General features: G+C 34.2%; 3 protein-coding genes, 1 long non-coding RNA gene and 1 pseudogene across 4 annotated transcripts; all 5 read right to left on the bottom strand.

Annotated features, from left to right (window-relative positions):
* Positions 1-8,803: 8,803 nt before the first annotated feature.
* Positions 8,804-19,376, bottom strand: LOC134243495 (multiple epidermal growth factor-like domains protein 11; annotated as a pseudogene).
* A 7,722-nt stretch (positions 19,377-27,098) lies between these two features.
* LOC134243498 (uncharacterized) lies at positions 27,099-28,336 on the bottom strand. Its single transcript, XM_062725767.1, has 3 exons — positions 28,157-28,336; positions 27,878-28,007; positions 27,099-27,636 (listed from the first exon to the last, which is right to left on the bottom strand). The coding sequence occupies exons 1-3, from the start codon at positions 28,278-28,280 to the stop codon at positions 27,375-27,377; spliced, it is 516 nt and encodes a 171-aa protein (XP_062581751.1). The 5' UTR covers positions 28,281-28,336; the 3' UTR covers positions 27,099-27,374.
* A 2,828-nt stretch (positions 28,337-31,164) lies between these two features.
* On the bottom strand, positions 31,165-34,440 carry LOC134243496 (uncharacterized protein K02A2.6-like). The gene has a single exon (XM_062725765.1). The coding sequence runs from the start codon at positions 34,438-34,440 to the stop codon at positions 31,165-31,167; it is 3,276 nt and encodes a 1,091-aa protein (XP_062581749.1).
* Positions 34,441-40,043: 5,603 nt separating this feature from the next.
* On the bottom strand, positions 40,044-40,797 carry LOC134243499 (uncharacterized). Its single transcript, XR_009987040.1, has 3 exons — positions 40,674-40,797; positions 40,395-40,562; positions 40,044-40,136 (listed from the first exon to the last, which is right to left on the bottom strand). It is a non-coding gene; the product is annotated as an uncharacterized LOC134243499 (long non-coding RNA).
* A 1,910-nt stretch (positions 40,798-42,707) lies between these two features.
* On the bottom strand, positions 42,708-46,754 carry LOC134243497 (uncharacterized protein K02A2.6-like). Its single transcript, XM_062725766.1, has one exon. It carries the CDS (start codon positions 46,752-46,754, stop codon positions 42,708-42,710), a length of 4,047 nt encoding a protein of 1,348 aa, XP_062581750.1.
* Between the last annotated feature and the right edge of the window lie 20,605 nt (positions 46,755-67,359).

The following is a 67,359-nucleotide window of genomic DNA, read 5'->3' on the forward strand; positions in this document are numbered from 1 at the left end:
TCAAAATTTTTTCGGTCTCCCTGAAAAAAACATAGATACTGCCATTTTTTGTAATATTGAAAGATATATCAATCTCATCCCAATTCCTCCTTAGACCACTGAAAAGATTTAATGAAACTTTAAAGATTCTTTATTATATTGTGACATTGTGACTTTTTATTTTACTTTTTGATCTGAATTTATTTTTCCCCCAGAGCAAAACATGGAGTTTGTCATAAATAATCATAAAGGAGGTGTGGGGTATAATTAAAATGAGCTCAGTGCCCCAGTACCTCTAGTTTCTTTCAACCTTTGGAAATACAAACAATTTATTGGTAAGCAATTTTAAAATTTAACTTTTTTAGGTGCCTATGGATTACGTCTGGGACGTATATTTTTTAATTCAGGGTTGAATTGAATAAGAATCTCTAGGCTATTCGGAACTCGTCGGCTTATTCTAACTGGAAAAATACATATGGTAACTTGCGAAATAAATTTTTTGGAGGGAAGGCTAATTTTTTACGAAACAATACGGAATTCCACAAGTCATCGAACTACCTTGACAAAACACTTAGATTTTGAAATAATGCCTAGTATATTTATAGGGTGACGGCCCAGTATTCCGACGGTCCGATGTCCGACAGCCCAACAGTCCGAGGGTCCGATAGTCCGACAGCCCTATAGTCCGTTCCGATAGTCTGACACCCCGGGTAGTCGAGTCCGAAAATTTTGGGAGTCATAAACAATTGGCTAATTACTACTCATAAAATAGGAATAATGACCTCCTTTAGACGGGGTTTTTTTTTAAAGTCGTAACTTCATTTTCAACTTTCACAGAAAATTCCTACCTCTAAAAAAGGGTATTAAATTTTCATAACATAATTTAAAAGAAGTTTATCTTTTTAAAAAGTTTGGGTGACCCAGGCTGTAGCATTTTTTTAAACACAGAAGGAAAGGTTCGTGATCAACAAATTTTTTGCTGAATTCGTTATTGTTTAATGATCTGGAGTGTGATATCTTAATAGAATAATTTTTTTGTAAAGTGTATTTTTTTTATAAAAAAAAATTTCGCATTATTTCAATTGTTATTGTGTTTTTCCACAAATTTTAAAAAAAAAGAGTTTTTTTTTTTTTAATTTACGGCATTTTTCCAGGAAGGTGGTATACTGTAAACCAACTATTATTCGCGTCATCTTTTATTCGCGATTCGTTAGTTTAAAATCAATTCACTGCCATTAATTTCCACATTTTGGAAGCATTTTCATAAAACAAAGCAAATTAAATTGTTCCCGGCCATTAATTTTCGCGACTAAATGTAGGTCTTGAAACTGGAAATCGAATAATAGCGGGTTTTACTGGCAAGCCAATGTCTGGAACTTGAAGTTTCTCGTGTAGTTTATTTTAAATTTTAGAATTGAACAAAAATTAATGACATAACGAAATTGTTATCGCACAGTCTATCTATGGTCTTTTTTACAAAGCTAGACCGTGAAGCTAAGCCTGAGAGTGCTAGCAATTACATAATTTTTTAATCATGTGTGGATCTATTTAAAGTATAAAGCATTATCCCCCCACCCCCGCCCACCTCACACCCATAAAATAGCGCTGCTTTTCATTTCCGGAAATTGCATAGCATTTCCACATTTTTGGTTTTATTTCCGACATTTTTGGTTTTCATTTCCGACATAATTTTTTTTTCAATTCCGGAATTTACCTGTGCGGCAATCCAACGTTTTCTAAGTAAACGAAAATGGATTTTAAAATTTTAACCAAAATATCAATAAAAAAAAAAAAACGTCTACACATGTATGCATACATGTAGCACTAAGTCTAGGTAAAAGTGTTCAATGAGCATAAAACTTTTTCCCATTTTGATGTGGACTAAATTAATTTCAACACAGCCCCATACTTATGTCCAAGTCCTGATAATTTACAAAATTGGATTTAATGATTTTTTTAAATTTTTTAAATCCTTTAAATTTTTCATAATAAAGTTATCAAATCTGTTAATATAGGTACTACATAGGTATTTGAAAAATGTCGGAAATGAAAACTAAAAAATGTCGGAAATGAAAACTAACAAATGTCGGAAATGAAAAGTTGATAATTACCAAAAATTCCGGAAATGAAATGCAGCCTAAAATAGGCTTTGCTTTGTTTTCTTTATGCCCCCATAATCGAAGTTTTTATATCAATTTCATTTTTTTTTTTTTTAAGAATGAATCTTTTAAAACGCCCAAACCTTCCCCTCATAATTTACAAAAAATATAATTAAAGATTTTCTATTTTTTGCCTAAATTTTTTCCATAAACTTGTAGTTTATTAATTTTAATTTCGTTTTTAATACGAGGCACTGTAATAGGTTTTTTCTGATTAATGTGAAGGGGTACGTTGTTTACATCGATTTCTCATAGACTTTAGGCCACACACTCATTTTGCAAGCCGTTTTTTTATATAAGCGCATGGATGTTTTAAATTGCCTAAAAACGGTCACTAAAAAGAGATAAACTAGCCATTTACATCCGTGAAAGAAATTGAAACGTCTTCCTTATACCTTATTTTACAAAAAGGTGCAAAATCATGGACACTTGTCTCTATAGTAAAGGCACATGGGCACCTTGTTTACAAAATTCAACCTGCCTTTGATCTCATGAATAAAAACCTTACTCAAATCGATTCACTTTCGCGTTTCACTACACCTATGCGACATCGTGTGCAGGTGTCAATAGCTATGATGGTCAAATCATTTTAGATGGTTAATTCAAAATTCGGGTGAAATTCTTAATTAAGATATGTTAAGTTTTTTAAAAGCAATATGAGCTGAATGTTTGACATCGGAAAGTTTTATTGCAAATTTGTAATTAACTAATTTAATGACAGAAAAATAAATCATTTATAACTTCTGCTGTTAATATTTGCGATGGAAAATTTTTTATTAGCTTTAAATAAAAAAAATTTTAAATTTTTGTCGTCCTGTACAATAATAATCCTTATATAAAGCTGTATATGCGGTTGTACAAAACTATTTCTGATGAAACTTTTTAAACTTTATTCTGAACTAATTGGTCATAAGGGTTTAAATTACATACAAATTAATTATAACAGCACATTTAACCACCAAATTAAAATTCTCAAAGATACAGCTCATATTGCTTTAATTGTTATTTTATGCTATTTCAGTCGATTTTGTTTGATTTATTTCGGTATCTATTACTATATGCCTTTGTTCCTATATAATTTTTTTATATCAGTTAAAACTTTCATTAATTTCATAGTCCGTCATTTAAAACAACTAATTCATCATATCTTTATGAAATAAACTTTGCTATTTATATGTGCACAAATGCATACTTCCAGTTGAGAAACATGAAGGGAAAGAAATTGAAATACGGAGCTTTAAAAAGACCCACATATGCAAAACATCTAACATCGGTTCAAAAACTCATTTTTTTTTCAAATCATCTCCGCAGTTCTTTTTTAAAGCATAATGTTTAAAAGCTAGAAAATGCACTTGCATGGCCCTTTCACATGTCTGATCAATGTATTTAGTGAAAAAAAAGGGAAAAATGCATTTAAGTATTTTGATGTGAATTATCATGTATCTTAATACGGAGAGAGAGTCTGTTAAAATCAAAAAGTACACAGTGATTTTCAACAATTATTGAATTCATATACATGTATGAGGTCATATTGTCTGGCTAGAATAATAATGATTTAGTTCAAAGCAATATTAATGTAATCCCGACTGTACTAAATACAGTGAGGTTTCGTATTAGAGCAGGAAAATCGAATGATATTAACAACATTTGAAGAAGTAGACAGTACAAACTTTAATTCATTTTATGCTCATCAAAATTTTAATTTCAGACAGAAAAAATATACATTTTGCCGATATTGAGCAGAATTTTATTATTTTCAAATATATTTTGTTTCCCAGTGTCATGAAGCAAAAAGTTTTTTGGTTCAAAAGTCTGTAACAGAAAAATAATAATAAGAAACATAAGCATTTCAAGAAATCTTTCAAAAGAAAGGTAATAAGACCTTATACTAATAAACATAAGCAAATCAATAGGTCTTTCCACAGAAATGTGTAAAGACTTATTGTTCACAGAACAATAAAAGGTCTTTCCACCTTATTTGAATTTTGTTTATATCTGACTCTTTAAAATAAAAGTCCATGAATAAGAAACCAAAAACTGTCTTAAAGGATTTTAAAAAATGTGAAAATTATAGTTTTCAAGTTATAAGGTTTAATAGTAAGTACAAAGACGTTAAAGGGCAGTAACTCGTGTAAGTGGTCATTAAATCCTTTCACATTTATAGACCCTTAAGACATAAGTGACGGTTTGGTGTCTCTACGGTCTACGGTTTGGAAGGAGTAGTAATAACAAGGTTTTTCAAAAAAGGGCAATTACTTTTAAAAGGGCTAATTTTAGGGGACAAGAATAAAATATTTGAAATAGTTTTAAGAGTACATATTAATGATGCAAAGACATTAAGTATATGTTGAAAGACAAAAGAGATATAAGAAGAGCTTAATTTTTAATTTTTGGAATAACCTTGACCTTTGCATAAATTTTTAGGTCAACGGTCAATGAATCTTATGCACTTGGTCCCATGTCTCTACGACTCCTTGTTTTGAAAATTTTTAATTATTTGTAAAATTTTCAGTATCAGGGGCAGTAACTCGTTAAAGGGGTCACCGAATACTTTCACAATGAATAGATTGAAGAGTCTCCTAAATTAGTCGGAAGACATTGCTGAAGGTTTCAGGGGAAGAAAAATAATGGTAAACAGAACAATTTCGATAGGTCTTTCCACAGAAAGGTGGAAAGACCTTATAATAAACATAAGCATTTCAAGAGGTCTTTCCCCAGAAAAAAGGAAGAAAAATGCACAAAAAAAAATAATAATAATAAAAAAAAAATTGAAAAAAGAATTCCTCCAGCTGGGCTCGAACATACAACCCTTATTTTGTAAGTCGGACAAGCTAACCATTGAGCTTATTTTTAAACTTATTATAATAAGGTGGAAGGCAATGGTTTCGTAGTAAAGTCCCGGTCAAATTTCTTTAAAGACTGAGATATTACTTGTTTGATGTGTAATTTAAGTAGAAAAATTAATAGAATAATTATGGGACGCCTTTACAGTGAAGCAGAGTGCTTGCTGAAAAAAATAATGTGCAACATGTAGGTTTTACTATAACACTAAGCATATACATAGTTGTAAATGCGAAAACACGTGGTCAGTTGCAGATGAAACTCAAAAGCCGTAGGCCTTAGAAGAAGGTGTGAATCTCAGAGGGAAGATGAATGACCCCATATCAATTGGTGAATTTTTCTAACCTATCTAAATTGCATGAGAATTTATTTGATGTGAAAAATCGCTATTTCCAAAATTCGTTCGATTAATATTAAGGGTCATAAACCCTCTGCTCACTCATATAAAATTTACCTTTAACTTTTCTGGTTTTCCAAAGCAAATGTATCTTGACTTCCGGGGCAAAATTTGACAAAAAAGGCACTTAAACTTGATAAATTTATAAAGGAATAAAAGACATTTGTGTCTTTAAGAGTTGTCTCTCTTATCAGAGTAGCAATGTACTTTAAATGGAGAAAAAAATGAAATAAATTCTAATACAAAAGATATCAAGAATACTTAGTATCAAAATTTCGTATTTGCGCAAGAGAACCGAATGCTATTGAGAAAAAACTGAAGAAATAGTCAATACAAGTTTTAATTAATTTTGATGCCGATCAACATCTAAATTTCAGACAGAAAAATGTTTTTGCTGATATTGCCTAGACTTTTATTATACTTAAGATACTCACAGTAAAACTCTCAGGACACTTTGTTTAGGGTCTCTTCTTACGAATATCCTGATTTATATGTCGATCTGTGGTGTCGTTTGAGTTGTACAAAATTTTTCTACGTTGCTATTGATTTTTTTAAAGAGAAAGTGGGGGTATTTTATATGCATATTTTAAAGTGAGAATTGTGAATACCCCCATGACCTTCACTTTGATTGTGACCTTTGGGTTGATCGGGTCAAAAGTCAAGGTCATTTATCAAGGTCAAAGATTAAGGTCATCCAAAAAAAAAATCCCCAAGAACACAACCCTCATAAACATGAGATTAACACTTGAAGCTGAGTCTAGGTAAAGGTAATGAATATTTATTATTTTTGAGTAGGGGTCAAGGTCCACGGTTAAATTAAAATTTCAAAGTCAAAAGTCAAGGTGATGTTGACCAAAAACAATTATAAGCAATTTTAATCTTCAAGGTCAAAAGATCTCATGCAGTTGGGCCCATCTCTTTACGACTTGTAAGTAAGAAGTTTTAAGTTTTTCGTAAACATCATTAATTGTCAGGAATAACTTCTTAAATGGTTTACAAATTCTTTTGCACTGAATAGAATGGAAAGTGTACTAAATTTGTTGCACACAGTGTTGCAAGTTTTGTTCTTCTACGGTTTACGGTTTTGGAGGTGTAGCGATAACAAAGGTTTACATTGAAAGGGGCACAAACTTTTAAAGGGGTCAATCTTAGGGGACAAGCATGGGATCTCTTAAATGGTTTAGAGTACATACCAAAGATGCAAAGATGTTTATAACTTGGTAAAGAACAAAAGAGCTATGAAAAGAGCTTAATGTTTCATATTTTGAATGACATTGACCTAAATTTTAAGGTCACAGGTCAATGGATCTTTTGCAGTTGGCCCCATGTTTCTACGCCTTGTCGTTTTAGAAAGCATTTTGATATTCGTAAACATTCAGGAGCAATAATTCATTATAGGAGTTTACGAATCCTTTTGCAATGTTTGACTGAAGAGTCTATGTAATTAGTCGTAGACATTAATAAAGCTTTGGAATATCTGCAGTTTACGGTTGGACCGTCGGACTACCGGGCCGTCGGACTATCGGACCGTCGGACTACCGGACCGTCGGAATACTAGGCTTGAACCTTATTAATATATTTATAGCACTGCCAAATTGGTTTCTTATTCGGAACTGGTCAAAAAACTGTATGTTTAGTATTCAAAAGGATTTCCTTATAGTTTTTTGTTCCATATTATTACAGTTACATTTTCGTTTCATTCTTTGAACAGTGTTTTTTTTTTACCTTTTTAGATATCATGCTACATGTACTTAAAATAAAATAAGGAAATCAATAAGGTATCCAGCGGTTGTAATTTGCATAGTTGTAAATAGACCCAATAAGGAACTATATCCCCAAGAGCTTTCCCAAGGGGGATTCTCCTTTCTTAATTGTACCGAGCGATGTCATCGATCATTTAAAAAGGAAAAAAAGATTAAGTTCCTTATTCAATATTTGCAATCATCCATGAGCATATATATAAAAGATAAGCCACGAATCAATATAATTTATACATGTACATGTAAGCATAAATGCATTGATAAAGAATGAAACTTTGTGATAAATATCAACATGTTTTTTTTTGTATTCAATCAATTCCAAAATTTAACAGCTGCCCATCTCTTTGTTATCTTCGCTAGCTAATGGTTTTTCATACGATACTCACATAATAAACCTATGGCCTATGCAATGCTGTTTAAAGGGGGGCGGGGGGTGTTTACATCTTTTTGCCTTCTCATTAGCCAATGAAAATGTCATACTTTGGCGTTACTGTTGACAGAAATCGCAGTCTTCATAGATTTTACGATTTAATATGATAATGAGGTAAATCACAATTCAACGTTCACGAATTAGAACGGTTGTAAGGATAGGTGCTGTAAATTCCTGGCTGATCTACATTTATTATACCCCACGCAACAAGTTGCGTGAGGTATAATGTTTTTCAATCAGTCAGTCAGTCCGGCAGTCCTGTTTTTTTTGTCAGCGCAACTCCTCATAAACCCCTGCACAGAATTTCGTCAAACTTTGCAGATATTTAGGACACAATGTGTAGATGTGCATATTACCAGGAAATTTTTATTCCTTAATTTTTTCCGGGAATTTCTGCACTTTTTAACTTAGGTTTTTTGGCCATACCTTGAATATGAAGTCAGTCAGTCCGGCAGTCCTGTTTTTTTTGTCAGCGCAACTCCTCATAAACCGCTGCACAGAATTTCGTCATACTTTGCAGATTTTAGGACACAATATGTAGATGTACATATTACTAGGAAATTCCGATTCCTTAATTTTTTCTGGGAATTTCCACACTTTTCAACGTAGGTTTTTGGCCATACCTTGAGCATAGAGATGAACAGTTTGTCAGCGCAACTCCTCTTAAATTGCTGCACATATTTTCGTCAAACTATGCAGATAATTAGGACACAATATGTAGATGTGCATATTACCAGGAAATTTCGATTCCTTTTTTTTTTCGGGAATTTCCACTGATACACAGATCTAGCAGCCATGATGTTTGTTTACATGAGGTAAGATCGAGCTACTGTTTGAAGTTAAAGGCACATTTATTAAATCTGGATTTTTTATGAATCCCATGGACTGGAAATGAGAGGATTGCATGTATACAGATGATTCAGCTGGTTGTAAAGGGGGGTCCCCATACCAAACCAGGTTATTAAGAAATGGTTTGCGTTCCTTTTTGGAAATCAACCAATGAGAGACTAGAATATAAACAAAATTAACTTATTGAAGATTAACACACAAGATTTCGTTGGTTATTTGAGTAAATGCAAAGAAGGAAGAAATCCCAAATTACATGTTTATGTTTTTTGTATGACAATTTTTACAGTCTAGTAAATGTTGACCACTTTTGTTACAAGTAATGTGCATTTTATGCATTTTCCTGTTACCAATACATACATGTATCTTTTGAATATGTTCAGCGCTTTAATACTGAATAACACCTTTATTTTTCAAGTTTGTCTAGTTCAAGATTTACATAGTTTCCTTCTTTTTTAGATATGCGTAATCCTTGATAAGCACAAGCAGCTGTATCTTCTGGTACATGTAAATCAAAGTTTATGTAGTTTTCTGGTTTATTTAAGTCATTTAACGTTTGATAGGTATGGGATTCATCATCTGGTTGTTTCAATGTATCTGTGCTGTTTATATATATTTGTGAGTGTCTTCTCCTTTCTATCCAGGATCTGAAGATTCCTTTTCTAAAATATTTGATACAATAACATGTAGTAATTTTGAGAAGTTGAAGAAAATTTATCGACAAAATCATGAATAGATACAAAAACAAAATCACTGTGACTACATATACTAAGTCTTTTGAATAAAAACAGAAACTGATACAAAAAAATATATACTTATCCTACCGCAATAAAGAAATAGTCAATGCAATAAGTATGGTTACAGAGGCAATTGCACCGAGAACTCCGCCGACGATAGGTGGTTTTGCAGATTTACTGTTCACTTTTAGACGAAAAGAACCCTCACCTGAATAAAAAAAAAATATTAATCAAAATCAGATACATGTATATGGCCTGAAAAATACTCTATTTATGCAGCAAAATAAAGTTAAACATGTTCCTATAAAATCTTATGGAAAATGTTTTTATTTCCTTACTTTGATCACATATGTCTCCATAATATCGTTCTTTACATCCTTCTGTACAACTACCATTGAATCTATCACAAGTATCATTAGCACAGTAGGAACTGCAGGGATGAATGCAATTTTCACCATACGTATTCTGAGGGCATTCTAAAATTGTAAAATTATGTTCTTTGAAACATATTGAAACATGTCAGAGAATAATATTAGCACCTGCATGTCGAGTTAAGAAACAATCTTCATTCATTCCAAATTCATTGTTTGAAGCTTCTTAAAAAGATATTTTATGGCTTCCTAAAGTTTAAACAAATTATGAGAAACAAACAGCTTCCAATATTTGTTTTCTCTGCAGAAAATCAAAGAAAGTGCATTGAGAATATGAAGATGCTTGCGTTTTACCAAATTTCAAGTACATAAACGTCAAGAAATCCGTTTTTGGAATAAACGAACAATTCTTTACCTGAAATGCAATTTGGGGAACCTGTCCAACCACTTTTACACCGACAGGATCCATCGGTATGTTGACATTTTTCTTTACAATTCTGAGAGCAAATATTAGAGCAGTTTGCACCAAAGAAACCTGTCGCGCAAGCTATAATGAAACATTCATTGAAATTGTCAGTAGTTGTAGAGAAGAAGAAATTTACATGTAAGTATTGTAGAGTAATGTCCACATAAATTATTTGTTAAATTATACACTAAAATTCCGCATTACATTTGTGGCATAAATTCCCTAGGTAGCCACTTTGACAGCCATTTGGACACACCCCATCTACATGGTTACAAATTTCCTCATTGGTACAGTGTCCACTACAACGCTGACTACATCCTTCACCAAACCAGCCACTGGGACATACTGTTAAAACAAACAATAAGAAAAAGTTTACTTAAAGGAAACCCTCAAAATGGTTACTTATATGTTTGAAAAATCAAACTTAAATAGTATATAGACCTTTATTACAAGAACTTCCGATGTATCCTGGGTACATCCAGAGTCGCAATGCCCTGTTTCCTTGTTACATGCTTTTCCGTTTAAACAATGTCCACTGCAGTTGATAGCACAGTTTGGGCCAAAGCGTCCATAACTGCATGCTGTATTAGATACTTAGTAGTAAAAATAATACTATTACATGTATCGATGAAAACAAAAAACAAGTATATACTGACAAAACGTCAGAAATACTCAAGCTGTAGAAAGTCAATTAGGAAGGGTATAAGATGAGGGCTATTGTTCGAGTTCAATCTTCTGTTGAATAAACTACATTTAGATGAAACAAAATTCATAAATTGAATTTAATTAAAAGAAATAGTAATCGCACTACTTTTTAAGATGGCTTTACGTGACACACTTTCAGGAATATTTTATAGAGCATAGTAACGTTGCCGTTTCTTAATTTAATGAAATATTTTTTATAATGTAGACATTAAACACTTATATTTACAATTCCAATGTCTTTGTCCGAGATAAAATTACCAGTTGTAAATGTAATTTATTTCCTCATGAATGTTTTGGCGCGGTTCCAAAAAAAAAAACCCCACGTGCAGGGCGGGACAACACCTAGAGAGAAGCAGGCTTGGAGCCCGTGGATTGGCGGAATCAAAGCATGTAAATATAAGGAATAACTGTCAGATTTTTCGAATTCATGAAGATGATCAATGGATTGGCTTGTGTGATAATTTTATGCATAAACGCCTTCGGCGTTTATGCAAATTATCACACAAGCCAATCCATTGATCACTTCATGAATTCGAAAAATAGGACAGTTATTCCTTAAATAAATATACCTTAAATTACTATACATTTTTTTTTTTTTTTTTTTTTTTTTTTTTTTTTTTTTTTTTTTTTTTTTTTTTTTTTTTGTTTTTTTTGCTTAATGACGCATAGCACTTTAAATATATACATCAATCTAAATAGCTTGCTACAAGCCTGTAGAAAAATTTTTCAAAGTGGAAGAGGGGGGAGGGCTCCAGGCTCCAAAAAATCCACGTGACTACGGTTTCATCCATCGTTGCAAACCACAGCCAAAATGTACGTTACTCTCCTACTCCGGACCGTGTCTTGAGACGAGGGGGTTTATCCAGCTGAGCGACATGCATGTCCAATACATATTCCGTACGAATCCAAAAGAAGTTATTATAAAACAGATTCCGTTACCAAAGCTTAAGATAATACAATTTAACATTGATTTTGTGCTATTATTTTACTGTCATCATTTGCAGGACCGTGTAAAGCAATTTCATTTGGGGGTACAGCCATACATTTTCTGGCCATGCATTGTAGAATTTGTTAACGATAAGGTAACCTGCGTCACCTTTCAGAGTCTGCAGTGGAGTCGTCCAAGGATGCTTTGTCGGCGACTGTAAAAAGTTACCTGAGATTCCTACGCAAAGGAAAGCGCAAAATCTCTGTATAGAAACAGTTGCGGTGTACCACTGAAAACTGTCGCTGGTGCTCAGAGTCGCTCTAAAAATAGAATTACCAAGCGGTAGCCTTGCAATTCGGCACTCGTATAATTAGACCCAAAGAAAGTTGTAATCGGCTTATATAGACGCAATTGGTGTTTAAAATGAAGTAAAATCGAAGTAATTAAGTTCCGAGACTGTTAAATAATTCTGGTTTTTTGAATATGTTCAGCAAAATCTTGAAAAATAAGTGTTTAGACAATCGACGCTATTCCATCGCGATCGGCATGTGGGCTTTCATGTGGTTCTTCATCTCTAAATTTTTTTTTAAATTATGTTAGAAGAAGGGCAATATATGACTAACTTGATTAGATATTTATTTATTGGCTGAAAAAAAACTATTTTTGAAAAGAAAGCAACAGCAGAAGCGTACTATAAACTGTTTAACTTTTAAACATCGAGATCGGCATCCAACTTAATCAGCTGTTTGCACTCGAGAGGACAATCAAAACCGATCTATTGTAAGTAAGACAGTATTTTAACAAGTCAAAATTAAAATAATTATCGTTTGTTTTGCCGATAAATGTAATGCAAGACACAAGTAAGGTTAAATTATGGTCTCGCCACTTGCAACCAGTATACTTCAAATAAAGTTGTCATGCGAATTTCCTCTATTTATTGTGGTTTTAATGTGTTTATAGTGCTGAAAAGTTTTTCTTTTTTTTTTCTTGTAAACAAAGACAAATGTGAATTTTCTCTATGAATGTTTAGGTGTTAACATTCTCTGTCTTAAATTAAAAATTGAGCAGTTTTCAATCAATTTTCATCATACATGTAGTTTTTTGGTTAGAGGAGGTCTGTTCACATTGTTTCATTATATATTCAATGATGATCCATGATAGGTGACATTCAGTAAGATGCGTCGATTTAACCAAATGGACGTAATTATGATAAAATAGCTATATCATTTATAGTGATGTAGCATCGTTTATTGAAATTGTGTGTGGGGGGAGGGGGGCTAATTTCAATGAACATTTTTAACACAGGTAAAAGTTATGTCTGGAAAATAGTGGGGGAGCAAGCCCTCCATCCCCCTGTTGCTACGTGCCTGATTTACTCAAAAAGAATATAACTTTGTGAAATTTTCCAATTGGTAAACTCATATATTTTAAAAATTTTGCTCAGATGTAATGAATAAAGTAAGCTTTTTTTGATACAATAATTTGAATGTTTGTCATAAACATAAAACACAAATTTTATTTGTCTTGCCTTCTTTTAAGATTAAAATAAATAAAGAAAATATAAGAATCTATGTCCTCGGATACTATTACCGTGGAATTAAAATCAGTGGAGCACCGCTTTGATTTGAAGCGACTAAAATCCCCGGGCATGCACAGAAGCCAGTGATTTGAGTCGCTTTTTTCTCTATAATTTCTATTTAGAGCGACACTGAGCAGTAGCGACAGAATTCACGGTTACAGCGGCTGCGAAGCTTCACTCATTGTTCATTCGCCGTAGAATAGAATCCGATATTTAACACTTAATATCTTTAATATACAGACGTATTCAAGATAAGCTTCATTTTTGTTTCTAGAAATCTTTTTGTCTACAAATATAATATATTTTTGTGTTTTTAGACTGAGTAAATCGATGACCTAGCATCGTTTTAGATAACTCAAGCCCCTCTAGGGCTTGAGTAATCAATAATTCTAGACTAAATAATTTTAAATCACATTCATTACACATTGTCAGAGTCCATCCTGGAGCACAACCTTTTTCACAGATTCCAGTCACGTGGTTACAAGTTTGATCATCCAAACAATGTCCTGAACATCGAAGACTGCAATTCTTACCATATGATCCACTATCACACGCTATTAATGCATATATAAATATAGATTTCAGGATTTGAACGGACATAAAAAATGTGGTAAACTACTTGTGAAATGTGGTAAACTACTTGTGAAAGTGACCTTACGTGTTTGACAGAACTGTCCCGTCCATCCAGGCATACATCCCATACATGTTCCATTTATTATATCACATTTACTTTCTTCACAATGTTTAGAGCAATGCTTGCTGCACAATTTACCAAATGTTCCCATTTTACAGCCTAAAGATATCATTAATGCATGCAGTACAGTTTGTAACTCTAAATATAAAGAGAAAAAAACGGAAACTTGATGTTTTCAAATATTAAAAAAATGAAGCAAAAATTAAAGTAAGATAAATACAGATGCATTGAAACACAAGTTGTATAGAACAAGGTGTCCGTAGAATTGCGTTATCTTCTGAGAGTTCTCGGCTTTGATTTATTTTGATAAGTGAGTGTGTTACGATATATTTACAGCTTGTTTGTTGATTAATGTCCCTCTCAAAAGTCTGCAACTCATGTGGAGACGCCACCATTTGTCGGTGGCGAGATTTTGGTTTACGTGTATACTCGGCATTTACGGCCTTTGAGCAGTGACGGATATTTTTTTCCGGTAGCACTTTTAATTACTGCGAATCGGTGAGCTCAGTTCATTTAGTTTATAAACGAGGGGGTATCAAAAAGTTCGTGGACTAGCGCCATAAAAATAAAACCGCTTTTGGTACATCAAAAAAATTTTGAAATATCTAATTAGCATCATCTTTTCAATCTATAGAATAAACCACAAATCATAAATTTTATTTTTTAATGAATTAGTAATGTTTTTGTAAGCAATGGTATGTCCAGGCGGCGCAACCTCGAAAACGACATTTTTTTCGATCTAAGTTTAACTGAGAAAAACTATTTTATTATATATGATTGACATCCAAAATTCCTGTTTATTAAGTTATGTGTTGGGACACTATTGTTACATAAAATGTGGAATTTTTACCTCATTCTGGAAGTTCAATGAAATTTTATCGTAAATTTTACATGGAGTATCCAAACAATTATTGCTTTAAAACAAGTTGCTGTCCTTTAAAAAAAGGAGTACAATACGTGGACCATATGGACGTGTTTTTAACCGAAATTCAATTAAAGAAAATTTCTAAGTTTATCAGTTATTCATTTAGGTTTGTTCACATTTTCTTCAATGAGCTGCCTACTAATGACTGATTTTAGTCTCAAAGCAAAATTGTTCAATTTTATCTCCGAATAGGCTTTAGTTTTGTCAGTTTAAAAAATCGGGCTATTTTGATACATGTAACCCATAATAACTGGGATTTGACACCTACATGTATTCTGAATTTATGCGGAAGAAATCTATCATGAGAAAAATAGATCTGATGGTGCACGTGTAGCACAGTTATGTATTACCACAGTTCGCGTACCTATCAATTTTGCCGAAATTTTCGGTAAATAAAAAAGATATTTGCCGAACATTTCGGTATAATTGATAGGTACGCGAACTCCTGTGGTATTATGGATTTTTTTTTGCCCCCCCCCCCCATCAAACACCATTGCTACAGACCTCTATCACACAGTACACTTTGCTGAAATATCATTAAATTATTGTGCGAGTCTTGATGTACAAAAGAAATGCCGCTGAAAACTTGTTCTGTCTTTTAAAAGCAAGAACTAGTCGTTGAATGATGATTTCTAAATTCAAGTTGTTAAGTTACATGTATCTATACTGCAAGTTTTTCCTACCTTTTAAAATGCTTATGCTATTGAATCAATGTTTAATTTGTACCTAAAATATATGTATAAGAAAAAAATTTGGATTCGCCAATGAATGTATAAATACGATATACGGATTAAAAAGCGCAATTTGCCAATGAAAGGCATGTTCGAATTCGAATCGGGCGAATTGTTCTACATGTACGGGCAAGTTGACTAAGGGGCGAATATCATTCTAGCGCATGCGTAGCCTGTCGTTTGCACATGGCATCCGGTTTAACCTCGCTTATATCTTTAATGCGTGGACCTCAGGGTCCACGCAATGATGTCAAAAACGGGTAAGGTTGTCCTTTTCAAACATTCTATAAAGTTTTGCCCCTGAAAAAAATGGTATAGACCTAGGAAATGTTTAAATTGGCTACAAAGAAATAATATGGTTCCAGAGTACTTGTTTTTTAATGCAATGGTAGATTCAGAGACAAAAGGAATGTACAGATAAGGTCGATTTGTAGTCAAGGTGTAAAAAATCAAGTCAAAAAATGACGTTGATCATGTGTTGTATATATTGAACCCCTAAAAGCAAAATATGCTGGCAAAATCAAACGAGAATCTCTCCAACTGTATGAATCCATTTGCAATATTATATGCATTGAAAGCCGCGCTGTTCATGACATTTTAAAATCATATAAACAAGACTGATTAAATCCTAACCCCGCTCCAGGGAATCTCATCAAAATAAGTGTATGAGGTATAAGAAGCAGACGTTGAAAAAAAAATGACGTTGTCGGACTTCATGAAACAACCGGGTGATGATATAATGTCGTTTTTATTTTATAATAATTTGGGAAATAATGAACGTATCAAGCTAAAATTTTCAACATTTCTTTAATTTTTGTTGTTTTATGTTCTTCATAAATTTTATAAGCTCAGACAACATAGTACTAATTTTATAGCCCCAGTCCACGAACTTTTTGATAACCCCTCATAGTAGAATATTTTCCTGCTATTTTGTTTCAGTCCTACATTTATATATTATATTTCATTAAACTTTATTGAAATGTATCAAATCTAGGTATGACTGTAAATAAATACTTCTTATTTATTTAAAAACTAAATGTGGGTGTATAGTCTGAGCATCTTAATAAAGGTTACATCAAAGAACTCATTCTTGATGTAACGGTTATTTTAAATAAATTCAGGTGGAGAATATTTTTCAGGAATAAAACTTAAAAAAAATAATAAAACAGTCAAAAGGAAAACCAACAACCTACTCGATAGTCTATTCCCAACGGAAGCAGAACCGCACCTTATATATGACATCTCTTAAGGATAACTCAGTATTAAACTGATAATATAATACGGATATCAGAGAAAAAAAAATATGTCTTAAATCTCAAAATGAAAATTTCCTTTCTTTTATTCAAGTTTTGCTCTGTATTTCTTTGCTTTTTTAAGGTCATACGATACGTTCCCCAAATATCTGTTTTGTATATCTTCATAATATATGAAAAATATACAAAATTTTCATTACTTTCTGATTTTTAAACCGGTTTCTAATTGATTTTAATAATTTGAAACACTAAAAATGTGATTTAAACAAACTAAGTTTTAGTCCCTAAAGGATTATATAAGAAATGCCACCCTGTGGTATCTCGCACAAATGCTTGGCAAGGTACCTCAATTTTTTGTGAGTAAACATATTAAAAGTTTTAATTCTTCAATGACAAAATCTTGGAAAGAATTATATATTATTTAGGAACGTCTCGCCTGTCCTTAACAATCTTTTTTTTTAAAATGCATTCAGTTAAAAGGTGCTTAGATACAGATTTGAAGTTATTAAGTTCTCAAATTATCAGTACAATATCATGTTCTATGCTCTACTTATTTTTCCTGGAAGCTATTGAAACCTCTAATTTCAGGATGCGTTTGATTGATAAATCATTGCACCTTTTAAAAGAAAACTCTATCCCTAATACATGTACTTTAGAAAAGAATAAACTTTATTGTGCACAAGAAATATGTCCAAACCATAGTCCAGAAAGTTCAGAGTCAAAATGTGAGAAAGTAAAACCAATTCACTAGTATTGTCAGTGCTCAGTGATGTGTTCTGAGTTTAACACATTGAACATAGCTGGTGATCTGAAACGTAAACATTAACAGTAACAGAGCTCGTGCACTGTTTTCAAAAAAGTCAACGTTTCACAAATGTATTTAATGTGTTAAACTCTGGACACTTCACTTCACCTAGCACGGAGTGGCAATACTATTACCTGTTTGTCGGTGTTGTCTTCTCACGTTTCTAGTTTTTTTCTGTATAATGTAGTGTAATTTTCCTCATTTATACATTTACACAACAAAGTTTCAATTTTTCTAAAGTATTAAGGATAGAGTTTACTTTGTGAAAGTGTTTGATTGATTGATTGTATATTGTATATTGTTTCACGTCCCTCTCGCGAATTTTTCACTCATATGGAGACGCTACCACTACCGCGGTGGAGAGCTGCAAATTTTGTCCTATACACTGATCTTTGGACCATTTAGCAGAGAGGGATCGTTTTCGTGCCAGCACTTACTGCGACATGGGACCTCACTGTATACGGTTTTGTGAAAGTGTAAAGATGTTAAAACCGTGTCCGGACATCCGTTGTTTCTATTATTTCCCGATAAAATCAATTTCCATATTATAATGCCCAAATGCTTATAGAAACATATGGCATGATATTAAATAGAAAGTTTGAGAAAATATTAACTTCAAATCTGTGTTTGAACACCTTTAAAGCAAGAAACCAACCTTCCACTACCACTTCACATAATTCCGTTATAATCAACTTCTCATATCCTTCAGGGTAAACAGTCCCATCCAATCGTTCGTTGTAAAATATAACATAAGAGCCATGTCCTTCACAGGTTGTTGTGAAGTCAAGGGAAGGTAACTGCAGTCCGTCTTTATAACACATATGACCATCTTCTTTGTTGGCAGTAGTAGAAAGATAAAGAGAAAATCCTGCAAAACGCCCTCTTTGTCTGTTTTCTACAATGAAAGAAGCTAATCTTTTGATTAAATTCATCAAGAGGGCAGGGGGTGACCATTTTTAGAATATATCGGTCTCTCTCATAGGAAGATTTACATATGCAGACACAAAAATGATCAAATTTAAAAACTTAAATATATGACATTTTTCTTTACCAAATGATAGTTGACAGCTTAAAATATCATAGTTATCTAAAAAATAAAAGTTATATCTGATGATTAATTTATAGACCCCTCTCACGACTCTTAATATAAATTACTCTCTTTAAACTAGAGCAGCTGTGATTTCTGCAGAGAATCTTCATGCCTTGAGCAACCTGAAATGTCCGTAGGCACTATACAATTAAAGTACTATACATTTGAATGAATCAGCGAGTTCCAATTCCCCAAGAGCAAGTATATTCCCCGAAGCGATTTGCATGAAGGACAAAGGATCTTAATACAATGTTCCTCTAAAATAAAAAATGAATGAAACTTACCATATTGTTTCTCGAAGGTCTTAAACAGAATCCTAACGCTGTTCACACTGTACACGTCTCCCAGATCCACATACCACCACACTGTTTTATATGTTGATGAAGGACCGATGTATGCAGTCTTCATACAAGTACTGTTGTCTCTGTCCACTGCATTAATTGCCCAGCAGGCCGATACAGGTTTACACACTGCCGAAGAACTTTGTTCCGATCTCTTACCAAACGACAAGTCATCTTCAATGTAAAATATTAATAGTAGATCTATCATATATTTTCATAATCAGATATACATGTATCATACAAAACAATGTATCAATAGAGAAGATTTGGAAGTACGTATATATTTTCTCTATCATTATATGCTCACTGATTGGCTCAAACTTGATCACATAATTATTGAATAAGAAATATAATAACAGAATATAGATTTGTTCTACTATTTGACATGTTTCTCGACATGATGTTTCTATGAAAATAGATCTTTCTTATATTTTTATGTTCCCAAATAAGTGATAAAGTATAAAAACAAAGATTCCAAGGAATCTTTGAATCGCCTTTTTTCATTATGACATTATAAAAGTTATCAATAAAACAGCCATTAAATTTATAATAACCTTAGCCTGCATTTAATATTCAGCGGATAGTAAGACTGCTAGAATTAGAAAATTAATATGCTTTCCCCACCCTCAAATTAAGTATGGATATTGTAATTCAAATTGATAGAAATAACGATTTATAACTATTTATGTGTGTAAACCAACAATATTTCCCAAAAGATAGTTAACTCTTGTCACTCGTCTGACATCCATTTTGATAATATTAACATTCCAGTTTGTGTGGAAACTGTTAATCAAAAATTCCATTGTAAGTTGTCATAAGTTTAAGTTTTTATTTGTGCGATTCGTCAAAAGCATATCTCTAACAATTCAAAACACAGTCATATTAAGTCCAATTAATTAATCATTTAAAGTAGGTAAAGTATTCAGTGTTATGTAATGCTGGTATTTTTCATGACAGAATAAACGCATTCTACAGAGAATATACTAATCATTTTCACTAAAAGATTTTCTACTATCCTTACATGTACATAGTTAGATTGTTGGGGTATTTCGGAGCTCATGACCCCCAGAACTAGAGTTGGGACTGCGATAGGGAAATCGAAATATACAAGAAAAATATTCCAAAATTCTTCTTAAAATACACACGGCTGAAAAAAAGTGAACGTCATGTTAACGCATCATGGAGAAGTGTAAATCTTAATCGTTCAAATCAAGCCCCCGAGGAAGGGGTAGGGCACAATAGGGTAGATTTTGCATTAAATGATAGGAAAAAGACATTTACGAAATTTCTGAAGAGCATCCGGGACATAAAAGTCATAAAACCATACTTCGGTGGTGTAAATTCTAAATTGTTCAAATCAGTGTATCCGAGTGGGTGTACAAAAGGGAAGCTAAGGTTTTTAATTAAAACACAGAATATTTATATATCTTCTTCTTAGGTACCACTTGTTCCGAAAAGCTGAAAATGATGTGGATGCATTCCAGGGTAGATTCTAAATTGTTCACATCATGGCCCTAGGGGTAGAATTCGGTCACAATAGGGAATGCACGTTTTAATTTGCTCTGTAACATACAGGAACAATATTTATAAATCTCCTTTAGAACCACTGGGCCTGTAAAGCTTTAAGTTACATGAAGACATACTCGGGTACACTGCTGATTTTTAATTGTTCAAATCAATGCCCCCATGGACATGATGGGACCTCTATAGGAAATCCAAGTTTCATTCTGCATCATGCATGTAAAGGGATTTTAAAAAATATCCCTCTTTAGAACCTTAATATCAGACAAAAAGTTAAGCTTCTTTTGGGTAGTCTTGGACCGCATTTGGAAATCTGGTGAAGAGAAGAACCATTGAAAGTTACTTTGGTGAGATCTTTTTTATAGAATGAGTGCAATTTATAAATTACTATTTAGTATGCCATTTAAAACCTAAAAATTTCTTTTTATCAAGCTTTGATTAACAATATATTAATGACTAACAGTGCATGCACATGCCTTACATTTTATTTTTTAAAGTCTTTCGCTTGGCGCAGTAATTAGAGCGTCTTCTGTCGTCACGAATTAAGGAGTTAATTGATTCTTCCGTTGCAGGTTTGAATCCCATGGGACTTGGAAACCGGTTCATCGGATAATCGAGACCGTATAAACCGAGGTCCTGTGTAGCAGTAGGTACTGGCACAAAAAAGACTCCTCACTGCTCAATGACCGTAAATAAGTGTCGAGTGTAGGATAATCACCGGCAAGTGGTGCGGCCTCCATATGAGAGAAAAATTCTAGAGAGGGACGTTAAACAATATACAATCAATCAACTGATATTAATGTACCCATCCATATATCTATAATTAAATACTGCGTCATTGAAAAGAACTTGTATACGCCTTAAATTCCAGAAGTTTTAACTGGACCGCTTTCGAATTTAAGGTACCCGCAAGTACATGTAGGTGGAAACATACAATTGCTTGAAGTGGTAAATTAACATTTGGCACATAATTTTCCATTTTCAGATTCTTCACTTAAGTAGAAATGGAGAAGATTGATTGATTGATTGATTGTACATTGTTTAACGTCCCTCTCGAGAATTTTTCACTCATATGCAGACGTCACCGTATGCCGATGAAGGGCTTCAAAATGGAGAAGAGAGAGAGATTGTGTATTTTCATGATGCACAAATAATAAACAGTCTAGTGTTTACGGATGGGTTGTCCCTGTAGATGCATGCAGACCATAACACACCCATTACATGTTTGCTTACTAATCGTGCACCTGACTTGCACTGACAATACCAGAATTTTGTTCAAAATACACCTAATGGAAAATAACATAGTAAAAGAAGTACCAAGTGTCGCTCGGCATTATTTTATACTTTCATACCAATCCCAGGTTTAAAAAAAAATGTTTAATAACTCTGATACAAAAAGTTCAGAAACTTTGGAAAATTGTTTTTCTCAAAGCACTGGAGGAACAAAATTTCTCAGCTTACGTGCACTGATGCTTTAAGTAAACGTTATCTTTCTTAATTATTTGAAAATACTTTGAAATAGAAAGAGATATGAACAATAATAAAGATAAAGAATAATTGATTTTCGTAATATGGCAAACTATAACATCCCTTCAAAATTCACATGTAAAAAAAGTTCTTAAATTAAAGCATTTTTTTTTCTTGCATTACCGTCATTAAATTTAATTTAAAACTAAATTGAGCATATAGTTATGTACTAATCGAACGTTCAATGACATTATATAGATAATTCTACATACCATATCCATACGATTTCCAATAAAACCTCGAGAAGAAAATTATCAGCATAAGTTTCATGGTGACGCAAAAATACCTGGGCCACACAAGAAGGAAGTTGATATTACTTTCAAAATAAATATGCTGAAGGCCATCTTGAAACAAAACAATTATTTGTTTTCTTACGACCAGTTGGTAAAAAAATTACCCGGTTCATTTTTTTTTTGTCGGCTAGGAAACCTTTTTTTTCCATTTTATCCCTTAGTCTTATCATTCCGTCAACAAATATGTTTTAATATATTTTTAAATTACTTACCGACCCATTGTTTTTGTTCTGCATAGATGGAAGACGACAAACATTTTTTTGAAGGTGGCGTTTCCTTTTCAAAACGGCTGATGTGTTTTTTAGTAATCACAATTCAATAAGAAAGGCTAACTTTAAATGCCCTGTAAATTTCTTAAATACCAATACTGTTCAGTTTCTGTGACAATGTCATATTTACATGAATCACTAGGTCAGTTGGTGAAAATGTATCTATTGAACTTGATGTAATTTTTTCCCTAGACAGTGCATTAAGGCTTCTTAAAATTGTTCATTTCTTAATATTCTTTCAGTTTAATGTTAAAGTATATTTTTCTATATTTCACAAAATCTGATGCAAAATATGCTATTACATAAGACAAAAGCTTTTTTTACAAACCATAGAACATATTTTTTCGAGCGAAGGCTGTGTTAATATTTAAATTCTTTGATGAAGTAGTCAAATAAGCCTATTTTCTTAAATATTTAATAAAATTGGTTTTCCCGAATTCTGTTTTCCTATGCTTAAATTATCCAAAAACAAATTATACACTATGAGAGCAGTGAGTCTCTTCTTTATTTTGATATTATTAAAATAATCAGAGCGTGATTGTCAACTAATTGGAAAAATGAGAGGGCCTTGTTATGCATTAAGGGATCCTATCTCTTTGCTTAGAGAATACCAAAGGACAAGATAAAGCTTCATCATTATTGTGTTTTATGTGTGTTTGCGTAAAAATCAAACCTTTTTGAAGTCAGTATTATTTTGTATAAATGAAGCTCGTTTTTCACAAAAAAAAAAAAATGCTGAAATAGTGCCGACTTGTCGTTAAACAATCATAGTCAATTAATCTTCATTACTTAAATATTGTAAATTATTACTGAAGGAAAATGCTAACATGTTTGTAACCTTTAATCTGTATTGACATTCTTTATTCTTACGCTCGTAAAAAAGGCTTATTATAAGACATATTTTATAGACAAACTTTTTAATATTTAAAATATTTCCTGTAGATCTTTGCTTTGCTCCATTTATTTCCTTCTAATTATAAATTTAGTGAAGTTTTTCTTATAACATTGACAAAACTTAATACACTTATCCAGTAAAAATCAATAACTGTATATAGTTGTCCAATGACCGAAAGTGGGAAATATTTTAAAAGACTAGATTTATTTTAAGATCTACATGTATTTCCCTAGGGTTTCAATAAGGTGGACATCAAGGATAAGGTACACAATCTGTGTCACTCAGAGTATTTTCAATATAGCATTGCATACTTCAATATGCATTACACTGTAATATTATTATAATTATCAGGTAGTATGTTTTCAATGTAACAATAATATTTTTAATACAGAAAACCATCACATACATGTTTATACATGCATAGAATGTTTGAGTTTTTGTTTGGTTAAACATTCTTTATTCAAAACATTGCACTTATTATGCCCCCGTAAACGAAATTTCGGGGGGGGGGGGGGTAATTTTTATCGTGTCCGTCCATCTGTCTAGCTGTATGTCTCTCTGTCTGTTCGTCCGCAAAAACTTTAACCTTGCCCAAAATTTATGGCGTTATGACTTTCATATTTAACATGTGCATTTCGTGTTAAAAGACCTTTCTTTTGTCACCATCAAATTTAACCTTTTGACCTTGACCTTGGAATTTGACCCACTTTTACACAAGAATTCAAAACATTTACTTTGACCATATCTTTGAAACGTTAGATACCAGGACTTTCATACTTAATGTATATATCTTTTGTGCCAAGACCTTTCATTGAAAACCAACAACTTTGATCTTGACCTTGGAGATCTCCATACTTATGAAAAAATTTAACATTGGCCATGACTTTTGAACCGTATGGAGCTAGGGCTTTCATGCACTACACTGTAAAAAAATAACTAGTTAAAGTCACGAAGAAAACTAGTAAATTTACTGTCCATACAATCACTACCTTAAAAGTAGTTTTACCAGATATTGGTATATTTACTAGATAAGATTAGTAAATTTAGAATTGATATAAGTAACTTTCACTAGGTATCTAAGTATCTATACGACCCCCGCTCCACAACTCACTATCTTAAACAGTAAAATGAAAGTTTACTAATCACGACTGACGCTTTACGAGGCACACTAGTTAAATTCACTAGGTTTTTCTTTCAGTGTACATATGTTATCCTTGTGAGAAGACCTTTTATTGGATACCACGAATTTTGACCTTGAACTTGGAGTTTGAAGTTTTAAATGGTAGATACAAGGAATTTCAAATATCATTTCTTTCTGCCAAGACCTTTCATTTGAAAACAACAATTTTGACCTTGACCTTGGAGATTTCCGTGCTTACAAAACAACTTGATCCTTTGCCTTAGTTTTTAAACAATAAGGGCTAGGGCTTTCATATTTCACAAATGTAATTATTGTGAGAAGACCTTTCATTGAATATCAACAACTTTGACCCTTTCACCTTGACCTTGAAGTTCGACCTACTTTTTAGAAACTATAACCTTTGCCATAACTTTTGAACGGTAAGGGTCAGCACTAAAAAATACTTCACATATTTAATCTTTGAGAATAGGCCTTTCTTTAGACCCTTTGACCTTAACCCCGGAGTTTGTTCAACCTTTAAAAACGTTTACCTTGGTCATAACCTTTGAACAAGTGTTGCTAGTTTTTTATATTTTACATTTGTATTTCTTGTGAAAAGGTACATGTACCGACATATTTGATCTGCATTTAAAATAAAGCTTAACCTTCGCTATGTTGCTATACGGGGGGCATCAGTGTTTTACAAACACGTCCTGTTTTTTATGTTGTACGTTTGGTTTAATTCGAAAATTCTTACATTTAGAAACCTGTCAATAGCATTCTGTTGAGAATTAATAATGCAGCTCCAGAGCAGAATCTTAATCTTGTTGACTTTTTGACAACAGAATATAATGACTGACTGCAGAAAAATATCTACAAGAAATTGATTTATCAACCTAATACATCTTAAATAGCAAATTGTACTTGATCGTTAAATCTTTATTATGTTCAGCAACTCAGCTTAACAACGAACAAGCTACATGTAATTCAAAAATTTGTCGTTTCCCGCTTTCGATGTCTTTTTGGGAGATGTCATTTTTATGAGAGATTGAGTCAAATTTTAACGCTCTATCACATGTCATTTAGAAATTATCACCGAAGTTGGATTATTTTTAAAATAAGGTCAATCGTTAAGGTCAGAATTCATAGCATGCCCGAAAATATCTTGTCAAAGGTATACATTTGTCGAATATGAAAGTCCTATCTCTTCTTAATCAAAAGTTATAAGGAAAATTAACAATTTACAAAAGTAGGTCAAACTGCAAGGTCAAGGTCACATGATAAAAAAAACATAGTGTATTTAGAAAGGTCTTGTCACAGGAATACACAGGTTGAATACAAAAGCACTACATGTATCTCTTCTCATTCAGAATTTATGACCAAGGTTAAAGTTTATGAAAAAGCAAGTAAAACGTCAAGGTCACGAGATCAAAAATCATAGTGTTGTTAAAAAGGTATTATACATTCTAATATGACAACCCTATTTCTTCTCATTCAAACGTCATGTCCATCTCAAAGTAATGTTTAATTTTTTTTTAGAAGGTCAAACTTGAAGGTCTATGATGCCTTTGCTGCGTCAAAAATCTTAGTGTATTCAGAAAGGTCTTGTCACAGTTAATGTACATGTGTTTTTGTTCAAAAGATATGACCAAGGTTTTTGAAACGTAGGTCAAACTTCAAGGTCAAGGTAACGAGGTCACAAATCATAGTGTATCAAGTCTTCTCACAGGTAGTACATATCTCTAATATTAAAGCCCTCTCTGTTATCAATCAAAAGGTATGGCAAATATTAAAGTTTTTGCATAAGTATGGAAATCTCCAAGGTCAAAGTGAAAAGGTCAAGGTTGTTGGTATCCAATAAATGGTCTTGCCATAGAGAATACATATGTGAAATATGAAAGTCCTAGAATATACCGTGCAAAAGTTATGACCAAAGTTAAAATTTAGATTATTTTGTGTAAAAGTGAGTCACCCAAAGAAAGACCGTGTCAAAAGAAATTCAAAAGTGAAATATGAAAGTCATAACTCCACTAAATCAAAAGTTATGGGCAAGGTTAAAATTTTTGTGACGGACGGACAGAAAATTAGATTTACTTTCGCGAAGGCAGGGGGACAATAAGAACGCTAAATGATATGCTTCATTGTACACCTTATGTACACCATTGGCACATTACAATAAAGAGCTTGTTCCTGTCATCAATCATACAAGCAGAGAATAGAAAGTTATTTAATGTTTTTGGACAATTTTTGGACAACTTTCCTGTTAACATTGAATATAATATTTTATCTAGGTAAAATGCATTTTGTCACAAAATAAAGCAGATAAAAAATAAAACAATGTTATTATATGTTTTATTTGTTTTAATGATCTTGTAAAAAAGAATCCAACTCAAGAGCTAAGGACAGCGATGTTGTGGTAGTATGACAGAATAGATGCTAAATGAAAAATACATTAGCTGCTAACTTATAAAAGTTTAAATAGACCCAACAATTGAAAGCACTATCAGAATCAACAAGGAGCTTTATAAAAAAAAAAACTCAATTATAATACATACATACATGTACATACATGCAAAGCATTGAAAAACACGATTGAGATATAACAAGTATCTAATTCATGTGTTTAATAACCTCAATTTTCGAATGTTTATTTTCCTTTTTTCTAAAAGTATAAATGAAATCCAATGATGCTGAAGCGTGATAAAAATGTTTTTAATTTGTTTCTAGTTTCATAATAACATAACTTTCATTATCCTTGGGGACACGTAACTCTTGGTAAGTGTGTGAATCATTTTTAGGTGATTCAATAGAAACATAGTTCCCTTCGTCATTGGAGGAATGCAGTGCTTGGTAGTTATGCGAATCATCCTTCGATGTTTGTAATGTTTCGATCGTTGTCTGTAACGTTTCTGTGGTGGAAACATACGTCTGGGAGTGTCTTCTCCTGCTTATGCAGTTTCGAAAAATTCCTCTTCTGCGACAAAAATTTTAGAAATATAATTAAAACCATTTAATGGTCTGAAAGATAATAAATAGATATACTGAATATTCGACAAGTGCTCTTAAAAATCGTTACGGTTTAACATTTTGTAAGAGAAAAGATGTCGATATTGTTGATAAATGCAAAATCCTAGCTCATTCCTTAATGCATTTAAATGAAAAATTGACATCAATATGATTCATAAAATCTTAAGAATACAAAAAAAGTATAATACCGTATTAATAAAACTGTAACTGTTAAAAGGATGAGAAAAGAGGCACATGCTCCAAAAATCCCGCCAAAAACAAGTGGTTTTGAAGGCATACTTTTATAACGGAGGGTCAGCGTAAAAAGAGTACCTTTTCCTTGACAAAAAATTATCTTGTGGTCAGATTTTTAATAAACTCAGTTGTGAATAATAATTTTATAAAAACTCAGATTTGAACATGTTCTTATGCTTTTAAATCTCATGGTTTTCAGCATTTAAATGAAATGATTCCGGTAATTGACTCACTTTTGTTACACATTTTACCAATATATGGCTTTTTACATCCTTCTGAACAACTTCCATTAAATCTATCACAGTTGCCTTTAGCACAATTTGAACTACAGGGATGAACACAATTTTCCCCATGCATTTTTTGAGGACATTCTGAAATGGTTACAGTTATTATTAAAAACAAACATAAATCTACACAACCTGATAATGCTTAATTATAAAAAAATGATCAACAATGCAATTTGTATTCATTTTTTTAAATATGATATTCCCATAAAATTTTGAATCCTCTTTTTGACCCCACCCACCTCTCTTGGTATCATTATTTAACTAAATCTAACTTAAATCTACACTTCACTATAGAGATTTCTTTTTTTCCTCAGCGGCTTTAAAAAAATATAGAAATATGATATAACTAGCTGCAATAATGTAGCCCTGTCCGATTTTTTTAATTTGGTGTTTTCTGGAGAGGGCTATGTACAATTTCATAGCATCTCCGTAATGCTGCAAATATTTTTTTAAATAGGGGCTACTGCAGACAAAATAAATTTTTACATTCAACTTGCTTCTAATAAGCATAAGGAGTTGCAATGTAGCTCTCTCTCTCTCCCCCCCCCCCAAAAAAAAAGAAAAAAAAGGGGGAGGGGGCTACATTATTGCAGCTAGATATAACTTCCTATACTTTTGATTCCCCCTTGAAGCGACCAACCTGCAGAACTGTAGCTCTTCGATAAAATATATTGACAGACCGTATACAAACCAATTCCGTCAGACCAGCGAGCTACAGATCTGCATCTATATAGCGATCGAGAATTTCCTTTTCCAAAGTCTGCCTCCATGAAAAAATACAATGTAGTTTGTAACTGCATGACCACGTGATTTGTTTTTTCATTGAAAGTTGGGGATATTATTTTCGGTGTGTCAGTCGGTCTGTATTTCTCTTTGTAACACTTCTGCTTCGCTGGATATCTCCAGAAGCCTTAGAGCTTTTGCATTCATTTACAAGTTCACATAACAACACCTTATGAACTAAGGAATACCTAATATATTGATTTTGACTTCAAAAGGTCAAAGGTTAAGATAATAAATTTAGAAAATATATTATGTGTATAAATGTAATTTCCTACTGATATCTCAAACAGCTTTTGAGTTTTTACAATGACGTTTCATACCATAACTCTTTGTGGCTCCGCTCAGCCTTCTTAAAAGTGTCCCCCTCCCCTCAATTACTTAATTACTCAACTGATTGAATGCTCTCCTTTTCTTCTTTAAGCAGGGGAAACAGAATCTCTTAATAAGCTTGGTTAAAAGAAGCCAACAAAACAAGAAATCCTTGTAGATGGAAATGTGTTAATATGAACATATAAATCTAGCTACCTTTACTACACATCTCTCCCATCCATCCTGAGGCGCATCCATCAACACATCTGTCCAACTCGTGATGACACAAACCGTTTTTACAATGTCCAACACATTTGTACATACCAACCAAAAGGGCACGCTGTGTGTTTAAAAGTTTTTAAAATATAACAATTCGATTGAAATAGAAAAAAAAATCTGTCTTATTTTTCAGAGACGAAAAAAAGAACATGCATGTGATAATTTTACTTTTTCAAACTAACATAAAATTAGAACAAAAACTAGAGGTACCATGAGCAGTGAGCTCACCCCGCCTCCTATATTAATATAATGGCAGTGTCAATGTTTTGCTATGGGAAACCCAAAATACCGTATAAGTAGAATTTTTAGCGAGGATTTAATTTTGGCATTATTAGCGAGGGCGCCGAGACCGCTAAAATTGAATATCGCTAAAAATTAATTATGTTTCATTTGTAAAAGCTTCTTTAATGTGCATTTTAAAATCGCTAAAATAACATCTCGCTAAAAATAAATTATCAGTTTTTAAGGACAAATCGCGAAATTTGCGTCTCGCTAAAATTTCCACTTATACGGTATATGTCGAATAGGAGGTGCATAATGGCAAGGTGAAATAAGGATTCTGTGAAAGTCTCATATAATTTCATTCATTGGTATGAGAGAAGTTGCTGAAAAGAGATGGGTACCCCAAAGCGTAACAGACGGACGGGCGGACGGACATCCCGATTATTATATACCCTCCTCCTATCCAAGCGAAGGGGGTATAATCAAGCTAGTCTGTTCGAAAAGGTCACAAAAACATTTTGTACTTAGTTTGCTCTCTCGAAAAAAAAAAGTCACATTAACTGCGACTTAAACGGTAACGGATTTTCTCTTACACATAATGATCACACATGTCTCCCGTCCATCCTGGCCTACATTCCAGACAACTACCGTTAACTCTGTTGCATCTTTGATCTTGACAGTTGAGAGGGCATGGTATGTCACAATTAACTCCATAAACTTCCTTTTTGTCACAACCTGATAGTACGATTCTCAGTTAACCTTGGACTACTTTCACGACGTAATTAAGGTCATTGGTTAAGAAATTAATAATATCAGCAAATTTGTTGACGATGGGAGGACTTAAGCCCCACGTCTCTTCCGTGCGAAATCTTGTGATTGGATAATTGACACATTCGTTGATACATGTATTTGCCGGAATGTATATTTCAACAGTGAATGAAAGGCTGTGTAAATTTCAAACGCTAATTATGTAACGTCGATTATTTCCTATTTAGCTTGTAACACGAGCTTTGATTGGTTACAAAATTGGGTGTAAATATCCGTGTACCCAACTTGAGCCGTGTAATGTTTATCACTCCATTCATAGGTTCGTTCACACACACAACATTAAGTTACTGACTATGATTTATTCAGTCTACAAACATCATGGCTACTGGCCAAAACAATAACGGAAAGCATGCGTTAGATCTAAATGATGAACCAATATAATACAGACTCCGGATTTCCGGTATATAATGGACATAACACTTTTCCCCTCTTAACAGAAATCTGAGATTGCAAAATTATCAATCATTCAAAAATAATCAATTACAGTCTTTCAAACTCTAAAACAAATCAGATACATGTACAATATATCATATTTAACACTGTTCAATCAGTCTCTGCGGCCTTCGATGTTCTCGTCGTGGATATCGCGGTTGAGTGTGATTGGTATCCTCAGCAACAACGGATGGTGTGGAATCGTGGATTATTTCTGATTCAATAGGCTTTGACACCGAATCCTGAGAAGTCGGAACACAAGTTGACTTGACGGTAGACGGTTTCTCTGGCGGTTCCACTCGACTCTCAAATGGTACACTAACAGGCACAATACTGGAAAACGAATTCTGTTTCACTGGTTCGGAGTTGTTTAACGCGCACTGAACATCCAATTCACGAATCTGGTCGATATGTCGTTTCCACTGCATACCTCTGACATTTACACGGTATGTGACAGGTCCAAGTTTACGTGTAATTATCCCGTCGATCCACGATACTTTTCCACCACGGTAATCACGTATCATTACTCTTTCACCAGTCTGAAATATTCTAGTCTTCTTAGCAACAGCTGGCGCAGATTTTCTCTGAATTCGATCTGTGAGCTGTGGTTTCACAACATCTATTCTTGTTCGTAATTTTCGGTTAAGAAATAACTCCCCTGGTGTTTTATTTGTCGTCGTATGGGGTGTTGTACGATATGATAACAAAAATGCTGCAAGTTTCTGATTTAGCGTTCCGGTCTCGCTTGCCATATTCTTCATTGATTGTTTGAATGTACGCACCGCCCTCTCTGCCTCTCCATTCGATGCAGGATGGTACGGCGCAGATCTGATGTGCCGCACTCCATTCTCCCTCAGAAAAGTTTCAAATTCCTCGGACACAAACTGCGGTCCATTGTCTGACACAATCTCTACTGGTAGTCCATATGAGGAGAATAGATATCGCAATGCATTAATAGTACTCTCAGAAGTAGTAGAATTCATCATCACTACATCCATCCATTTGGAATATGCATCCACGATTATCAAAAACATACGCTGCATAAACGGTCCTGCAAAGTCGATATGCACTCGTTTCCAGGGTGCGCTCGGCCATATCCATGGATTCGCTGGAGCTTTAGGTAAGTTTGGTAACTGCATCCTACACGGTCCACACTGTGAGACTTTGGTCTCAATGTCTGGGTCCAATCCAGGCCACCATACATGAAGTCTGGCTAATGATTTCATCCGGACCATTCCTGGATGAGCCACATGTAACTCCTCAAGTACATCTTGTCGATACTTTTCAGGGATGACAACTCTGATCCCTCTCAGCAAACATCCATCTTCAATGGTTAACTCACTGCGTACTCTAAAGTATGGTAATAAGTTTATGTCAGGTTGTGAACTTGGCCAACCATTTCTTGTAAACTCAATGACACGAGACAAGACAACATCATTCTTTGTTGCAGCGGCAACTTTATCTGCAGTCACAGGTAAGTTTTTGATCTGTATCTTGTGTATTAGTTCTGTCTCTTTGTCAAGTTGTGTCCTTGAATCATCCATCAGATTCATCGGAAATCGTGATAGAGTATCCGAATTTTGGTGTTTTCCAGTTGCTCTGTATTTAATGTCAAACTGGTAAGAAGCTAGTTGCAATGCCCAACGCTGTAGTCGAGAAGCGGTCAAGACAGGAATGCCTTTCTTTGGTCCAAATATGGTAGTTAATGGTTTATGGTCGGTGATAAGGGTGAACTTCCGTCCATACAAATAGGAATGCAATTTGGTCACTCCAAAGATTATCGCAAGGGCTTCCTTTTCGATTTGCGAATAATTCTTCTCAGCAGCAGTTAAGGTTCGAGAAGCATACGCAATGGGTTTTTCATTTGCAAGGTCGGTATGGGAGATCACGGCACCGAGTCCATATCCAGAAGCGTCAACAGCTAACTCCAGTGGTTTGTGAGGGTTATAATGAGCCATAACTTGAGAAGAAACTAGCAGATCCTTGATCTTTGCACAAGCTTCAGAACATTCTTGGGTCCAGTTCCAGGTAACATCTTGAGCTAACAGATGTGTGAGTGGTCCACTTAGTGTTGACATGTTTGGTACAAATTTCCGATAGTAGTTCACTATTCCTAACCATGTCTGAAGTTCCTTCTTGGACTTTGGATCCTCCATGTTCCTGATTGCCTCGAGTTTCTTTGGTGAAGGCTTAATCCCCTCCTTGCTCACAATAAAAGCAAAGTACTCAACTTGGTCTTGCATGAACTGACACTTTGACTTTTGACTTTTCACACCATAATTGTCTAATCGTTGAAGTGTAGTTTCCAGAATCTGTTTGTGTTCACTGTCGTTAACACCGGTAACAAGTATATCATCAAGTATGTATCCAACCTTGTCCAGACCTTGAAGAATGGTATCCATGGTACGCTGAAAAATAGCTGGGGCTGACGCAATACCAAAAGGTAAGCGAGTATACCGATACAATCCTTGATGAGTATTAATAGTCACATACTTTCTGGACTCCTTATCCAATACTACTAGGTTATAAGCTTGAGACAGATCTAGCTTAGAAAACTTTTCTCCACCATTGAGTTTGGTAAATAATTCTTCGCTTGTTGGGAAAGGGTACTCTGGGATAGCCAGGTAAGGATTCAGGGTAACTTTAAAGCCACCACAAATGCGTACTGACCCATCAGCCTTCATTGCGGGTACTATTGGAGCAGCCCAGTCCGAACACTCTACTTTCTCCAAGATACCAGTCCCCTCAAGTCTATCTAATTCCTTGGAAATTTTATCGCGCAATGCAAATGGTACTGGTCGCGGCTTGAAGAATTTTGGTTCCACGTCGTCCTTGACCTTTAAGGAAGCTGTAACTCCTTTAATGCATCCGAGTTTGTTGTCGAACACAGAATACTTTTTCAAGTCACCAGCCATAAAATGGATTGAATGCCAGTCAAGTTTTATAAATTCCATCCAATTCCTACCAAACAATGCTGGTCCATTTCCTTTCACAACAACAACAGGTAAAGTTTTCATCTGTGTTTGATATTTCACTTTCACTTCACCCAACACTCCTAACATTTCACCTGAATATGTCTTCAGAATAGCCTCACTAGGACACAATGTCACTTTGTTCTGTAAGTGAGTGTGGTACAACTGTTCTGATATCACTGAAATAGAGGCACCAGTGTCCAAGTCCATTTCAATAGGTACATCTTCCAGTGTTACCGAAATCTTCATTGCTTTGACTCCTCTGTTTTCCCCTGACAGTGAGAAAATAGGCCAATGTTCATTTTCATTGTCGTCATCTGAACAGTCCTGGTTTTCCGTCACAAAATTTAACTTGGACTTCTTCTTTTGTTTCTTATGCTGCACTGATTTCTTTTTCGAGCACATTTTATGTATATATATATGTCCCGTTTCCTGACATGTGTGACATTTACTGTTCTTGTAAAAGCACTTATCGGGTGTGTGATTAGTCTTCCCGCACCTGTAGCAAGGTTAACTCTTTACGACACTGACTTTGTGTACGGTTTCATGTCCGTGAGCATCCTTAGCATCAGCCTTTAGTTTGCGGGCTTCGTTCTCAGCGAGTTCCATAGAAATTGTTATGTCCACGGCTCTCTTTAACTCTAATTTGTCCTCAGCTAATAATTTCCGCTGGGTTGCCACTGATGAAAGACCACACACTAAACGATCACGTAAAGCTTGATTCAAAAACTCACCAAAATCACAATGTTCACTAAGCTTTCTAAGTTCAGCAATATACTGACTAACAGTTTCCTGTTTTCCCTGATTTCTCTGGTAAAATCGAAATCGCTCCGCAATCGCTAGTGGTTTTGGTTTCAAGTGTTGCGCTATCAAAGTTTTCAATTCTGCATAGGTTTTATCAGATGGCTTTTCCGGGGACGTTAAATTACGAATAAGTCCGTACATCTTCTGACCACATACTGTCAATAATATGGACTTCTTTTTGTCATTATCGTAGTTAAAAAATGTTCTAACCTTTCAATGTATTCGTCCCAGTTCATGTCGAACTCGTAATTCTCTATTTTTCCGTAGACAGCCATAGTACCTGTATTTGCGGTTGTGGTGTTGTATATCTCGTCGCCAATTGTAATGTTTATCACTCCATTCATAGGTTCGTTCACACACACAACATTAAGTTACTGACTATGATTTATTCAGTCTACAAACATCATGGCTACTGGCCAAAACAATAACGGAAAGCATGCGTTAGATCTAAATGATGAACCAATATAATACAGACTCCGGATTTCCGGTATAATGGACATAACAAGCCGGGTGTAAATAAAACGTGACGTCACAATGCATACCTTCTCTATGATAACAACCAAATAACATGACATCACGATACATAGTATTTCGATACATATGTTAAGCATAACTTACACATCACGATACATAGTTATCTATAATCGATAGATCAGATTGAGTCACACTCTGATGTTTACAAAGCATTTTAAGAATTTATAGGTACAAAGGAAATAAATTCGTTATCCAGGTCCAGTCAAGGGTGTACCTGTAGGGATTTACCCCGGGTTGCAATTCATACACCCTTCGTCCTCATGCAGGGTGTATGGAATAAAACCCGTAATGAGAATTGTTCAAAAAAAATATTCCGTGTAATGAAATGCTTAATTGTTCATTTAAACAACATACACACCTTATTAAAACAACGTGACAAATTGAGATGAAGAGACTTCTACCAGTTATTTTTTTAAATAAATGCACATGAAGAGCCGTGCACATGACAAAGAACAGTTGCAACCTTTTTTTATCTCATACGTGTTGGGGGTACCGCCCATTAGATAAACCTGTGCTTTATCCACGGGTAGATGCTTTATCAAAGGCACTTCCGGTTTTGACATGATCTCTTGCTTCAATATTTTATTTTATTGAAACTTTTATTTGAGAAAATTATTGCCCTAATAAAATGAATGATAAAGAGCGATAATATTGTTAACAGCAATAAAAAGATTCGTATATGTCAAAGAAGTGTCTTTTTTTTTATCAAGGAACCTATATTGGCTACTTGAAGACAGATGTTACCCCCCACCCCCCACCCCCCCCCCCCTTAAATCGTTTTCGGAGAAAGTAAAGCCTAGCAGTTAAGTTGTTGTTATATAAAGATTCCTTCAACATCTTCAATAATGCTTTCTTATATTATACTACATATGCCTACCAAATAATATAGGTGTAACTTACCATGGATCAACAATGAATCTACAAGTAGGCCCCTAGCCTTGCCTAACACATTTTGCAATGCCATCGTCCAAAGAGTTCATTTTCACATTCCCACGGTCCTTCCAACTTTTATTCAGAAATTCGTGTGATGTAAAGCTCCAGCAATTGTCATATAATGCTTTCAAAGACGCAGATAGCAAAAATTTAAAATTTTGAACACGATCTACTTTTTTTCGAGGCATGTCAACACCAACAATGCTACGTCAGCAAGTTATACGTCATCAATTTGAATTAGCAATCATTTATCTAGTTTCGCAGGGGAAGTCTCAAAGTTTTGTTAAAACGAAAGTCGAAGTCGTGTGAGTTAAATAGAACAATTGTAATTGTGTGATTTAATATTGGCTTTATCCAACTCGTTGAAATGGTGTATATTCGCTCGGCAAGCCTCGCGAATATATACACCATTTCAACTCGTTGGATAAAGCCAATATCAAATCACACAATATAGATATCTTCTATTTATTGCCTTTAAGTAGATCAATTGCGGCCTAGATTCAAACTCTCAACCTCCAGTGACGGAACTAGTGCTCTAGCGACTTAGCTACTGTGAACAGCTTGAGTGAATTGAAGAAAGTCGTAAACTGAAGTTTACTGGGTTTTTATTTTAATCTAAGATATCAATTAGATTATATTGATGTGTTTTTGATACGAATATGGATTTAAAAACTCTTACAAAAACCAAATAATATTAAAATAACACACAACTTGAAAGCAAGCTTTTTAATAATGTATTATTCTTTTGTTTACGTTAAGTTGATAAGGTGACGCTTAAAAAGTAATATAAAGACAGTCAAATAATTCCTTCGATAAAATATTTAATCGGCTTTTAGTATAAATAAAGTTTGAAATGTACACAACAATTAATTAATTAAAAAAATGATATTGAAGGTCAGTGTACCTTACCATATGCATTCATAAATCCGGATATCAATGAAAGTACATTGATAATAATGTTTGCAGAGGAATCCATACTTCCTACAGTCCTTGCTTCAAAGGAAATAAGGAAATCAACGAAATAATTATTCATTTATTTCAAATTCAAAAAAAATTATGTAAATAAGTCAATTGCGTAATGTTTATAATGACATGCAGTTACAGGGAATTATTTCAAGTCCTTGCATAGGCTATCAGGATCAAATTTTCTACCTCTTAAAGGTACTAGTAATTACAAAATCGAAAGAGCACTTTCAATATTAGAACACATTATTGAATGCAGATACTCTAGTAGGCAGTGATGCCGTAATAAATATATATACACGTAATACAGAAATTCAAAAGTATGGCTGGTTAGAGATGAACTACAAAACGAAATAAAACTGCACAGTGGTAGAAGGTGTATCGTAATGTAACAACGGTGGAGAACCAGGCCTAAGAAATTTTATTATGCGGCCGAATCGAAAGATCCGAGGCGTATACTGTTTTTGTCCTGTCTGTCTGTCTGTTTTTCTGCAAACTTTAACCTTCGCCATTACTTTTGAACCATGAATGAAAGAAACTTCATATTTGGTATGCCAATTTCATTAATTAAGCTCTTTCAAATCACACCAAGGTCAATGACCTTGTAACCTTGACTGTGACCTCTATGCTAAAATAGTATTTTTTGCAAACTTTAACCTTAAAGTTTTGAATCATAAAAGATAGAGAACTCATATTTGGTATGCATACATCACTAATTTAGCTCTTTTAAATGACACCATGGCGAATGACTTTGTGACCTTGACTGTGACCTACATGTATACGCTAATTATATCTTTTTTGTCGGTAAACTTTAAACTCCGCCATAACTTTTGAACGAAGAAAAAGAAAGAGAATTAAAATTTGGCATGCATACTCCACTAATTAAGCCCTTTCCCATGACACCAAGGTCAATGACCTTGACTGTGTCCTTTATGCTAAAAATAGCTTTTTTGAACCTTCAACATAACTTTTGAACCATGAAAGATAGAGACTTCAGATTTGATATGCATTCTTCACTAATCAAGGTCTCTCAGATGACACCAAGATCAATGACTTTGTTACGTTGTTCGTGACCTAAAGGGTGTTAAGAATGTTCAATCCCAATTTTTCTTTCATTTTCGAAAAGAAATACAAAGAGAAGATATTTAAAGTTTGTGATATTTAATGTTCACAGAATCCATTCTTGTTATTGATAAGGTTTGAACTGAGTTTGGTTGAAAGGAAAAGGGGAGGGCAGGTATTAAAACAGATGATGTCTGTGCAGAAAAATCAGGGATGAAGCATATTTGTAAAATATCTGAGGCACATATGTCAGTATATCCTTTCAAATACTTATGTCAGCATATCCTTTCAAATACTTATGCAAAACTCCTCTAGTTGGAATAGAATATATGAATATGACAAACTATTCTTTGGAAAAATTACTATAATCTTTCTTTTACCTAACCTCATCAGTTGTGAATAACAAGAGTAAATAATCCAACATTTTGACGCGAAATGACCAGCATTTTTATCATTTTAGTGTTTTAAAGATGGTTATGTATATTTTCATATTGAAAAAAATCCTGTAATTTCCTGTGAAAATTAATTGCTGTGAATCGAAAGCACAATCTTGTGATTATGCCAGACTGGAAATTTAGTTTTTCTTATCTTTTCAGTAAACAATACTTCAAAATTTTCAAAAATTATTTTTAAACTTTCTTAACACACTTATATGCTAAAAATATGCGGGTTTTTAACTTTGTTGCCGCCGGGCGCATAGTGTTTCACAAACACATCTTGTTAAAATACAGTTTCGTGAATACAGTTTTGTGAAACTATATCCTCTTTGATTGAAATGGTAGTGAATGATTATTGATTGAAAATTAGTTTCATTTTTAAATATGTACATCTTTTACCTAATCTGAAATACAAAAAAAAAATATTGCGGACATATTTATGAACTTGTGTCCATTAAAATCGATTTCTGTAGCTACGACTTCACAATTTTTTCGAAATCAATCATCCTTTGAATATTTGCTCTACGAGATAAGATAAGGTGTATTATGACCTTATTTGTTAAAATACTAAATTAATACCTCATTCTGTAAACAAATTAAAACAAAATTCCTGTTCAGAGTGAGTTACGATATAAGTGGAATTTTTTGCAAGATTCAAGTTTAAGGATTTCTCCTTAGCTAGTAATTATAAAGTAGTATAACCTATCTAATTTCTAATTAGAGTACATGTATATAAACGCATGTGTATTTTCAAGCGAGAACCTGAAAGGTTTGTTTTTCATCTAGTACTACAATGTACGTGAATGCCTAAGAGGAATAGAGCATGCTTTAAAGCAGTATAAAATAGATGAATATAGATCACAAAATGTACAATAAAGTTTTGAAACACGTTAATGTTGATTTCGTTGTATATCTAATAAATAAACATTATGTATAGTTAGGAAAAAAAGATAGATATTTGTAATCATCATTATTTCACAGGTTTAACGTAACATTTTCATAACTTATATTATCATTTAATTCCTGATAGCTTCTCTTTATAGACGGTGTTATTCCTCCTTCGTATTGAGCGTGTGCTGGACATTGGTCATCGGTTAAATCAGCAGTAGTAGAGGTTTGATTTGAGGATTTCCTTAAAAACAAAAGTAAATAAATTAGATTTTCTTTCCGTATTTACTTGTAAAATTTGTTAATGTAAATAAAAAATGCTATTATCGCTCTTGTTGTAAACTAAATAATTGAATATGAAATTTTATAAATAAATCATTTTTACATATTACCTGAAGCGTTTCCAGACAGCTATTAAAACACAACACAAATTCCGTATCACTGACAGAGTGAGAGTCAAGATCCACGGAAGAATAGAACCTATATACATGTAACAAAATATTAATCTTTTTAATGATAATGAATCAATTAGGGATATAGAATCTATTTTGATAAAATCTACTGTAGTTACAAAAAAAGAGCCCAACTATTCTGACATTCTCCTTAAGCCTCATTTTTAACTAATCAAAGGTAAGGTAAGAAGAGGGTAAATATGAAATCGTATTTAAATTTCTCTTTTGAATTTGTTTCGAAATAAATATTTATTTTTACCTTGTTATACAGATATGTATACATTACCTTTCGGTAATGTGCTGTTTCCTGTCACTTTTAAGCAGTTTGTTCCTGTGAAGGGTTCTTGGCATCCTCTTGGACAAGATCCATTGTATCTTTCACAAGTGTCATTAAAACCACAGTGTAAACTACATTCTTCCTTGCAGTTTAGTCCGTAATACCCAGGTTGGCATTCTGAAGTATCAGACCAAAATTGAGGGTAATGCTTTGGTAAGTGATAAAAAAAAAATACTATAGATTAAACCATGATTCATATTAAAAAAAACGTCAATATATTTTACAGACCTCGATTACAATTTATGCCCGTCCATCCAAAGGAACAAATACAAGAGCCATCAGTGTGTTGACATGTGTCGATGCATTTAGGAGAACATTTCTGAGAACACTCTGTACCATAATATCCTTTTTCGCACACTACATAATAATGAAGTAAATAGCGCAGTATAAATCGATGAAAAAAGGGTAACGATATTTAACAATAATCGATCTCATAAAAACCTCAGCTAAAACAAATCTTTGAGCAGGGCATCTCAAAAGGCTAGAAAAGAGCACATATCAGATCAGAACTGAAAGTTTACCGGAGGGGAGGGGCTTGAATTTTAACCCCCAGGGGGTCATGATTTGAACAAACTAGAATCTACAATACCTGAGGATGATTCTCTATGAATATCACTAAGCATGGCTTTGAAGTACTCGAAAAGAAGATTTTAAAAGGTTTCCCTATATGTTCCTATTTAAAACTTTTATCGGCCATTTGGCCCAACCCTACCCCCGGGGGTCATGATTTGAACAAAGTTGAATCTACACTACCTGAGGATGATTCCACATGAGTTTCATCTTTCCTGGCCCATTGGTTCTTGAGAAGAAGATGTTTCCTATATATTCCTATGTAAAACTTTGATCGGCCATTTTGGCCCCAACCTACCCCCAGGGGTCTTGATTTGAACAAATTTGAATTTACACTACCTGAAGATGATTACACATGATTTTCATTTTTCCTGGCCAAGTGGTTCTTGGGGAGAAGATTTTTCCTATATATTCCTATGTAAAACTTTGATCGGCCATTTTGGCCCCAACCTACCCCCAGGGGTCTTGATTTGAACAAATTTGAATTTACACTGCCTGAAGATGATTACACATGATTTTCATCTTTCCTGGCCCAGTGGTTCTTGAGGAGAAGATTTTTAAAGATTTTTCCTACATATTCCTATGTTAAACTTTGATCGCCAATTTTGGCCCCACCCTACCCCCAGGGGTCATGCTTTGAATAAACTTGAATTTACCCTACCTGAAGATGATTCCACATGAGTTTCATCTTTCATGGCTCAATGGTTATTAAGAAGAAGATTTTTCTATATATTCCTATGTAAAACTTTGATCGGTCATTTTGGCCCCACCCTACCCCCGGGGGTCATGATTTGAATAAACTTGTATCTACACTACCTGAGGATGATTCCATATGAGTTTCATCTTTCCTGGCCAAGTGGTTCTTAATAATAATAATATAATAATAACAATAATAATTTATTTAAAGAGGGTAACCCGATTAGTGCAATGCACTAGTCTTCCTCGGGGCCCTCTATACATGGATAGTACAATTATGTATACAATAGTAGAATAATCAGAAAAATTACAAGTATATTACATACGTGAATTACATTTGGGAAAGAAAGGAATATATATACAATGTATTATCAAAACATAGAAACAAGTTACTCATTAGGAAAAAATATGTTGCGTCCATTGATGATAAATTTTTCTACATTTTTACGAAAAGATTGTACAGTTGGGGAAAAACGTACATGTAGAGGTAATTTGTTCCACAAATGAAAGCCTGAATATGGAAAAGAATTTTTAAACATATTTGTTCGATACTTTGGTAGACTAAGGTCATAATTGGATTCAGAACGTAAAATATAATTATTGGAGGAAATAAATTCGAACGAGTCTCTCAGATAATCAGGTGTCATATCTGTTGGATAGTGATGCAGAGCACATGTAACACACAAGATGGCTGAATCCGAACTACTTTATTGAATTATTGCGCAATGTAATTAAGCATCAAATTATAAGCAAAAACCAATTACGTAAGATATTACAAATCCGGAAAAAGATATAACATATCCTCCCTCCTTAATGTCAATGTCTGTAATATCTGCAAATGTCCTGATCAACTTAATCAAATGTAAATCAAAATCAATTAACAATCAAACTTACAATTGACTTACAACATAATTAAAGAATTCAAATTCATGCAATTACAATTATTCACATGGTGAGGATTATTATGCCTCAAAACACAATTAACACAAATAAAGATCACTCGGCAATCAATCGCTTTGTTGGTTTTCGGTCGCGCACAGGGTAACGTCGTTCACAAGATGGTGGTGTCTGTGTAACAATCTGTTTTGGTACGACATGAGGTTTGCCTCCAGTTGAACGATCTGCGCAAGGTATGTTACGATTGGTACTTTGTGTTGCACGACTTGGAATTGTCGGTGTCCCAGGTGAAATGGTATCATTTGTAGGTGGTGCAGCATATATCTCATTCGGAACTACTGACTTAGAATCTAAAGTGTCCGTAACTGTTCTTTCTCTCATGTTTTCTGATGTTCTCCTCATTTGGTCTATGTGCCTACGCCACACTCCTCCTTCCTCGGTTTTGACCTGGTAAGTCAACGGTCCTAGACTGGCTATAACAGTGGCATGAATCCATGGTGTTTGTCCCCTGTAATCTCGTACCATGACGGGTTGTCCAATGGTAAATATGCGCACGCTGGATCCTGTATGTCTTGATAATTTCATGTTGTCCTGCTTCAGATTTACTCTGTCACTGATGTCAGGTTTCAAGAGATCCAGACGTGTCCTTAAGTTTCGTCCGATGAGTAATTTGGCAGGTGTCTCCCCTGTAGTAGCGTGGGGGGTAATGCGATATGTCATTAGGAATGAGTTGATTTCCTTGTTTGTGATTTTATTATGCTTCTTCATGGCAGTTTTGAAACTCCTAACAAAGCGTTCCGCAAGCCCATTCGTACGCGGGTGGTAAGGTGAAGATGTCACATGCTTCACTCCGTTTTGTCGTAGGAAACCCTTGAATTCATCTGCAATGAATTGTGGTCCGTTGTCAGAAACTAATGTCTTAGGTAGTCCAAGACGTGAGAAGATATCTCGTAAAACGTTGACTGTTGCTGTAGATGTTGTTGAAGACATAGGCACAACTTCCGGCCACTTTGAATGAGAGTCAACAACAATGAAGTACATGCGTCCTTTAAAAGGTCCGGCAAAGTCGACATGAATTCTCTCCCATGGTGAATTTGTCCATTCCCAAGGGTGTACAGGAGCAGTCTCGGGGTTTGGTAAGTAATGTTGACAATCTGAACAGCTCTGACACATAGCCTCAATATCAATATCGATGTTTGGCCACCAAACATGAGATCTAGCGAGACTCTTTGTCCTCACAATCCCTGTGTGACTTCTATGAAGTTCAGACAAAACTTCTCTTTGTAGTGTTTTAGGAATGATTACTCTGTTTCCCCAAAGTAGACAATTTTGGTGCACTGTGAGTTCCATATGTCTATTTCTGTAAAGTTTGAATTCGTTTCCCGAGGGAAAGTCCCGTGTACCTTGTAACACAATGTCAAGCACCTGAGATAAAATAGGATCACGTTGAGTCTCTTTTCTCACATGGTCACATGATACAGGTAAGCTTTCAAACTGTGATGAGTAGTAGATTGTGTCGATATCCTCATCTGTGGTATCGGTTATCGATGAAGTCAGCGGAAGTCTGGAAAGTCCGTCAGCGTTTCCATGGTTAGCTGTCTTCCGGTACTCTATGCTGTAATTATGGCTAGATAGGAATATAGCATATCGCTGGAGTCTAGCAGTAGTCATAGCAGGTAGCGATTTTTCTGGGTGAAAAATACTAACGAGCGGCTTATGGTCTGTAATCAGTGTAAACCGGCGCCCATAGAGGTAGGTATGGAATTTTTGTACTCCCCAGTATATACCTAATGCCTCCTTATCTATCTGGGAATATCCCTTCTCTGCCTTTGTCAACGAGCGAGAAGCAAATGCGATGGGACGTTCAGCTCCATCCTCAAAGACATGTGAAAGTACGGCACCAATTCCGTATGGCGATGCATCCGTAGCTAAACGAACAGGTAATGAAGGGTTGTAATGGCACAAAACTTGTTCTGATGTGATAAGTTCTTTCACTTTCACAAATGACTCTTCACATTTGGATGTCCATGTCCACTTCCTGTTGTTCTGTAATAACTCATTTAGCGGTCCAACCACTGTAGCAAGGTTTGGCAGAAACCTATGGTAGTAATTCAACAGGCCCAAGAATGAGCGCAGTTGAGACACATTTTCAGGTTTTGGTGCATTCTTGACAGCATTTATTTTGTCACTGGATTTATGTAAACCATCTTTGTCTATTACATGTCCACAGTAACTTATTTTGTCCTTAAAGAATTCACACTTCTCCAGATTTGCTCTTAGACCGTGTTGTTCAAGTCTCTCGAGCACAAGACTGAGATTCTGTAAGTGTTCTTCATCTGTCGAGCCTGTAATAATCATGTCGTCCAAAATGCATTTAGTTTTTGGAATGTTTGCAAGGACTTGGTCCATGGCTCTTTGCCAGATGGCAGGAGCGGAAGCGATTCCGAAGGGAAGTCGGTTAAAGCGGAAAAGTCCCTTATGTGTGTTAATGGTAAGCAAGTTCTTTGATGCGTCATCCACTTCCATCTGTAAGTACGCCTGCGTTAAGTCAATCTTGCTAAATTTCTGTCCTCCGCTAAGGGACGCAAAAATATCTGCTATCTTTGGTAATGGATATTGTTCGATTTTCAAGGCAGGATTAACTGTCACTTTGTAATCACCGCAAATTCTGACTTTGCCGTTTGCCTTTGGTAGGGGTACTATTGGGGTTGCCCAATCACTAAACTCGATAGGTGAGATGACGCCTTCCTGCTGTAATCTGTTGAGTTCCTCTTCCACCCGAGGTCTGAGGGAATATGCCACTTCTCTGGCCTTGTAAAATTTTGGTCTCACACCATCCTGCATTGTAAGTTTTCCTTTGATGTCCGACAGTTTTCCGATTCCTGGTTCAAACACTTTCTTATGTTTCTCGAGAATTTCCCGAACAGTCATTTTCCCGGAAATGTTCCGTTTGTCACTCGATAATCTAATTGATTTGATTTCCTTCCAATCAAGTCGTAGAAATTTCATCCAGTTTCGTCCCATGAGTGTCGGTCCTTCCTGCTTCACAACAAGTAAGTCCAAAGTTTCACTCTGTCCATTCAAATCGACCTTGACCTGCACTTTACCAACTGGACGGATCTGCTCCCCACTGTAAGTCTTTAAACGAGTATCTGTATCCTCTAGGGTGTATGACTTGAGGAATTTGTCCAACGTAGTCTTAGAGATGATCGACACAGCAGACCCTGTGTCAACTTCCATAGGAATGTCAGATCCTGCAATTTTAGGAGTCACAATGATTGGGTCTATCGAGACTTTGTTTACATCTCTGTAGTAGCTTGAGAAATGCAGCAGATAACCACCATTATCTTCATAGTTGTCGATTCCATACTCATCTGTATCAACGTAATTTAATTTTCCCCCGTTTTCACGCTTCTTCTTCAGACACACTCTCTCCAAATGTCCAACTTTTGAACAATACCTACATTTTGTGTTTGTGTGTTTACAGTCATTTGCTCTGTGTTCCCCTCCGCATCTGTAACATTTTCCCTGTACTGGTTTGGGTAGTGGTCTTGGTTTCATTTTACCATAGTTCGTTTTCTTTGTTTTATTCACAGAAAGTTTATTTACACTTTCACGTTTTCCCTGTAATTCTAGTGCGTCGCGACTAGCCGTTTCCATGGCGACAGCTGTCTGAATAGCTTTTTCTAAATCCAACTGCGATTCGGCAAGCAGTCGTTTCTGGATGTGTTCCTGCTTTAAACCACATACAAATCTGTCTCTCAAAGTCTTACTCAACGAATCCCCGAAATTACAGTGTATCGCTAAACGACGTAATTCTGCCATGTAAACTGTCACGCTCTCCCCTGCAGCCTGATCTCGTTTATGAAAACGAAAACGTTCAGCAATTTCTGAGGGTTTTGGGCTTAAATGTGCTGTAAGTTTCTGAATGAGTTCGGCAAATGTCATTGTAGAGGGCTTTGTGGGTGCACATAAATTTTTCAACAATGTGTAGTATTTGGGCCCGATGATAGAAAGAAGTGAGGGTACCTTCAGATCCTCGTTCACATCGTTTGCAATAAAATACTGGCCCAGACGTTCTGTATACGACTCCCACGTTTCCAACGATTCGTCGTAAGGTCCCACCTTTCCGATGATCAATGCCATGGCTTATTGATGCTTCCGTTTTTAATCCTCGTCGCCAATTTGTTGGATAGTGATGCAGAGCACATGTAACACACAAGATGGCTGAATCCGAACTACTTTATTGAATTATTGCGCAATGTAATTAAGCATCAAATTATAAGCAAAAACCAATTACGTAAGATATTACAAATCCGGAAAAAAAGATATAACAATATCATGAAGTGTTTTATAAAGCAGTATGTATTTATGAAAATCTATTAATTCATATATAGTCAGCCAACCAAGTTTCACAAATAATGGTTGTGATGGAGCATCTGGTGCCACATCTAATATAATTCTTGCTGCTCTTTTTTGTAATTTAAAAACTCTTTCTATGCCAGCACCTGGAGCATTGCCCCATACAGTTAAGCAATAATTTAAAGATTGCAGAATGTATGCTGTTGTGAGATGTGTATTGTTTCATTATGTATATAATTATGACATTAAGTTTCTTGAACGTTCCAGAGTGGTTAACATGTTCGGTCATTTTATCTAGAACATTCTTAAATTTTGTGTATGTCCAGATTGTTCCAGTAATATCATGTTTTAACAATTTCTAGAATATTCTAGATTTATATTACTGTATAAATACCCTGTCAATTCGATGCATAGAGATACTTTGTCGTATAAGCACCATTGAGATACAACTGGGATATATTTTCACTGGGACATTGTGTGCAGCAACGGACACTCTGATGTATGTATTTTTAGATTCTTGCTAAGTTTGTACTTTATGTTTTATATACTTATTATATATTACTGTAAATAAATTATTGTTAAGTTTAAATTATGTTATTGATCTTTGCTGGCATTTAGGGATATTCTGACCCATAACAGAATTGGGGGCTCGTCCGGGATAAAGAATTTCTTGCACTTTTGCAGTTTATTGAACCGTTAAATTTAATTATAAGCCAGCAGAAATCAACATGGTGTTTTCGGTCACAGACTTTCTTAGTTCACCAAGTGTTCAGGTTTTTGATACGTTAAAAAAGGATGACTTGATCGCATTAGGTTTGCATTTTGGGTTAGATGTTAAATCCTCTCAGAGAAAGCAAGACATTAGAATTAAGGTTGCAAAAAAACTAGTAGAAGAAAACGTCTTTGAAAAATACGATCTTCCAGAATATACAGTTAAATCAGAGTTAGAATCTTATAAAATGTCAGAATTTCAGTATCAAGTAGAGTTAGAGAAAGTGCGATTTGAACGAGAAAAATTAGATAGAGAAGAGCCAGAAAGAGAAAGGGAAGAACGAGAGCGTGAACGGAAATTTGAATTAGACAAATTAGCAGCAGAAAGAGAAGAGCGAGAAAAAGAGCGTGAAATGAACTTTGAGTTAGAGAAATTAAAATTACAGCACAAACCACAACCGTCATTTGTCAAGAATGAATTCGACGCAGCAAAAAATATTAGGTTAGTTCCAAAATTTCAGGAAAAATCTGTAGACATTATTTTCCCCAATTCGAAAAAGTCGCAGAGAATCTTAAATGGCCACGAAATGTTTGGTCAACGATGTTACAAAGTGTACTGGTTGGCAAAGCAGCTGAGGTATACTCTGCACTAGGGGTAGCTGAGAGTTTAGACTATGAGAAGGTCAAAGCAGCAATATTAAAAGCATACGAATTGGTACCCGAAGCATATAGACAAAAGTTTAGAAAGTATAGGAAGTTTGATAATCAAACATTTGTTGAATTTTCACAAGAGAAAGAAGATTTATTCGATCACTGGTTTAGATCTAAGAAACTTGATAAAAATTTTGCTAATTTGCGCCAAGTCATCCTGGTAGAAGAGTTTAAGGAATGTGTTCCTTAAGATTTGAAAACACATTTAGAAGATAAGAATGTGAAAACTCTTGAAGATGCAGCAGTCATATCTGATACTTATGCTCTGTCTCATAAAAAGAATTTTGTATCAAGAGCTCAGACTAGCAGTAGTTCTACCAATTCAGACACATATAAAAAGAGTGGTTCAGGGTCTCAGTCTTTCACAAGTTCCCAGTTTCCATCCCAAGGTGGTTTTAAGTCCGGTCCAGGACGTGTTGAAGGATCGTCTGGAATAGGGTCGCTTCCTACTTGTAGTTATTGTAAGAAAAAGGGTCATCTGATCAGTGAATGCTTTAAACTTAAGAGAAAAAATGATTTTGATAAAACTCAACCACATGCTTGTGCGGCAGTTAGAGGTGATAGAGAAGCCTTAGTTTCGATTTGTTCTGACACTCCTGATGTCCAGGGTTCACAGTCCAGTTCTATTGATTCTATGGAGGATTATAAGCCCTTTATGTCTCAGGGATTTGTTTCACTCGGTGACTCTAGCGAAATAAAACCTGTCCAGATTTTGAGAGATACTGGTGCTGCACAGACGTTATTGTTAGAGGGCGTGCTTCCTTTGTCTGAGCAGACTTCTACTGGTGGGTCAGTTTTATTACAGGGTGTGGAGCTAGGCGTCATTGATGTTCCCCTGCATAGAATTAGTTTGAAGTCAGATTTAGTTACTGGACTTGTTATCGTAGGTGTTCGACCTACTCTTCCCGTTCCAGGCATTTCTTTGTTGTTAGGCAACGATTTAGCCGGTGGGAAGGTTGTACCTGATCCTATAGTTTGTGAGAAAATCACTTCCAATGTCATGTGCGATGATGAAGATGATGACATTTATCCAGCCTGTGCTGTTACTAGAGCGATGGCCAGAAGACGAGAAATGGAGGCAGACCATACTCAAGCCTTTGACGAGACGAATTCCTCTGTTGATATTGATTTGAATGACACTTTCTTATCTGACCTTAATGGCATTCAAACAAACATGGAACCACACTATATCAAGAAGCAAGAGAAGAAAGAACTGTTACCAAAATTTGGTGGTGAGGAAGATGAGTCAAATCTACCAGAAAGCCAAGACAAGGACATCATAAGCCGAGAGCAGTTACTTTCAGCACAACATAAAGACCTAGATATCATCCAACTAAGAAAGAGGGCATTACCACCAGAAGAGGCCACTAAAATTGGAGAATGCTTCTATATGAAAGATGGCATCCTTATGCGAAAATGGCGACCACCTGACGCTTCCTCAGATGAAGTGTGGCGTGTTGTTTACCAGATAGTGGTCCCAGCGGCTTATCGTCGAGATGTCATGAGTTTAGCTCAAGATACACCTATGGCAGGTCACTTAGGTGTCAATAAGACATATAATAGAATTTTGAGTCATTTTTATTGGCCTAAGCTAAGAAAGGATGTTTCGAAGTTTTGCAAGTCATGCCATGTCTGTCAGATGGTAGGTAAACCAAATCAGAAGATACCATCTGCTCCTCTCCAACCAATTCCAGCTTTTGGAGAACCGTTTAGTCGAGTGTTGGTGGATTGTGTAGGACCTTTGCCTAGGACCAGATCTGGAAACCAGTATTTACTTACCATTATGTGTACATCTACTCGATTTCCTGAAGCCATACCTCTTAGGAATATAAAGGCAAAGAGCATAGTTAAGGCCCTAACCAAGTTTTTCAGTTTTGTAGGAGCACCCAAGGCAATTCAGTCGGATCAAGGCTCAAATTTTATGTCGGGGTTGTTCCATGCAGCAAGTCATGCATGAGTTGGGTATAAGGCAATATAGATCAACTGCTTATCATCCTGAGTCCCAGGGAGCGCTAGAACGTTTTCATCAAACCTTAAAAACAATGTTGAAGACCTATTGTTACCAGTATGAAAAAGAATGGGACGAAGGGGTTCATCTTGTGCTATTTGCTGCACGAGAAGCAGTCCAGGAGTCTCTTGGGTTCAGTCCTTTTGAATTGGTGTTCGGTCATACAGTTAGAGGTCCTTTGAAATTGTTGAAGGAAAAGTGGCTGACTGAGACTAGTGATCTTAATCTTTTAGATTATGTGTCTGACAAAGATGCCAGAAATAGGGTGTTTAAGCCAGGTGATAAGGTTCTTGTATTTTTACCTATTCCTGGTCATCCTTTACAGGCCAGATTTTATGGCCCTTATGAAATTGAAAGCAAGATCAGTGATGTAAACTATGTAGTTAAGACACCAGGTCGACGTAAAGAGAAACGGGTTTGTCACATTAACATGTTAAAAGAGTATTTTGAAAGGTGTGACCGAAATTCTGTAAAACCAGTTTCCACTTTAGCCAATGCTAAGACTGTTCAAAATTGTATTGAAAGTGATACGAGTGTAGAAATGAATGAGAAAGATTGTAATCAGAGTGTCCGCTTGAAAAACTCAGAAGTTTTGGCTGATTTGGATGAAAAACTTGGGCATTTGAACACTCACCAAAAAGAAGAAGTTCAAAACTTGATGAATGAGTATCATCAAATCTTTTCAGATGTTCCAAGGAAAACTAATGCAGCTTGTCATGATGTTATAGTTGGCGACGCTCTGCCTATCAAACAACATCCGTACCGTCTCAATCCAATAAAATTGCAGTACCTAAGAAGGGAAGTGCAGTACATGTTGGACAATGACATTGTTGAATCTAGTAAAAGTGATTGGAGCTCACCGTGTATTCTTGTACCAAAACAGGACGGTTCGTACCGATCATGTACAGACTTTAGAAAGGTGAATTCTGTTACCAAAACTGATTCATATCCAATACCTAGAATCGATGACTGTATTGACAACATTGGAAATGCGAAATTTGTCAGTAAATTTGACCTGTTGAAAGGCTACTGGCAAGTACCGTTAACAGAAAGAGCAAAAGAAATATCTGCTTTTGCTACACCAGATGGACTTGACCAGTATAAAGTAATGCCTTTTGGCATGAAAAACGCACCGGCTACATTCCAAAGGATGATTCACTCCCTTCTCCATGATCTTGAGGGATGCGAGGCCTACATTGATGATGTCGTCATATACAGCAACACATGGGACGAACATCTCCGAATCATGCGTGCTTTATTTGACATTTTAGCTAAAGCAAATTTAACTGTGAACCTGGAAAAGAGTGAATTTTGTCATGCTTATGTAGAGTATTTAGGTCATAAAGTAGGTCAAGGTTATGTTACACCCATAATGGCTATAGTGGAAGCTATTGCAAAGTTCCCGATTCCTACAAACAAGAAATAATTAATGAGGTTTTTGGGCATGGCTGGGTTTTACAGAAAATTTTGTTCAAATTTTTCCTCAGTAGTTAGTCCACTTACAAATCTTTTACAAAAGAGGGTTAACTTTGAATGGACAAAGGACTGTGAAAAATCCTTTCATAAAATCAAATCTATCCTGATGAGCAACCCAGTTCTGTCAACTCCAGATTTTTCTAAGCAATTTAAGCTTACTGTTGACGCTAGTGATGTTGGAATCGGGGCAGCTTTGTTTCAAGAACATAGTGATAATGTAGATAGAGTTGTTTCTTATTTTTCAAAGAAACTTACAAAATGTCAACGAAATTATTCTACTATTGAAAAAGGATGCCTTGCTTTGTTGTTAGCTTTACAGCATTTTGATGTTTATTTGAATGTTACTTTGCATCCAATTCTTGTGTATACTGATCACAACCCCCTGACATTTTTGCATAAATTGTCAAACAAGAATCAAAGACTGACTAGATGGAGTTTGTTGTTACAAGAATACAACATAACAATTAAGCATATCAAAAGTAAAGATAATGTTATTGCAGACGCCTTGTCAAGAGTATCGTAAACACACTAGATTTTGTATAAATGTACATAACTTTTATTTTAATAATATAAGTTTTCATTGACATTCAAACTTTTTAAGGGGGGAGGTGTTGTCAGATGTGTATTGTTTCATTATGTATATAATTAGTAACATTAAGTTTCTTGAACGTTCCAGAGTGGTCAACATGTTCGGTCATTTTATCTAGAACATTCTTAAATTTTGTGTATGTCCAGATTGTTCCAGTAATATCATGTTTTAACAATTTCTAGAATATTCTAGATTTATATTACTGTATAAATACCCTGTCAATTCGATGCATAGAGATACTTTGTCGTATAAGCACCATTGAGATACAACTGGGATATGTTTTCACTGGGACATTGTGTGCAGCAACGGACACTCTGATGTATGTATTTTTAGATTCTTGCTAAGTTTGTACTTTATGTTTTATATACTTATTATATATTACTGTAAATAAATTATTGTTAAGTTTAAATTGTGTTATTGATCTTTGCTGGCATTTAGGGATATTCTGACCCATAACAATGCATTATAAAAAAGTTTCCGCGTGTGTTATGAGAGATTTTTTTTAATTTTACGTAATGTAAATAGTTTATACGTCAAGGACTTGCAAACAGAATCAATATGACTAATATAGCGCAATGAATGGTCAATATGTACTCCAAGGAGTTTTTCTAATTCAACATTTTTGAGAACTTTATCTGATACACACAAATCTAATTTTGAAGATGTTAACTTAGATTTTCTATGCTGAGTTCCCATAAGCATACATTTCGTCTTCTCAATATTCAACACCATTTGATTTCTAGAACACCAGTCTTCAATCTCACACAAATCAACATTTAGGGCATTTTCAATAGAATGCACATTATTATGATATGTATGTAAAGTTGCATCATCAGCAAACAAATCAATATCTGTATTATTTACATGTAGAGGAAGATCATTTATGTACAGTGAAAATAAAAGTGGCCCTAAAATAGAACCTTGTGGCACACATGCTGTGACGGGCATGAACTTTGATCGGCCATTGTGGCCCCACCCTACCCCCGGGGTCATGATTTTAACAAACTTGAATGTACACTACCCGAGGATGATTCCACATGAGTTTCATCTTTCCTGGCCAAGTGGTTTTTGAGTAGAAGATTTTTAAAGATTTTTTCTATATATGTCTATGTAAAACTTTGATCGGCCATTTTGGCCCCACCCTACCCCCAGGAGTCATGATTTGAACAAACTTGAATTTACACTACCTGAGGATAATTCCACATGAGTTTCATCTTTCCTGGCCCAGTGGTTCTTGAGAAGATTTTTAAAGATTTTTCCTATAGATTCCTATGTGAAACTTTGATCGATCATTTTTGCCCCACCCCACCCCCAGGGGTCATGATTTGAACAAACTTGAATCTACAGTACCTGAGGATGATTCCACATGAGTTTCATCTTTCCTGGCCCAGTGGTTCTTGAGAAGAAGATTTTAAAAGATTTTTCCTATATATTCCTATGTAAAACTTTGATCGGCCATTTTGGCCCCACCCTACCCCCAGGGGTCATGATTTGAACAAACTTGAATCTACAGTACCTGAGGATGATTCCACATGAGTTTCATCTTTCCTGGCCCAGTGGTTCTTGAGAAGAAGATATTAAAAGATTTTTCCTATATATTTCTATGTAAAACTTTGATCGGCCATTGTGGCCCCACCCTACCTCCGGGGGTCATGATTTGAACAAACTTAAATTAACACTACCGGAAGATGATTCCTCATGAGTTTCATCTTTCCTGGCCAAGTGGTTCCTGAGGAGAAGATTTTTAAAGATTCTTCCTATATATTCCTATGTAAAACTTTGATCGGCCATTTTGGCCCCACTCTACCCCCGGGGGTCATGATTTGAACAAAGTTGAATCTACACTACCTGAGGATGATTCCATATGAGTTTTATCTTTCCTGGCCCAGTGGTTTCTGAGAAGAAGATTTTTTTTAAAATGCCATTAATTTTTCTCTAATTCCCAATTATCTCGCCTTGAATAATGGCGTGGCCCTTCATTTGAACAAACTTGAATTCCCTTTACCCAAGGATGCTTTATGGAAAGTTGGGTTGAAATTGGCCCGGTGGTTCTTGAGAAGAAGTCGAAAATGTGAAAAGTTTACAACGACGACAACGACAGACAACGGACAAATTTTGATCAGAAAAGCTCGCTTGAGCCTTTGGCTCAGGTGAGCTAAACAGGCGTTATGTAATTAATTAATACAGGTACACTTCTTTTCGGAATGCATAACAATTTCGTATATATGCATGTATGTTATTGTATCATTGTCAAACAATTGTCACATATGTCTCCTATGTACCCGTCAAAACAACTTCTGCACAGACTCCGTTTATGTTGTCACTCTAGTACTGTTTGAATAGCCTTCCATTCATACATGTACATGTACGTCCGTTCCCGAAATACACGGAGGGACACCTGATCCCAAGAAATTATTCGCGGTAAATAAAGCTGCCCAGGGTGATAATTTGAATACGCTTTCAGAAATGTTTAATAAAACTGATTAGGACGTTTTATAACGTTATTCTTGGTATTACGACATTTTACTGTGTCAAAATGAACATCGTGTGTAATAACGAGACTCCTTGGTTTGTTTTTTTAAATATAATAAGAAAAATTACCACTGATACAGAATGAGCCAGTATATCCTGCTGCACAACCGTTAGAACAATGTCCAGTTTGTTTGTCACAGGGGTCGTTATTTTTACAGTGTCTGCTGCAGTTGAATTTACAGTCCACACCATAATATCCTTCTGCACAGTCTTTAAAAAAACAAGATGTAAAACAATACATGGCATAATCATGTGACCAGTGCGTACATATGGAACCCTAAAAAATCATGAAATGGAATCAGGTGCCTAGGGGAATAAGCATACCCTGTTGATCCCGAGTCCTATGTATTGGTCAGGAAGACGGAAATTTCTGACGTCAGATTTAGTGCAAAGAAATATGAAAACAATAATTAATAAACAATTTTCAAGCTCAAAGTTCTTTTAAACAAAATAAATCTGAAGCAGAACGAATACTGGATAGTAAAATTTTCAAATATCAAGCTCACTAGGATATATTTTGTCAGCATATTGATTGAATAACAATTGGTAATTGAAAATACGTTGTCGATCTATTCAAAAGACGAGACGAAAACAAGGGGTTTTTTTCTCGTGTAGACTCTTATTAAATTGTGGTTCATATAAATAGAAGTAGATCTGATTATTACATTAGACGTCTTCCCGAATGAAAACCATACCCATTGATGAAACATATGGAGATAACGAACAGTATCAAGGATCAAAAGTCCATTAAACAATACAAAATATGAGCAGAGCAAACACGGACCTCCAAAACATCGGAGGTGGGATCAAATGCCATGGAGGATAAAGCATACCCTGTCGACCACACCACTTCAAACTTAAGAAATAAAATCATCAATACCGAAAAAAACATACGTTCGAAATAGAATCATCAATATTGTAAAAAACATACGTTCATTACAATATATTCCTTGCCATCCTTCAGCACATTCGTTGTCACATTGACCAGTCTCGTGGTTGCAAAATGCCTTATTTTTGCAATGTCCAAAACAACTTGCTTTACATTCAAGACCATGCAATCCTCCACGGCACTCTGTGAAATCCAAATTTATAAACAAATCAACGATTGAACATTCACAACAAACATGAAATCTTAAATAAGATGGGTTTTTTTGCTTAAAACTAAATAAATGAAAATAAGTAATTTAACTTTAATGTACAATAGAGCCCCAGAAATCCGAATGTCTTGTGTTGCGAGAGAAATCTTCAGAATTATACTCCTTGTAAGATCGTATTCAAAGAAATCTTCGTCATAAAGAATGGGCGAAGGGGCGCGGAGCCCATATTTTGTGACGAAGATTTCTTTAAATATGATGTTACTGACTTAAGAAATGGTCCGACCCAAAAATCTTTTTTTTTACATTTTAGGACACGAAATCTTTTTCTTGTTGTTCTCCATATCCCGGCAACATGTATATTCAATTTTTCTATAAAGGACCTTTCGATTCAAAAGTTTTGTCTTGCGTCAATAGAGAGCAAGCAATCATTATTTTAAAAATGGCCTAATTAAAGCATAACTGAAATTGAAATTTTATAATTGGTAAATTTAGATGTAAATTCTTAATATTCCTGAAAAATGACGTTATACAGATAAGCTTGCGCATTACTGGCTTTCGGATTACTGAGAAACTATTGCTATCAATATCGTGTACTGTTTTGACAAAATGTCCCTGTCCATCCCGGTAAACATCCCAGACAGGTTCCGTTGACTATGTCACACCTCTGATCCTGACAGTTCTTTGGACATGCTCTGTCACAATTTTCTCCATACACACCGGCTTCGCTACAACCTTATTAATGTTAAATTAAAGTTTTTAGACTTTAGGTGATGCAGGTAATTTGCATTTATTTCATTTTGAATTAAAATTTATTAAAAGTAGATCCTTAAGATATTTAATAAGTGAGATAATTTTTTCATCCCCGATTATATTTTTTTCTTTCTAAAAAAAAATGGTAAATAAAATTAGCTATTTACCATTCACTATAACTTCGCATAATTCAATGACTGTATTTTGTTGGTATTTGTCTGGATAATTGGTTTCTTTGCGTCGTTGATTGTAAAATGTAACGTATTGTCCGTGTCCGACACACGTTGTCGTAAAATTTAATGAAGGCAATTTTTCTCTATCCTCATAACACAAGAATTCACTCTTTTGGAGACTTGAATTCGACAAATAAAGAGAAAAACCCGCAAAACGGCCTCTTTGTCGCATTTCTGTGTAAAAAAAAAAAAAAAAAAAAAGAAAGCAAAAATCATTTAATTTACGATTTATAATCTTTTTTTTCATTTCGAAATAAATATTATTATCCTTCAAATTATACAGTTAATCTCATTTGTTTAGAGCATGTCACGTGAGATGAGACAATTCGTGATGTCTCCCTCACGTGCAGGGTGACATCTGTTGTCACCCTTCAGATGACAATAAAGAGTGCAAGCGAACATGCTGGATTTCCAGTTTGTTGTCGCCCTTTGAATGAAAATACAGTGGTTAAAGCGAGATAACTCTAATTTATAATTATAAATAAATAAAATTCCTAAATATTAGGGATCGGTAAGCAAAAATTCTAACGATGACCTCAAAGTTGTCTGTTGGTGGAGGTAAAACATATTTTTAAAGTATGAAATGAGAGCAGAGTAGGAGAACACAAGAGGTTTGATTACTATTTTCTACTCTATCTTAGTGATAATTTAGATTCTTCAGGATAAAAAAAACTATTATGGACTGTTTAGAAGGGAGACATCACCAATTATCAGGTCTGAGTACGGTTGTACTCAAACCTGATAATTCGTGTTGTCTACCTTTCAAAACAGTCCATAATTGTATATTATAGACTTGTGCTCCTCACATATTCTTTGCACGGATGCATGTTCAAAAAATTCCGCCATTTTGCGAACTATATTAGGGCTATGCACTGTGCATGTTATGAAAAAGAGTTACTATATTGTTCTCTTTTTCTCAAAAGGTGGAAAACCCTTGTCTTAACAGTGATTCAATTATTCTGATTATAATCCAATATCCATATTTATGAAACTCCATCATCAATAGAGTATGTGATAACATGAAAACTCTCACCGTAACCATCATAGTTCTTGAACAACATACTGATGCTGTATACGCTGTAAATCTTTCCAAGATCAACGCTCCACCAATAACTTCTCTTGGTAGAATTAAGCCCAATATCTTCGCTTTTTGAACATGTTGACATGTCTCGATCAACTGCGTTTGATGCTACATAAGATTTTTCACATGCATAATATCCACATTCGAATCTTGAGTTCTGACTGGCAACTTTAGCCCTTGATAAGTCCATTTAAAATAAAATCAAAAGTTTATTTTTTTATCCTGATTGTATTCATGTGTTATTCTCAAATTAAAACAAACATGATTGTGCTTGTGATTCAGAATATCAAATAAACATCAAAAGATCTGTATGCTCAAAACGGGGAAAACTATGTAGTTTTGTACGATCAAGTAATTATTTTGCAGAAGATTCAGTAAAAAAAGGCACGCAGTTTTAATGGTGGAGGCTTTTAAAGCAAAATTTTAGTTGTTAGAGAATGATCATATGAAGTTTCATCCCCCTTTCTTATGACCATGAAGAAATTCGATCGATCCGCCATTCAGTTAGCCGAAGGTAACTGAAAGTCTGGAAAGTAACTGAATTACAAAGCTTTGCCATTGTGTCATTATTTATTTAACTTTCCAGTCACTACATTGTTTAGTTTCACATTTTGTGTTTTTGCATAATAGTCAGATCGTCCCTTGTATTGTCAATGTAGCCTCTATTATGAAATTCGTTTGTTGATAGGAAAGTTTACCCCAGGATTTTGTTTTTTAGTTCAGACGTTTTTCTTCCTTCTTTTTATGTTTATTTTTTGCCTGTTAAGGAATTTTTAGTTATGATGTCTAGTCATTTTTCTCCGCCAGAATATGAAAAAAGGTACAAGTAAATGTAAGTATACTTGTCTTATGAAACAAAATAATAAAGGTCCTCTTCCCTCGTTTTCGTGGATTGATTGAGTATAAATGAAATACATGGGGACAAAGAACAGCATTCAAGCCGAAAAGACCATCAAACAATACAAAATAGGAGAAGAGCAAACATGGACCACCAAAACATCTGAGGTATATTGTAGGATCAGATGCCATCAGCGATGTACATCCCAGTGGACTTTGTCAATAATGACATAAAAAAGGTTTCTTTTTTAGACACTTAGCTAAATATTGTATGTGCACTGCCTTTTCAATGTATATGATAAAATGGCTCGGGGCAAGTTCTAAGAGATCCAAACCAAACCCTGATTTCCGTTGGGGTCCGCTTTCTGTTGGGTTGTGCCTGGCTGGTACTGTTGTTTAGTTGTTTTTTTTTTCAATACAATCTAAAGTGTGTTCATATCTATAAGGCTAATATAAAAAAAAGACTGAACTTAAAAGAGGTCAATTTTTTATTTCCGATATTGTTCGATCAGTAACTAAATTGTGACAAGCTTACGAGAATAAAAGAAATGAATGGGATTTGTACATCACAAACGGTCTACAATTCTAAAGACACAAAGGAATACATACAAAGTTAGTACACTGTACATCATAACAGCCGAAATTCATACAAAAATATTTTCCAATCATTACGTCTCACAAAGGTCGATAGGAAAAAAAAGGTCAATGCTTTTAATTTATTAAAATAGCTAGGCATAATATACATTTGATTAAAATAAAGAATTCATTCATAAAGCAGAGTACTTGTATTTCAAATACAAAATAATGTGATATACCTACCATACTCATATGTTCCTAAAAATCCAGAAGACATTATCAATATTTTGAGTATGATTTTTGTGAACAAATTCATTTTATTTTTACAGTACTTGTCTTAAAGAAAAATGACAAGTAAGACAAAACTATGCAATATTATATTGTGTTTAACGTTAACAATATATGAATTATGTATTGTACAATATTCAAAACCTTTTTAAAATTTGTATTCCTTGTCGACTTATTTCTTTTTTTTTCTTGTAAATGTTTTTCAAATAATTTTCTTGGTATCAGTACGTGTAAAAAGAGCCATCAAATTATAAAATTTATTTTCATTTTTTCTCGGAAAGGGGCATGTTTTTTATAAGTTCTTACTCAAATTATACACATGTATTAATTCAGAAAAAGACTTAATACATGTGTTAACACAAAGTTAAAATATATGTCAACATCAAGACTACATGTAAACCATAAATCATTTCAATTGAACCCTCAAAGTACCTCATGCCTCGTCGCATCTTGCAGGACCTTCCCGTAACCAGTTTTTGTACAACACCGACATTCATTTTAGGTTCGAGTGATTTTATAATCTAACCTGGGGTATTTTACGAAACTGTATCTTTAATAGTTATATATATATATATATATATATATATATATATATATATATATATATATATATATATATATATATATATATATATACAGACCCTGAGACGTGCTACTACCCCAAAAAAGCGTGTGGCTTTCGTGCGCTTTCCGTTTCGTGCAAACCGTGTAGCGTTTCGTGTACACCGTGCAGCGTTTCGTGCAAACCGTGTAGCGTTTCGTGTAAACCGTGCAGCGTTTCGTGTAAGCCCCAAAGCGTTTCGTGCAAACCGTGTAGCGAGCGTGCGAAAAGCGTGTGAGAAACGTGCGACTTTCGTGTAAGAACCGTGTGAGAAACGTGCGACTTTCGTGCAAGAATCGTGTAAGATTCATTCGGAAGTCATTTCATTTTAAATATGGCTATCGATGGGTCAGGATGAAAAATTCTATTAGTATTTTATAATTGAATTTGTTATGCTTGTGATATTATAGGAGTAAAAACAAAAAAAAATGGAACAACAAAATTAAATTAAACGGTAATGTATGATTTATATTTGTTTGATTTCCTTTCCTTCTATAGAAAATGTGTTCAAATAAATCAGCTATGTACAACAATTTTAAGGGCATTGTATTCAATATATTGCATGTATCAACGCGATCGTGGCTTCTTAAACATTTTTTCTCAAAGAAAGAAAGAAATACCGGTAATATTCTTTTTTTTTTAATTTAAATCAAAAATATATCAGGACTCCGCTCTTGTCTTTAAATTTGAAACGATGTGTCATTCAATATCTTTTAATACATAAAACGTGTTGCTCATTATTGTCAAAAAAATGGATTTTATAATTTTAATTCACGTGCACTGACGACCATATCTTTATAAACGAGGTGGGGGGTGTTAAATTAAATTACTAGACAGTTCAGTCTTTCATTTTTTGTTGTAGCTTTCAATCTAATGTTAGTTTAATTAAATGCTTTATTTTCTATTCTTGTTTAAATTCGTTGTTAAATGTATGCACAGATACACCCCTTATAAATGTATTGGAATCTTCTTTCCGCCTTTCAACTGTGATCAAGGTAATTTACAACAGCGATCACGGGCTCCGAGGGCATTGCAAATGAAAACCCGTTTTGCTATATGTACATGTTGAGTTCACGGCTTAATGACACCTGGAAATTACGACTGGATTTTTTTTTTTTAATAAAATGGTTCTATAAGTATTTGATGGGTACAATTTATAAATCAGCGGATTTCATCTTTTATTTGTAAAATCCGAATTTCTAGCCGTTACAGTAATATAAACATAACTGATATGGTAGTCTTTATATGAATATCATGTAAGAAAAGCTTAGGAGTAAATAATGAATAATTGTATATTATTTGTTTAATAAATCACGTACTTTTTATTTCATCTAAGATATTTCAGTTTTCTTGTAATATACCTGAATGCCGGTATAAAGATCGATCTATATTGTATGTACAATGTATGGTCAAATGCCGCCACTATTAATAAATGTACACATACAAACATACTTTTAGTCCTGTTTTGAAATGAAGGATTTTACAGTATGATGGGTATACTGATTTAATTTGATAAGCTTCTTTTAAAAAAAAGAGAGAGATAATAGAATAGATTAATAGATCACATTAACCCCCCCCCTTTACGTCCTTTACCGGTTTCCCTCCTATTGATAATGCTTGCGTAAAAAAAAATCTTTAAAAATGTTTTAATAATCGTTAGTAGAGTATATAGGCAAATTTAATTTATAATTTAAAATCAAAATAAAAAAAAGATAATACGCCTACGGAAATCAAACACATGCAATATTATCAATATTATTAAAAATCAATGAGTTTATATTCCTGCGGTGAGAAATCGAATTTGTGTTCAATTTATTAAATCAATTTATCAAATTATACTCGTAAAAATATTACATTGAAAAAAATGACTAATACCTGTATATAAAAATTGTATTTTATTAAACAGTCATTTACGATATCGGCATTTCGTTTTTAAACAGTTGGATAAATAAATAAATAAATTCGAACTGACAATTATTTATCAATTAATTACAACTGTCAGAGTATTGAATATTTCTATCGGTTTTTATAATACAAGTGTACTAAATTTAATTTAAACAGCTGCTTAATGTGGTTTTTGAGCGATTTTCATTGAATTAATGATAAAGCGGTAAAAATGCCCGAGATATTCCGAGTAGAAAAATCCAAACCGAGGCCAAACCGTGCGAGAATCGTGCACAAAGCGTGTGAGAAACGTGTACAAAGCGTTTCGTGCAGCCTTTCGTGTAAACCGTGCAGCCTTTCGTGCAAAGCGTTTCGTGTAAACCGTGTAGCGTTTCGTGCAAACCGTGTAGCGTTTCGTGTAAACCGTGCAGCGTTTCGTGTAAACCGCGTAACGTTCGTGTACCGTTCGTGCAGCGAGCGTGTAGGGTAGTAGCACGTCTCAGGGTCTGTATATATATATATATATATATATATCCAAAATTTAAATAATGTCTCAGTAATCGGATAACAATATTTAAAAAAAAGGTAAAAAAGAAAACACAAAAATCCTCAGTTAAGCTTTAGCGCTTTCATTTTTCAATCTTCAGAAGCTTACAATAGTATCATAGTAACAGTGATTATGACGTCATGTTAAGCGGAACGTTAAATGTCTATTATGACGTCATAGATGCAATATGACAAAAGTACGGGGAAATCACAAGTAATTTATAAAACACTATTAAGTTTTGGTTGAAAAATACTAATAAAATGTTTTTCTTTTTCCCGTCTCTGGATATCAGTGGCACAACTGAGTTTATAGAAAGGGAAAATTTTGAATTGTTTTTTACCACACGCTTCCAGGTGCGAACTTAATTGAATTTGTCTGTATTCGGGTGTACTAATGTGTTGCTTATGTACACGTACACGGGCACGGAGAGTGTTGCCGGTTTCACCAATATAATATTCCTTGCATCCAGGACATGTGATGACATAAATGACATTTTTTGTATCGCACGACATGTTTTCTTTAACTCTAAATTCACGTCCAATTCAAAATTTTCCCTTTCTATAAACTCAGTTGTGCCACTGATATCCAGAGACGGGAAAAAGAAAAACATTTTATTAGTATTTTTCAACCAAAACTTAATAGTGTTTTATAAATTACTTGTGATTTCCCCGTACTTTTGTCATATTGTATCTATGACGTCATAATAGACATTTAACGTTCCGCTTAACATGACGTCATAATCACTGTTACTATGATACTATTGTAAGCTTCTGAAGATTGAAAAATGAAAGCGATAAAGCTTAACTGAGGATTTTTGTGTTTTCTTTTTTACCTTATATATATATATATATATATATATATATATATATATATATATATATATATATATATATATATATATATATATATATATATATATATATATATATATATATATATATATATATATATATATATATATATATATATAAATCAAAATAAAATAGAAGATAAACAAACAAGTTTACGTTTAATTTTTTACACTAAGCGCTTTCGCCGTTAAGGCTCTTCAGAGTGTAACAATGATATTATCATTGTTACACTCTGAAGAGCCTTAACGGCGAAAGCGCTTAGTGTAAAAAATTAAACGTAAACTTGTTTGTTTATCTTGGAGTTGATTTTGATTTATAACTTAACCTATACCATGGACTTCTACAACATTTTCCCTATATATATATATTTACATTTGCAAATGTTTTCCTTTATATAACACTACTGAAGGCAAGCGTTTTTATAACTGTGTAAATACAGGTATGGGGTCAAGAGGTCATAGATGTGCGTTTGGATAAACGTTCGACGTAATTTCTCTGTGACGTCATAAAGGGTCGACGCGCGTTTAGTGGATTACATACATGCCGTTGGGTTTGAAAAATTAACGCATTTCACACGTTAAAAGTAACAATCAGGCAAATATAAAGTATGAATGAGTCACAAATGTAAATATAAGTAATAAGGTATCATTTTTTGAGTTTTATTGAGATGTAAAACGGGTTGGCACATGATCAAATCTTCCATAAAGCCCTTCGGGCTTTATGGGATTTGATCACGTGACCAACCCGTTTTACATCTCAATAAAACTCAAAAAATGATACCTTATTTCTTAAATAAAACTCCTGATGATACAATTGAAACCGGTAGAGTTTTAATCGGCGTTCTGTTATTTTTTAATATTTAAATACTTGTGTGGATTTTTTTATCAAACTTCTGGATTATATATATATATATATATATATATATATATATATATATATATATATATATATATATATATATATATATATATATATATATACGTTGATAAGTTAAATTCTTGGTACAGTAAAAAATACTTAAATAAATAAAAACAGAATGCTGCAGTCCAAATTAAATAAAATCTTTACTGTTAGCGCTTTCAGCCATGTTGGCTCTTCAGACAGTTATAAAAAATTCAAAACGTTGTCAATAACGTTGCTAATGACGTCGTGAAAATTTAAGTCATTATGACGTCACAATGTAGTTCGTGGTAGCGGCTGCATGAACTTTTTCAACGCAGTTAAAGAATGTATAATTAAAGCATAGAAATAAAATAAATTTTGTGAATTATACATAATCTCATTTGCAATTCAGTTTTGGTTTAAAAAGTCTTATAAAATAGTCCTCTTTGGTAACACGGGCGATTTCATCCGATGTCCACATTTTGTAGAACGGGAAAATCTTAAATTTCCCTTTACCACATTCGGCGAAATGTTCTGAACAAGGGGTGCATCTGACAGTTTCGTCCCGTATATGTTGCTTGTGTACCCTCACTCGTGCGTTAAGCTGATTTGTCTGCCCTATATAATATTCGCCACAGATTGGGCATATTGCACAATAAATCAAATTTGAAGATTTACAATTCATGCTAGTATTAGGTTTTAAAACTTTCCCGTTTTTAAGTGTAATTTGTTCGCCTTCCTGAATGAAATCACACGTTCCACATCGGGGGTCACTACACTTTCTGACGACACTCTGGTTGCTAGAGGAAAATTTTGCTTTGGTTAATATCCTCTTCAGGTTTGGTGCTTGTCTCCTGCTGTTAATAATTTATGATTTGTCCAGAAGATTTTTCATGTTTTCAGATTGTTCTAATATTGGAAAAAATCGCTTTGCTGAATTGAGAATATTGTGGTTACGGGGGTTGTAAGTTATCACAAATGGAATATTCTTTACGTCGTTTTCCTCTGGATGGCGAATATTTCGTAATTGGGTTAAAGGTATGTCTTTTGCCCGGTTGATTCCGTCCTCAATAAGGTTCATTGGGTAATTTTGTCGCGTCAGGTGTTGTTTTAGTTCTTGAAGTCTTTTCAAGCGTAGAGAAGAATCGGTCACGATTGTACAAATACGTCTCGCCATATTGTATGGAATGTTCCTTTTTGTATGTGACGGATGGCAAGAGCGAAAGTCCAAATATTGATGGGTATCTGTTTCTTTACAGAATAGGTCTGTAGAAATATCCTCTCCGTTTTTTATTAAAAGTATATCAAGGAAAGGAAGCGAGTTACGATTCATGTCACTTGTGAAATTAATTGAATCGTGTAACTCATTAATGACCGAATGGAATTTTGTAAGATCCTCTTCACTCTTTGTCCAAAAGATGAAGCAATCATCCAAGTACCTTTTCCAGTTCTCTTTAATGTACTGCGTAAATTCTAGATCAAATGTTTCCGGCAAAATGTTGTAAAGTTTTTCTTCTAAAAATCCCATTACTAAACAGGCATATGTAGGGGCGACTTTTTAAACCAAAACTGAATTGCAAATGAGATTATGTATAATTCACAAAATTTATTTTATTTCTATGCTTTAATTATACATTCTTTAACTGCGTTGAAAAAGTTCATGCAGCCGCTACCACGAACTACATTGTGACGTCATAATGACTTAAATTTTCACGACGTCATTAGCAACGTTATTGACAACGTTTTGAATTTTTATAACTGTCTGAAGAGCCAACATGGCTGAAAGCGCTAACAGTAAAGATTTTATTTAATTTGGACTGCAGCATTCTGTTTTTATTTATTTAAGTATATATATATATATATATATATATATATATATATATATATATATATATATATATATATATATATATATATATATCCAATGAAAAAAAGTCAGAAATCACAAATCTCGAAAATCATTTTTACTGTTAGCGCTTTCTGCCTAATGGCTCTTCAGACAGTTAAAAGTTAAATATAAAATTGCTTAGTAACGTTCATAAGCACGACGTCAAGTATTGTCCATTGTGACGTCATAATAACGTTGAAAGGTAGCATTATAATTCGCACTGTTACAATCACTTAAATAAACCAAAAAACAAGTAGAAAATAACTTTAGTTAAAACTGAAGTAATTGTTTTCTGTTAAGTTTTGGGTTAAATAGTTTAATGAAGTAGTCTTCCTTTGATACTCTAGATATTTCACAGTCATTGTGCATTTTATAAAATGGAAATAATTTAAATTTCCCTTTCCCACAGGTAGCAAAGTGCTCACTGCACGGCGTATTCCTTACGCTAGGGTCCCATATATACATGTATATATATATCCAAATTTGAAAATTTCACAGTGTCCGGTTTTTATATAAGTAAAATTAAAATAAAAAAGGCAACACAGATTAAAACGTTAGCACTTTCATTACATCTACAGACTTTTTACAAAAAATTTTAATAATTTTTTTGTAAAACGTCTGAAGATGTTATGAAAGCGCTAACGTTTTAATCTGTGTTGCCTATTTATTTTAATTTTATATATATATATATATATATATATATATATATATATATATATATATATATATATATATATATATATATATATATATATATGTCCGTGTATTGCAAACAAGAATTGAAACATAATTATAGGATTAAATAATATCATCCAGTCGAGAGAATGTTAACCGAAAAAAAAATCCT

This window comes from Saccostrea cucullata, unplaced genomic scaffold (genome assembly GCF_032062105.1).
Source record: "Saccostrea cucullata isolate Sc308-1 unplaced genomic scaffold, CSIRO_AGI_Scuc_v1 ctg2534, whole genome shotgun sequence".
Taxonomy (NCBI): domain Eukaryota; kingdom Metazoa; phylum Mollusca; class Bivalvia; order Ostreida; family Ostreidae; genus Saccostrea; species Saccostrea cuccullata.

What these genes read in the sequence shown, in the direction of transcription:
- LOC134243498 (XM_062725767.1), bottom strand. Translation starts at nt 28,280, where the DNA reads ATGCATGGGGAAAATTGTGTTCATCCCTGTAGTTCAAATTGTGCTAAA. An exon ending in TGGTAAAATGTGTAACAAAA is followed by an intron (nt 28,008 to 28,156) that starts GTGAGTCAATTA and finishes TTTTTTGTCAAG; the next exon opens with GAAAAGGTACTCTTTTTACG. An exon ending in GTTACAGTTTTATTAATACG is followed by an intron (nt 27,637 to 27,877) that starts GTATTATACTTT and finishes TTTTTGTCGCAG; the next exon opens with AAGAGGAATTTTTCGAAACT.
- LOC134243497 (XM_062725766.1), bottom strand. Translation starts at nt 46,754, where the DNA reads ATGGCATTGATCATCGGAAAGGTGGGACCTTACGACGAATCGTTGGAA.
- LOC134243496 (XM_062725765.1), bottom strand. Translation starts at nt 34,440, where the DNA reads ATGTGCTCGAAAAAGAAATCAGTGCAGCATAAGAAACAAAAGAAGAAG.